Genomic DNA, 70,093 nt, shown 5'->3' with positions numbered 1-70,093 from the left:
CAACAAACCATAGTCTGTAGAGGGAATGGTAATGAAACCTGGCAAAAATTTTTGCTGTAGGTTTTTGTTGGCTATTTTGGGGGTTGACCCTGCACGAAACCTGGCAAGATACAAAAGGTGGTTATGTGTGCTCATACAACTAACCAATAGAACCATGCATGAGCATAAAACAAAAGATGCGCAGGGTCAAGGACCTTCCAACATAAATCTTAGTCTGTTTGTTTGCTTCTTTGATGTATACCGGGCTTCTCAACCATCCCCTCTATTAACTATAAACAAAATAAAGTTCTTACTTCCACAGGAAGCGCAGGGGTATTCCACTCGCCAAGTGTAACAAGGCATTTCATTACATGACATGATCGAGGATGGTTTATCATCGCATTGATCATCTGGCAATACAGTCCAGTTGCCATCAGCCAGCTTCTTTTTACAGTCCACACTCCGTGTTTTAGTGCCATTACCGCAAAGAACGGAACACTGGAAGTATACAAGGAGAGATATGCAAAACGTGCACTTTGACCACAGTATGTTGAAAACAAATGTTAAATGTCGAATATTTATAGATCTTTATAGTGGTCGATGCCCTTAGCTACAACTAGCTAGTTCTCAAGCATACCACTTAAACTGAAAGAAAGAAAAAATAAACATAATAGGCTTAAAAATCCCAACTGTTAGGGAGGCAGACCAGTTGATGGCTATTTACAAGCATGACTGAGGAGTTGAACTAAGGTCTACCGAGAAACATCTCCAGCTTAACGGTCAGGAGCGGGACTAGAACCCGAGACCTCCGGATTTCTAGTCCGGCGGCCTAACCACTCGGCCACGCTGCGTCCATGAGAGGTAAAACTGCAATAACTCTTCACGACAGTTTAAATTAAAAATAGCAAATAAGAAGCAACATTACGTAATTAAGCCTAACCTGCGTCCACTCCCCTAAGATCCATTTCTGCCAACAGTCTACGTTATTACATTTTTGTGTACTGGCGGGTCTCGACAAGTGGACGCATTCCGATTCGGGGAGAATTTTGGTCACATCTTGGGAAACTACTTGAACGCAGGTCAAGTTGCGATGCTGCCGACCACCTCCACAAGGCTCTGAACACGGGCTCCAGACTCCCAGGCTAAATCTGAAGCAAAAGGTTACTAAGATTCCACGAACATTCAGTCAAAAATAATCAATACTTATAAGGTCAATAGAGCCATAAGATGATAGTTATACAAAAAAGTTAATAGCGGGAAATGTTATAAAACCTGGCAAAGTTCTTTGTGTTATGTTTTTGACGGCCATTCTAGGGGTTAACCCTGCACAAAACCTGGCGAAATACAACAGGTGGTTATGTGTGCTCATACAACTATCCGACAGAAGCATTGCGACTATGTAATTCATAAGTCTATGGATATAAAACAAAAGAATTGCAGGGTCAAGGACCTTCCAACACACATCTTAGCCTGTTTGTTTGTTTCTTTTATGTTTACCGACCTTCTTAACCATTTCCCTCTATTAACTATGGTTATACTTACTCTTTAGGGCAGGGGGCCAGCTTGCATGGTTTGGATACCGCCGGCTTGGTTCTCTTGTTGCAGTAACCAGGTGTCACTTCAGTTTCATCATCGTCGCGGTGACACGTGACCTTGATTAGCTGCACGCCTTAAAGCAAGTGAGACAAATCATTTAATATTTAGTTCCTAATCCCTTAATAGTACACCGGTGTCACTCACTGCATAATTCATCGATTTTTGTACCTTTAGTTTGTGATGAAATGCTTTGCTTTCAGAGTTTTAAAAGTATGCTTCCGTTCGCTATGGCTATGATGAACGGACTAACGGACTTTGGCCTGAGCCCAAAGAAACATCAGTCAGCTCTGACTAGCATGATTAGCCAGGTCCACAAACATTAAATCTCTACCAAAGGCGTCCATGAAGTTTTATCATAAGTATATTTTTAATTCTTAAAGAAACTTCTGTGTGGTAAAATTGTGAACTGTAAGCTTAAGGAAGACAAAGGAAATTTATCAGACTATTTCACAGAACACGCAAGAAGTCATGTGCATGAGCCAAACTGAAAAAGCAATTTTTGTTTTCTTTACCTATGAAATTGGCACACCCAACACGATTGGCTATTGAATAGCGAGGAATACCTAAACGTCAATTGTGGGCGCTATATGGTTGTGTTTCTTGGAAGATGATGCACCCTTAAAACAAGTAATACAGTTATACCTCCGGCGCAAGTGGTGCTGCAGCCACCCTCATTTCTTGCTTTCCAGTGAAATTTTGTGCTTTTCCCTACTCCGGGGACGTAGAAACCGTACGAAATACCTGGGTTATTGACGTGGATTCCTGAATATACATACTGTGGAAATAACAACAAAAAAGTGCAAATGAGCCCAAGACGTTACTAGTAATAGGAATTGATTGTTCCCTACATTGAGAAAATCTAGAGAAAGGACTTCATGTGAGTACAACAAGACAATGTCTTAAAAGTTCTGATTTTCTTTATTCTCACAAATGTTGGCTTAGCATCGACCAAATATTCTAAGGAGAAGTAAAACTTGGATCAATCGCGATTACCATGGCATCCAAAGCCTCATTGGTTGGTCCTCTGATGAAAATGATCTCCGCGTCGTTATACTTTTTCATGTAATGGTAGATTGATGTCCCGGCAGCTTTGTACGTGTTTGTCCAGCTAGGCACTGGAACATAATACGTCCCTGTCGTGTTGGACACTATACCTACACATGAAGAGATCACCAGATTATATTCAGAAACTTAAGAATGGTGATGCAGATGAAAAAAATGTGAGTGATTAACGTCCTCACTAATAATTCATCAAGCCTAAACAAAGGAGATCATGACAGTGACGGTATTTGGATATCTGATCTTAATTAGCGTAGATTTTTACAATTTTAATTCTCCGTTTTTCCTTAGGTTTAGTTTCGATTTAGAAGATATATCAAACACTCAAGACAGCGTTTGACCACATTTCCAAACACCTCGAGACTCGTTAGAAATACTCCGCTACGTATCGTATTTTCACCTCACTTCTCAGTGATTGGAAATTTGGTCAAACACAGTCTTTCTTGTTTGATATATTACATCAAGGATAGTAGGACAGAAGGTCTAAGATCACTCATACACAAATCACCAAGTTAAGTATCAGGACAAGGAAAATCTTTGTGGATGTAAGTGTCATTTGTGTAATGTATCTTTGTAAACCTAGATAATATGTCATATCCCATATTGACAATATATAAGCCTTTTTTCGTCCATACCAGTGTCCACTGTTCATTGATCCCTTTAAACGGTATGGGCTTTAACTGACATAAATGTAATAAGAGTGGCAATTCTACTTTTAGAGGTGCTTTGTGTAGCTCGGTTTGACAGTCCACTTTGGTATTTTAGTTTACTAGTTCTTTTCTATGATTAATTTTACATCGTACGTACTCAAGAAGTTGTATGATTTGCTCATCTCGACAATTCTGACGTTTGTAGCTCCTTTTGGAATGGTGAACATGATGTCACCGTTCTTGGCACCTAACGGATACATCGAGACAAACAAATTAGTGATCGTAATTTCGTAGAGTGAGTATAAAAGCCGAATAAGACGACTGCTACATCTATATTGAAACCATTTTTCACTGATGATTATTTATTGTATGCGTTTTCTCTTTCCACAGTGTCGGATAAGGAAATATCACAAAAAAATTCTCACATAAACCATGACAACTGAATTGTACAGTACGTTTATAAAAGTTGACCACCACACGCCATAAATTTAATGTATGAAAAGTATCTAGAATTTTGGCGAAAAATATCCATTCACGTTGCGAACTGAGCCTACAACAAATATAACATAGCGTCGAAGAAAGATGAAAGGGATATACACAGGGTAAGTTAGAACATAGGACAAATTTACAGCTGTTCTTTACCATATACTTTATAGTGCTTTGTGTATGTTCCGCGTGTCAAAACACAAGAGCCACCATCTCCTCCACAGTTTAAACATCGATCAAACACCTTTTTAGATCTCAACGTCTTATCACATCCAACAACCTGCATAAGGGAACAAAGCAAACCATTCTGAGTGTTGGAATGTTTTCCAATCGGGTGTCGTGAGATTAAAACCAAATGGCCAATCACAAAGAACGCAGGAAATATCCAGTAAACCCATCAAAGCGTCAGAAAAATCCATCTAGCTGGTACAAAGCGCGGTAAAAAAGTGAGCGAATGTGTCACGATTGGTTTCGGCTTTACTTCTGATTGGATGACGAAGTGGCGCGAGATATTTTAATGCCAAACGCGCAGGGTAGTAATGCAAAATCAAATAAAAAGGGGATTTACTTTCGACACTCGGGTGAGAAAAACTCTCTAAGTTTTAACGTATATTTATGATAATTTACTCAATGATTCGCTTTTCAACTTTCAAATCGTGACTTCTATAGAGAAAGCTGCAATACCAGTTATAATCCCTTAGGACACCTATCCCAGCAGCAAAGAAGCGCAAATTTGTCACCAATGCCTGGTGATAAGGTGGTTTTGCAGAGTGTACTCAAAGAGATTCAGGTAATATATCAAATGGGAGAGACATTGTTTTATCGGCATATCCAAACACCGAGAAGAGAGTTAAAAATACGTAGCGCAGCGGAGTATTTTTGACGAAATTCGAGGTGATTGGATAGCCGATGAAACACTGTCTCGAGTGTTTGATATATCTTCTCAGTCGAAACAAAAACTAAAGAGGAAAGGGCGAAGTATCCAAACCTCCTTCACGGTTGTGATTTTCTTTGTTTTAATTTGATGAATTATTAATGAGTGTGAGAAGTATACATCGAACAGAGACGAAGTTGTTGTACATACCTTGCATTGTCCATCAATGCATACGTCATAGACATACGGATTGCTTACACATCGTGTTCCATCCTTGACGTGGCCAAAGAAATATCCAGTGCTTCCAGTTACACAGGCTAACGTACACTTGCTTGATCCTGAGAAGAAGGCAAAAAGGTATTTAACAATCAATTAGTTTAATATATTTTTTATTTAATATAATCCTTTGCCATTCAAGATCATAAGGTTTGCGAAATTCCGTAGGGAAGTTTTAGTACAGTTGTCACCGATTGTCTGTAAACAGAGACAAGTTTTCCTGGCCAAGATTCTACTAGCTAAACCATACTTCATTGCAAGCAACATATACTTTAGAATGAATATAAATTTCAGTAAGCTAAAACAGGATACCTGCTGAAAGCCGCTATCTTAAAAAAAGGTCTAATTGTAAGTTCTGCTGTGAAAGGGTACTTGCAGTAAAGTAGGTAAAGCGTCACTCTGGCTTAACAGGTCCACACAGTGGACTTTACTCCGCACTCCACTGGTATGAAATAACGAAAAAACCGCATAAAACACAAACTATTAATTGCATAACTAGTAACCATACCTCCCAAAAAGTGAGCACGGTATTTCGTGGTGTTAGTGTTGCGTTCTTCGCATTGCTCGAGACGGAAGCGTTCAATTTTGCACTCCTATAAAAGATGTTTAGAGTTTTAGAGAGCACATTATAACATTGGATTTAAAAAGATAACACGGGCCGTTGGTAATTGACGTTTATTCCACATGAAATCTGGGTGACAAACCTTAGGGTTGCATAGCCTAAAGTGTCCTCTTGAAGATCCCTTGCAAGGTTTTCCGTAGTATTGAGGTCTGAAAGAAACAAAAACAAAGAATCACTTCGTCAACATTGCAATGGTAGAAGTATTAAGCCCTGGCCAAACGGACTCCCAATAGTCGCAAGTAGCCGCAAGTTGAACTTGCATAGGGACTTCGTTGGGTGGCCAAATGAATTCGCAAGTTTCCTCGCAAGTACATTACGGGCTTAGTTCCGCGCGGCAAAAATCCTGTATTTCACCGGCTAATAGGTTGCTATAACAACGCGGATGGGGGTCACTCAGCTTGCGTTGACTTGGGTTGAGTGGCCAAACGGTGAAAAACTTGCGTCGACTTGAGTGCAAATTTGTTGTCGATCAAAGTGAGCGCAAATCATCGCAAGTCAACGCAAGTGCACGTAAGCCTGTCCAAACGAACTCGCAAATATACATACATATATATAAGTTTTATTTCAACTTGAGTCTACTTGCGAGTCTGTTTGGCCAGGACTTTAACCATTTGGTCAATAAGTTGACCTCTGCTTCCTGGACTCACAGCAGATATATGTGAAGGCGCCATTATAAATTTCGTCACGAGCATTTTCTCTTGCAAAACGTTTAGGGTTTCACAGACTTACTTGGGATTGTTACACTGTCGACTTCGATATTTCACCCCTCCTCCGCAAGTTCTGGTACATTCACCATAGGATCCCCAGCGACCCCACCCACCATCAACTGGTGGCGGCAAACTTGGTCCTACATCAGTGCAGATTCCAGCGCGGCACCACTTAAAACAAAACAAAGAGACAAAGAAAACAGCACAAGATTAATAATGATATGAACTTTAGTTCTATTTTACATTGCGCGAAGGCGCACTCGCAGATACAAAGAGAAACTCAATAGTCCAGTTTCTGAATAAAATGAGGAAAGGCTCATCTGTGTACAGTGTTAATCTGAAGTAAACTATTCACTAAATACCGGCAGGAAAATGATGAAACGTAGGTTGAAAAAATACACAGAAGTGTCATTGTTCACGGTCTTATGGTATTTGCGAATATTTTACATCTGATCGAGACTAACTCTGTACGTATGCGTCTTTAGTCTTTTTATTCAGCGGTCTTGGTTAACTTAAAACGGCACTATTTAGAATCTAGGCCCAAAGATAAACAGTGTTTGACTTTGTTCTACAACATTTTAGCTTGCTAGGACCATTGCGTTGTGTTTTGGAGTAGGTCATTTCATTCTCTATTGCCTTTCTTCTTTTTTGAGGCACGGCAGCCTAACAAAGTGCCAGGTGCTAACCAACGATGATCTAGCAGCATTTTGTCCTGGGGGGACAACAATATTGAAAATTGTTTCATGGTAAGGGGACCAGGATAAGTTTTGATTACGTGCACGTGGACCATTTGGACATAGGCAAACGGCGGCCTCCAGGCGCGCATTCAACTACAGTTTACTCGGTACCTTCTTGCTTTAATTATATTCTTACCTTCCTAATACCGCACACAGTTCCCTCAGCAACAGGGGCTCCTCGGCTGTAACAGCTCCCTCCCTTTGTACAGTAAAGGACGCCGCAGCTCCACTTAAAAATAAAAGTTAAAAAAAAGATAAAATATAAATGAGAAGTTACCGCGATTTAATAGGTACCCCAAGCACCAACCATGAATCATCCACATTTTTGTTTATAAGATAAAAATCTCAGAGAGTCGAATATTTTTCGCCCTCGATCCCCCTTTTTGTAATGTAACAGGGTCAATTAAATTCCGCCTTCCCCCACTCCCACGCCCCGCTTGGATAATACCATCCCCCCGTATTTGCCGCTGATATTATGCGTTAGTGTTTACACGGACAAGGGATAAGTTCGGATGCGTGACACTTATAAGCAGGCTTGTAAATAATTTCCTATTTTTTTGCATTCAAACGTAGGTTAGTGTTGAAGGTGTTGACCAAATCCTTACAATTCAATGACGCAAAATGTCAGTTCCAACGTAAAATGTGGGCGTAAGCATCTTTTAGCTATTGACATTGAAACATGAGATAATTCAAGTAAAAAATTCCGTAAAAATGATGGGGATTAGATAAACTTACTTTCTGTGAAGAACATCCTCTATATTCTTCTCCGTGCGCCATCTGGCATTGTTTGTCTATGTCAGTGGTATAGCCTGGAAGAAGAGTGGGACTGGGAAGCTGTTTAGGAGGCTTATTGTGGAAACATGTGTGTTCCCTGGAAAGATGTTAAAGATAAAGGTTTAATACAAGTGAATATATGAATGATCATAAATTTGAACTGCGGAGAATGATACGAAGACACGATATGAAGACATGACATTAGATCATTTCTTCATATAAAGGTTTAAGTCTGCTTAGGAGCCAAGTGGCTGATCAAGCCGACGCTCATCTTCGATAAGGAGTGTTTCTACTCCCCCCTGGATGGGATGCTAGTCCATCGCAGGGTTACCCCCAGCATTAAATTCGCCGGTACCCATTTATACACCTGGGTGGAGAGAGGCACTGTGAGAGTAAAATGTCTTGCCAACACAACACAATGTCGCCGGCCAGGGCTCAAACCCATACCGCTCGCTATCTATAGTCGAGCGCACTAAACCTGAGGCCAACGCCTCACCATGAGAAGAACCAATGGAGAAAAAAGAAACGTAGATAAACTTACGTAAATATTTTTCTCAATTTGTCTCTGCTACAGGGAGACCAACGATGTGCGTTGGAACCTGCGGCCTGGGAGCCCTGCATGATATATCCCTTGGCACAATCACCTCCTCTGTCATGTCCCAAACCCAAGCTGAGTGGAAAAGCAGATTACAGGATTGGAAACCAAAACCAAATTGATGATGACTGAACTTAATTAATAACGTTTGAGAACATAATGTAAGCTAGCTGTGCCGGGGAAAAATCCCAACCGTTTGTTGCTTTTTTTTAAAAAACACTGCTGTTGTTTATAGTGGTCAATGCGCTTAGCTACATCCAGCTAGTTCACAGGTATGCCGCTTAAACTGAAAGAAACAAATATATCAACTAAACATAATAGGCTTAAAGATCCCAGCTGGCCGGAGACAGACCAGTTGGCTATTTACAAGCATGATAGCGGAGTTGAACTAAGGTCTACCGAGAAACAACTCCAGCTAAGTGCTCAGAGCGGGACTTGAACCCGCGACCTCCGGAATTGCGAGAGAAAAATAACTTATCGTTAATTTGTTGATAGTCATATATTTAAGTGAACACGTGTTTTAAAGGAATTGCTGAATGAGATAGAGTATCAGTCAAAAGGTTTTGAATCTTCCATGTGTCCCGGCCTTTCCACCCTCATGACGCGACAGGGCTGCTCCAAACATGAAGAAAATTGTTGAATTGTCAGCTATTATTTCCTCCGATATCCAAGTTTTTCCAGCAGTCTATGTGGGTTTGTTTGTTATTCTCTCCAGTTAGGTTAGAGTACATAGGTAGATCCAGCGCCATTAAGGTACTGTTTGCTCGTCAAAAGGCATTCAGTGAATAGTTGGAGGAGATCTAGAACTAACCCGGGGGTGGTGGGGGGGCGGGGGGGGGGGCAGAGCCCATATAAAAAGGACGAGGGTGCTCGTCGGAAATTTTGAAAAGAACCCCTGTTTTGTGGGCGTGGCTTAAAATGTCTTTCACCCCTTAGAGGCACCAAGTCTAAATCAACACATTAACTGACTCTTCCGTAATTTCAAATAGCGATAAAGACGATTGCTTCGAATACCTTCTACTCAAAACGTTGACTGTCAAATATCTCCTGTCATATGTTTTGAGCTCATTACCCTAAAACGTAAAAAGCTCCCGCTGTGGACCTTTTGAGGCTGAACACCCTAAGCGGTACCAAAACCGAGTTTTTAACCTCTAAAAGGTACAAAGAGCACCCCCATCCTTTTTACATGGTAGTTTTTCCCACGATCTACTAGGAACCCATATGGGTTTCTAATTAACAATTAGATCCGTAGCCCGCAAGGGCTACGGGTCAATAGCCCATGAGGTGAAGCCGAATGGGCTATTGACCCGTGGTCCTTGAGGGCGAAGGGTCTAATTGTTTTAGTATCACCCAACTAGTCGGACAGAAAAGGTAATAATAAAGTTAGCGAATGCAAGTTGAAGAAATATTTATTTGGGAATAAAACGAAAGAAAGCGTCACGATCGATGGCGCCAATTTCGCTACTCGATGACTATTACTAATAGTCCCCTAGTAGCGTAGCCAATCAAAATGCAGGATTTGCATTAGTCCACTAGTCGGGTGATACTAATACCTCATACTAACCGAGTTCGAGGTCCGTACTGTAAGTTACGTAGTGAATTTTAGTAATTGACCAATCAACAGCGCGCGTACTAACAATTGAAGCTATCGCAGTCTTACTTGTGGCCCATTTCATGTGCTACAGAGTACGCTGCTGTCAAACCACTGGCGTCATTTACACTCACTCCATATTTCCTATCACATGGCGTATTTAAATACGCCAGTCCTGAAAAAAAAATAGACACAGTTTCATCGATTTCATCAGTTGGAAAAGTAAGGTGCTAACAAAATGCAACAAAAGTAGTCCTAAATGAAGGGACTATGCAAACTTAATTTGCATTGGTAATTGATACCCTAGGGATTATGCAAATGACAGTATAAAGTACCTTACGAGTGTTCCACCCCATCACTCTACTTGAGGTCGCGAACGCAAAGAGGTTGGCGACCCACTACCTCACCCAACGCGTTAGTCGGGCTTGCTCTAGCTGTCCGGTTCTATTTTCGCCTGGTCTTAGGCTTGTCCCAGGCCATTACCATGTCATTAATAACGATACCCAGGGTAGAATATTACACTATTTAAACGTGCATTACATAATTATTTCTCTTACCATCTATATAACAGCTATTGAGACCGCAGACCCTCCTACAGAAAGACAACAAACACTTCATAATATTGTACTTTAACACAACTTGGACGTTATAGCATTGCTCCCATGTGAATAGGCTCAGTTTCCAGCAGTGGGTGTTTACAGGCGCACAGAAAAATTCACGGCTAGACCCTGAGCCTACCCTGAGAAAGGAGGTTTCTTCGCCTCAGTCGGCTTCCCTGGAGACACTTTAAATGGCTCTCATGAGGGCTGCTGTAGCCTGCAACAAAGGAAACCCGCATGCGGGCTAGTCTTATGTCACCCCTTTCAGGTGATGAAAATGTGAGCCACTCCTCCCCTCTTCCTATCTCCTTACAACTCATATTACACATAAGTCATGTATTACCCGCAGGTACAAACCTTGTCAACATGGCGGCTTGATCGTAATGTTCAGCTTCTCCTTCAGGCTTGTTTCGTGTCGAGGCCCAATTTGCAAACTTTCTAAGGTACTTGCCACCGCCCGTGATGTTGTTGGTCGTGAAATCAAGGCCGGTCTGGTAATGAAAAGCAACACAGGTAGTGTACATCTCTCAGTCGTTGTAACAAAACCTGCTTCTTGACTATTTAGTAAGTGTAGCAGGATCGTTCCGATGAGAAATTAGTTTAACTTAAGTGAGAAAGACTGCTGTTGCTGATCTAACGCATATTTCGACAACTTGAGCAGAAATCATTTGAAAGACAGTATTGGACATTGTTCGGGTTGGTGCTGTATTCTGTTTTCTGTACATTTTGTCCACAAGTTTTCTGGCCGGCAGACAAAAAATTCTTTCATTTTTTTCTCGAATATTTGTTTTGTACTTCTTTATTTTATAGAGGTTCTCTCTGAAAACCACGTCTTCACGTGACGGGCACTTCCTCTTATAAAGAAGAAGAAGAAGAAGAAGAAGAAGAAGAAGAAGAAGAAGAAGAAGAAGAAGAAAATAATGATGATGATGATGATGATCAATCAATCAATATATATTTAACCGCCGACCGGTTAGCTCAGTTGGTAGAGCGTCGGACTACCGTGCGGGAGGTCTCAGGTTCGAGCCCCAGACCGGACCAACACTCAGGGTCTTAAAATAACTGAGGAGAATATGCTGCCTTTGCAATGACATCTGCAAATGGTTAGATATTCTAGTCTTCTCGGATAAGGACGATAAACCGAAGGCCCCGTCTCCTGCATCTTCACTGCTATGGTCAGCAGGGGACGTTAAAGAACCCACACACTCATCGTAAAGAGCAGGGCACGAAGTTCCCGGTGTTGTGGTCTGGTCTTTGCCCATTCTGCTGTTGAAATGCTCGGAGACATTAGCTGATAAATCTACTCTACAATCCGAGGGTAAATAAAGTATACTACTACTACTACTACTACTGCTACATCAACTTTATTTAGGGAGGGTGACACATGACAGTATAAACTGATAAACTAGGTAGTGGTCCTCTGTGCTAAGAATCTACGAGTAATTATAACATAACTAAAGTTAGTACAAAGTATGAACAATAGAAGTTACAATATGTAAAAAGTTACAATAAAAAGTTAGAAAAATTTCTAAAAATTCCTGTGATGATGATGATGATTCCTTTGTTGTGTCAAAAGCCCGGCCATATTCAACTCCCTGCTAAGTAAATGTTACTTACATCATATCCTTCCACCAGGAAAACTTTCACCAGCACCCAGGACACTTGCATTCCAATTGACTTGTCCTTGTACAGACGACTGATCTAAAAACAAACAAAAGTTCGCCAAGGATAAATTCCAAATTTCAAGCTCTCTTCCCGTAACGTTTACCCAATGAAAACATTGGTAACCTCGGAAATGATAATGGGGGTACCCGACTGCCTTATTCAACCGAAGGAGGCATTTAAATGTCACGACGGTTCTCTCCAGTGACAAAGGGACGATGAGGACTGTTAATACGAGTCATAGGGGTTCGACTGTAGTGCCTTTTGATGAACATTCACAAAGTCACAATGACGTATTGCAACTATTACCAAGTTTGCTGTGTTCAGAAGATAATCCAGGGTTCCGTTGCCATAGAAATCACAGGTAGTTTTGTCAGCTGCCAGCATAACCTCGATGTAAATCTTCCCTTGGTACACGGCGTCAACACGCCTACTTGAAGTGTCGCCTAGCTCGCCTTGATCTTCACTTAGTTTGTCGTCTGCTTCTTTATTTTTCGAAATTTGGGGAATAGTAAAAATAACATTTACATTGTATCAGTAAAATCTGTTTCCAGACTCAGACAGCGATAAGATGTTAATCGATCCCATCAGCACTCAGAATTCCATTGACAGGCTGTCAATTATCGTCTGGGAGAAGGGTCGAACTTTCCACAGGCCATGTGCATGAGCCATGCAAATGAACTAAGGAAAGTTGTGTTGCAGCATGGTAACGGGTTAAATGACAACTCTTCTAGATAAACGATAAAGCAAGACTGCTCACATAGCTAAAAATGTTCCCCGTCAATTCGTTAATTAAGCCCAATGTTTGGTAAGGCAAAACCAATCTGTCCAACCTTGATCAAGGGCATGAAAGCTAAGTGAAAAAGTGCGCGTATCCATGCTAAAATTGACTAACAATTTACCAAGCTGAAATTGGCACCCTACAAATGACCAACTACTGGCTACTCACTTACGCCTGTCAATCTACACCCTTAAAAAGACAGTAAGAAAAACCACACATCTGTTACCTCCTGCAGGAGTTGACTTTTTTTCATTGTTCGTAAGGTCTTTAATACTTCTTCTGGATATTACGTGGTACCCATTCCCCTTCAATGCCGCGCGTTTGAGGAGGTGATCTGGTAAAGGCTCTATTTCGTACATGTGATCATCGCTCATTATGGCGCCGCTCTGAAAAATAGCAGTTATAAAAAAAATAAGGGCGTATTTAAAACACGAAATGGCGAAATGACGAAGTAATACTTCGGGTAAGAGGCAATGAGAAATCTAATCCTTAATCCTGATCTTAATCCTTAATTATCCTTGTTAATATCTCACTTTGTCATGCTATTTATTGCATAATTTCATTTTACTTATCACTGTACAACTGACGATGGATGATGTCTCATCCGAAACATGTATTTTCTTCATTAAATAACGAAGTTCAAAAACATCGTGTGGTTCATCAAAGCAATAATAATAATAATAATATTAATAATGATAATAATAATACCATTTATTAATTTCTTTAAAAATAGTTAAAAGGGCATTACAATTAGATAAATTCTTACAAATTACACAATGAGGATTAATACTACCAACGCATCTTGAAATTTAAGACCTAAAATCCTATAATATATTCGAGAATTGGACTTACAAAAAAATCGTAACGAAAGGCCTAAGAGAACAAACGAGACTTAACTAAACGCTTAAGAGTGTCAACGTTCGAAGCTTGCCTCACTGACAAGGTATTCTGTACATGTAAAGGATTAATCCTTGCAATTATTGAGAGCTAAGCACTGTCGAATCAGTGATATTTACGCTAACCGGAGCGCTAGGAGTTTTTCTTTTTTGGGGGTGGGGGAGAAGGAAGTGGAGGGCAGTTACAAGTCTTACCAGTTTATCACCGCAGTATGCGTGTTATTTCTTATAAAGCTACGATGGTCAAAGAAAAAGAGTATTTACGACATTGTTTATGTGCGGTATGGTCAGGAGACGTTGAAAATTGTCAGGGATTACGAGAAGGATCTATCGCGCTTCAACAGAACATCACTGGATATTGGCTTCTTACAGATTAGTTACTTATTTTAAATTGAAATTTAGTTGTTACTTCTATTGCTAACGGTCACTTCTGAAGATGTATGTTGAAACATACGAAACGTCAAGTAAATGAACTTTGTTTTTTAACATGCGTTTTATTGCCATGTTTATCACCGCAGTTTGCGTGTTATTTCTTATCAAGCTACGATGGCAAAAGAAAAAGAGTACTTACCAGTTGGCCCTCGTTATTGGCTTCCCGAACAGCCACATGGGATTCAGGATCGGACGTCACGTGACCTACATAGAATCTTCCTTGGGGTAAATGAATTTCTTTTGTCAGCAGTCCATCTGCTGTCAATCTCTCTATGGGCAGCACGCCATCGCTAATGACGTCATCATTAGGTTCTAGCATTAGGTTGAAGTTTCTCCCAAATGCAGACAGACTGAATTCATGTTGAGGCGACAATGGACTTCGTTTTCTTCTGTACGTAAGGACTCGGGTTATGTCATACTCTGGAACTTGAAAGAAAAGGGATTGTCTATATATATTATAGAGGACGTTTGAATTTCCAAGTTTACGCGTTGCGTGACATTACAATAGCAGCCCGAGATGGCTCTCGCGTAGGTCAAAAGATGAGTTATCGCTCAAGTTTTTGGCAACTGAACAATTTTTACCCTAGACGAATTATTACTTTTAATGTGTCGGAATTGTAGAGTAATAATTTCTCGTTTCAATGGCAAAACTCAATGACAGATGTTTCTGTTACTTGACACCAACTTCCATATGTAAAATCCTTTAAATTTCGGTGAAACACTTTTTCGTACAACGCTAGAATGAAAAACCACACAGACCTAAATCTTGGCGAGGTTGTTTATATATCAATCATCTAGCATATTCCAGATTCTTGACTGAGTTTATTGAATGGTTACGATATTTATTTTTGATGGCGTGACAGTGTAAACAAGCAATTAGCTAACAGTCACACTGCAGAAATGGCGCCGACATTTGAATAACAATACTTATACATTCCAAACCTTTGTCTGGAAACATAAACACGAGCTTAGGATATATAACGGTATTTTTATTCACAGTTAAGCGCCATTTATGCAAAGCGTCTATTGTTAGACTGACTTCAGAAGACGTTGAGCTCCTTACTAGTGTAACTCTTGCTTCGCTATCTCGGATCAGAGTTAATACTTCACCCAGCTGAACAGGCTGCACTTTAGAACGCCCCCTCCCCTGCCTCCCCGCCCTCCTTCTCACACTGTTCCTCTCCCATCAACCAAGGAAAACACCTTCCCGCTGACGGCGAATGACGTAACGTGGACTGGCGCAGCAGGAACCCTCGACACGATTATCTTCCCTTGTTTTTGTGATGCTTTTCTCTTTCACGTTTCACTTAATTCCGCCTTTTAGGCATAAAAACAATTCTTTGTCCTTTAGTTGTTTCCCCTTCGCGAACAGACTCGAAGAAAAATTGATACTATCATAGCAAGTTTTCAACATCGCGATCCGCATTGCCACAAGGCGTTCGACTAATGACACATTCCTTGTATCTCGAAGACATGTTTTCACGTGAACGCGGTTGGCTACTTTCTTACCGGTATCTTGGGAATCTGTGTGTAAATATCTTTTCTTTTCATCTTTGGACAGCGTTGTGTGAAATTCTGCTTTTAAAGACATTCTAACCTGGACAAAATATGACACAGAGATTGCAGAGTCGATTCGTTCAAAACGTTATGTCATAAGAAAATGTCATATGGATCTATTCAAGGTAAATTATCCTGCTAGCTTAAACAAGCCTATACATGTTAGCAGGACTGAATACGACAAACATATTAAATTAATGCACAAATGTATTAGCAATAGAGGTTGAAAATGACCTCAGGTCTGCACAAGATAAATGTTTTGACCTAGGTGTATAATTTATGGTATTTGACTTACCTCATGAATAAGACAAGCGAAATATAGCCCTGTCGCTAGGAGTCGCCACATTTTTCGGTCTTTGTTTTGTGCTTAGATTGTGAAGGTCACGGAGCGTTGAAAATCCGAGGAGACGCCGAATTACACTACGATTTGTGAACTCCGTTTATTTGCATCTCTGTTTATAATTGTGGCATGGACAAAGCCCAGGAAATCCTACGGGAAACTCGTTTCCTTTGAAATCTGATCCGCCGAGCATGCTTGCGTGCGGGGCCCATTTCAATGTTTTCAACGCAATTAGCTTAGGAAATAAACAAATGGCCACTTTATTTTAAAATTGCGCTTTCTACATCTATTTATTTTTATTATTTAGTTACGGACTGAGATTAAATACACTAACTTAAAAAAAAATTAAAACGGTCCCTGAAAAATGGTCTGATTTGCTTTCCAGATTTCTCAATGTCTTTTCCACATTTTAGAAATTTCGTAAAAGAAAAGTGAAAATAATCTTACTCAAAAAAGTCTTTCCTCTGGTTTTTGCCCGAAAAATTGTGTTTTTGAGGAGCTTTTTTTTTTTTTAACATGGCAAAAGCTACGCGGAAAAACGTTTCCTTGTTCGCTTAACGGGAGTGCAACCTATGACGTATGACCTTCTGTTTATCGCTCTACCACTTAGCTTCAGGAACCCGTGGGAGGTAATCCGTATACCCTGAATGATGAGGCGAAATGCGTTTTGGTAGTAATAGATGGAAGCTGGACACAGGCCAAACTAATCAGTCTCTCTGTCTAGCTAAGCCTGAGCTTTTTGCACGACACCACACCGCGGGGTTTAACTTTAACCTCTAAATATGTTTTATAAAAGTGCATCTTCAAGCCTCTTTTCGTTTTACAGGCTACTTTTGAACAACGCAAAGGATGGAACAAAACGAAACTTAGCAAAACCGAAAAAAAATAATAAAAAAACCCAGCAATGTCATAAAAAAAGCTTAAAAAATTTGAACATATAACTTGACATCGTTGTCTCAGAGAGGAACTGTCCAAGGTAACCTTTGTCCAAGGTTATCTGACTCACTTTAGGGACTGTGTCTAGCAACTTCAGTCAAAATACTTATTTACTGAGATCCTGGATATCGATTTTATCTTGTTTTGATGCAAAACAGATTGCATAACAGATAAAAAAAAGATAACGAGAAGGCGAAAGTGTTGAAATTGCGAGGAAGGAAATAACATAACGTTTAAAAGCGGCATTAAAAAGACAAAACAAACTTGTGTAACTGCCTTGTTCTTGAATAAAACCCATTTTCAGTAAATGTGTGAATTTGTTAGGATTTGGCGTTATCTTTTTTCGTAATGGATGATACTAATGTTTTGTAATTTCAGAGATTAAACCGAAAAGAAAAAGTATTTGCAGATTATTTTTACCCTTTCATCTCGAGCATGAACCATTAAATATGCAAATTATATTTCCCTTTCCCCTACATCATTTTATTGTACATTTCTTTTTCTTTTTTTTTCGCCTGAAGTAGGAAACATTTACCATTTTATGTCTGCGGAAAGCGTTAATGTCTAGTTACTTAAGAAGAAAGCAAGCAAACAGTAAGTTACGCAGTTGATTACTGTGGGAAAAGTATATTTTGAGGCATTTGTTCGTAAGACAAACTCACATTGCACGAGTTTCCAAATACGTAGGTGAAACTGTGTTCGTGCGAGACTGCAGCTGAATTGTTCACACAAGTTTGGACTTTTTATGCATGTGAACTAAGCATACCTCTTCAGCAATAAAGATCCGTTGACAGACTTTAAGTTTAATCGGCCTTATGCCGATTGGATGAAAACACATCTGCATGTGTCTGTTTTTTGATTGTTTATTACATGAATTCCGCAAAGACCAATTTAGTACTGAACAACACTCGAAATTCAAGGACATCACAAAGGAAGTAATATCTACTAAAAGCTGTTATAAACGAAAAACAAACGACTCGTTAAAATCAAAACTAAAATTAGCAAAGATGTGCATATCTAGAACAGAGATATGTTGTATATCTGGTTTACAAGGTAAATTCTGGCCGCGTTATATTAGTTTTATCAACCGTTCTCGGGAAACAAGTTTTCAATCCAGCACGATGCATTTTGAATGGATCGGCTTGAGGATCAAACCACAACAGAGAAATGTTGAATAAAAATGTTAATCTGGCTTAAAAGTGTGAATCATAAAGTAAGATTTTTACTGACAAGATCTGGTCCTTCCAAAACGTTTTCCCCGCCGGAGTGATAGCGGATTGTGTGAACGGAATGGTGAAAATGCTTATCGCCAAACCAGGTTTTAACACTACTGAACTGATCAATGTAAGATTTGCGTTGACAAAACATATCTTAATTTTTTTTGCAATGATATCTTTTGGGGCAGAAAATTATCTTCTATGCACTATACCTAAAGGATGTCAAACTAATTGTACTTCTTACAATTTAAAAATTAGGCAGAACATTTTTACAAAATAGCGCCGTACGGGTGTTGTTATTTTCGTTTTTTTTTTAACTAAACTTTGCAACATCTAAACGAGAAATTCGTCGGTAGTATCCTAAAATTGTAACTATTTACCAAATATATGTATTTTTTTCTTCTTTCAATATTTTTTAACGTAACTGTAATTGTAATTTTTAGGCCCAGTTCAGACGTCGTGCTTTTGCCGTGCCGAACTAAATTCAGGATTTAAGTTCGACAAAAGCACGGCAGAAGCACGGCGTCTGAATCAAACTTTTGCATTAAGTTCGGCAAGCAATTAAGTTCGACAAGCTCTGCCGTGCTACACGACTCTGGCACGGCAGTGATTCAGACGTCGTGCTTTTGCCACGCTAAACAAAATTCATAAATTATATTAATGTATTTTGGCGAGATTGCGTTCCCACGGGGAGTTAGGAGGAGAATTGCTACGAGGCATCGCTAAATGCTGAATTTGGTTCGACTCTGGCACGGCGCCTGAATCAGAGTTGTTTCTTTGCCGTGCTACAGTCGAACCAAATTGCAATTACGTTCGGCACGGCAGACGCACGACGTCTGAACTGGGCCTTAGTCTCTTTTTTAGGGCAATTTTATTAATAAGGTTAACCTCTAAACTCCCTTTTCGAATTTATGTACAGTTTTTCATATTTATGAATTTGAATAAACATGTATGGATTCCCTGATCTCTATTAATGCATTAAAGTAAAGAGCGGCATCAGTTTACACTTAAATTGCTTAAAACATGGCGGAAGGAATGAAAAGAAAATTAAACCTTTAGACACCAATTTAGTGGCTTATCAATTTTAAACTGCTAGAGTTTTCCAGCTTGGGTCAAGGAGAATTCGAGAGGAAAGCAATTCGTACACAAAAATATTATATCTTGAAAGGTAGCCTGTACTTTGCTTTCCTAACTATTCCATCGGGTAGAATGCCTGGACATTATTAATTATTCATGACCGGCGAAGCGGCAAATTTGAATGTTTGCGTGTCGTGAAATGCCCTGATTAAGAGAAGAAAGGGTCCAAATTGGCCCAATAGCGTTGATAAAACTTACTGTTCTGGTTTCCAGGAGTTAAAACTTCAACTTTCATGCGCGGCTTTTTGAAGAAGAAGGTTGAATCTTCAATTTAAGCCGTTAAGTAAGTTGATATATGAGGTATAAGGAGTAGCTTTTTGCTCTTGAAAATGGGCAAAAATTGGCCATTTTTTGTATGGGGACCGTTTTCAGAAGCAATTTTCAGACCATCTAAACCGGCCTTCCTAATTTTCACGCACGGCAAATGAAAGATGGCTTTTTACTGAAACAAAACCCGTTTCAAATTTGAAAATCGGTCCACAGGAACCTGTAGCTTTTTGAGTTTGAAAACTACTTGTTGGAGTTGCATTTGAAAATGGCGCGTCTTCGATGGAAGAGTTATTGTCTTAAGCACACGTCTGTATAACAATGGCTGTCAAAACTAAACAATACCCATTCAAGAAAACCACTTGACTGTAACTGAAATATTCATTACCGCGAATTTCAAAAGTATGCTGTCGGCGCAGCTGATTCATTCGAAAACCTGTTGCTCAATGAACATGGAAAGCGAAATCGTAAGTGATCAGGAGCTCTTTTCAGAGCTCTTCGAAACCCCGATCCATCCCCTGCTGATCAACCAATGAGAATTTTACCTTTGGCCTACTAAAGAAATGCAAAGGCATATAAAGCGCGAGGACAGAGGTAGACAATGTATAGCGTAAGACAATATTTTTTGTAATCCTGCGTAGCAGACGTCTTCTCTTCAAGGAAGAAAGGCGAACGAAAAGCTTGTGATACGCAGACAAAGAGAACAGCACGGGAACCGACCAGCGCGCAGTTGTTTTGCTTAAACGAAAGAACCAATTATTTTTATTCCTATCAAAGTTTTAGGGGATTTCAAGGCGAATAAAGTAAAGTAAACATCGCCAATTACTTTAAAAAAACTTCAAAGAGGCCAGCGAGTTATTGTGTGACAACAACAGCGCGAAGACTCGTGTCAATCGGTCAGATTTTTTTGAGAAACTCGGCTTTCAAGACCAGATCTTTAGCAAAGAAACAATTATTTTTATTCCTAGCAAAGTTTTAGGGGATTTCAAGGCGAATAAAGTAAGGTAAGCATCGCCAATTACTGAAAAACTTCAAAGAGGCCAGCGAGTTATTGTGTGACAACAACAGCGCGAAGACTCGTGTCAATCGGTCAGATTTTTTTGAGAAACTCGGCTTTCAAGACCAGATCTTTAGCAAAGAAACAATTCTTTTTATTCCTAGCAAAGTTTTAGGGGATTTCAAGGCGAATAAAGTAAGGTAAACATCGCCAATTACTGAAAAACTTCAAAGAGGCCAGCGAGTTATTGTGTGACAACAACAGCGTGAAGACTCGTGTCAATCGGTCAGATTTTTTTGAGAAACTCGGCTTTCAAGACCAGATCTTTAGCAAAGAAACAATTCTTTTTATTCCTTGCAAAGTTTTAGGGGATTTCAAGGCGAATAAAGTAAGGTAAACATCGCCAATTACTGAAAAACTTCAAAGAGGCCAGCGAGTTATTGTGTGACAACAACAGCGCGAAGACTCGTGTCAATCGGTCAGATTTTTTTGAGAAACTCGGCTTTTAAGCCCAGATCTTTAGCAAAGAAACAATTATTTTTATTCCTAGCAAAGTTTTAGGGGATTTCAAGGCGAATAAAGTAAGGTAAACATCGCCAATTACTGAAAAACTTCAAAGAGGCGAGCAAGTATTGTCAACAACAGCGTGAAGACTCGTGTCAATCGGTCAGATTTTTTTGAGAAACTCGGCTTTCAAGACCAGATCTTTAGCAAAGAAACAATTATTTTTATTCCTAGCAAAGTTTTAGGGGATTTCAAGGCGAATAAAGTAAGGTAAACATCGCCAATTACTGAAAAACTTCAAAGAGGCGAGCAAGTTATTGTCAACAACAGCGTGAAGACTCGTGTCAATCGGTCAGATTTTTTTGAGAAACTCGGCTTTTAAGCCCAGATCTTTAGCAAAGAAACAATTTTTTTTATTCCTTGCAAAGTTTTAAGGGATTTCAAGGCGAATAAAGTAAGGTAAACATCGCCAATTACTGAAAAACTTCAAAGAGGCCAGCGAGTTATTATGTGACAACAACAGCGTGAAGACTGGTGTCATCAGTCAGATATTTTTGAGAAGCTCGGCTTTCAAGACCAGATCTTTAGCAAAGAAACAATTCTTTTTATTCCTAGCAAAGTTTTAGGGGATTTCAAGGCGAATAAAGTAAGGGAAACATCGCCAATTACTGAAAAATTTCGAAGAGGCGAACGAGTTATTGTGTGACAACAATCTTCGAAGTTTTTGTCACAGAATAATTCGCTCGCGTGAAGATAAGAGTGTTATTCCGTGGATAATTATTCTCCGGAACTTCTTCTGTGATATCCTTTACGTAAAGAAATCACACCAAAACCATGCTATACATCTAAAATCTCATTTAGACTATCAGATAGTCTAAATCTGTGCTATTTGGAATGTATGTTTATGTGGTACGAACATGTACGAACGTGTATGTAGGTGGTACGAAAATGGGTGGTACGAAAAGACGTTGGTACGAAAAACCCGGATACATGTAATGGCCTATGGTAAAAATCGGATGCAAATATCCATTACAAGTCCAACGCTTGAAATAGCCAGCTTGAAATACGCGATATCGGAAACAATAGAATAAAGAATAACTTTTGAGGCCTTTGTTTCTTAGCCCCGCCTTGACAAGTTAATGAGCTAAGGCAGTATTCCCTTCGGAGGAAAGCGTACGTGATCTTTGACCAATCAGAGCGTCCCTGTTTACGCTTCGCTGCTAATATTACAGACCTATAATTTTTATTCGACTGCAAGTAAATGTCCCGAGAACAATAGGCATTCTACGCGATGCAAACCCTGACCGCAAGGAGCGTGTCAGCTAGCGCTCCTCTCCTCTATGCCGAAAAGAGATAATAATTAACCATAAAGGAGCGAGGATGGTTGAGGATGGAGAAGATTAAAACGGATTACAAACGACGAACGTGAAAAATTAAGGCTAAACTTTTCAAGATGCGAAAACCGTGAAGAAGCTTCTTTTTAAAAGTTTTATCTTGTCGGGCTGGGGACGAACATATAGTCTTCCACTCGAAATAGAATTTCAACTAAATACAGAAATACTGTAATTAGTTCTGTAACGTAAATTTTATTTTGACTCAAAAAATTGTTATCTACGTCATCAAGAGAAAATGAAGTTTTTACGTCATCTGCATAAAAAAGAAAATTAGACAGGAAATGTTATAAGACCAATGAAAGACATACATTTGTTTTGTCTTTTAATGTTCTTGAGTTAGACTATCTTGGCTGCAACCTGTTGATGTAATGATTGGTGCTTTTAGTTTTATGATAGAAAATAAAAGAATCTTGCTAACTTAGCGAATATCGATTTCAACAACTCTGGCGCGTATAACAAATTGCAAATCGACTTTGAAGTCATTTAAGCGAATCGATGATATATGTTGTCACCAAGCAGTACAAGTGAAATTTACATAACTGTTTATTTCGAGTCACGCTATAATTTTCTTTCTCTGTTCCACACTTTCGTCGATTCCACTATGGTTGCTTTAAAACTTTGCATTCAGTTCTTGTTGTTCTAGAAACACTATGACAATTATTCTCCGATAGTTTACATGTAACTATCGTTTAGAAAAAATTCGTTGTCAGGGAGCTAGCGTGCGAAACAAACGATAACGTAAACTCATGTATCTTTGTAACAGTGTCATTCTGGCTTCCATTTGTTCTTTGGCACTCGGTAAAATCTTTGTTGCTGTTAGCATGTGCGATGTAAACTACTTGTTGAAAAGGATAAAAACAAGATTGCATGGATAAATTGTATGTGTTTCATCATCGCGACACTCTGGGTAAATATCGCCAAGATAATTGCAGATATCCCGCTGTTTCTCTGTGATTAAAATAGTTTTAAATGGGTGTCTATAAACTATATCAATGACAGCCGAGATTCGTTCAGTTATTCAAAATATACCCCATACACTGTTGCCACAGCGAATAGAGTTCCGTTCTCGATGTTTGCCGAGACGTGTGTGTCGAAATCCGCGTTCCAAAGACACCTACTGGCAACCCTGAGGCCTTGGTCGTGTTTTGAGCCCACATTGACCGAACAAACAAGTTTATAGCGTTCTATACTGAGACTCTTAACTTGCTCCATAATCCTTGAACTTAGCAGCTTTGTCAGAAAGCCACATTCTGTAGCGTTGTAGGTCAGCTCACCCAGCATAGCTTCCAAACTGTTTTGGATAATTTCTTTCACTTCTCTCTCAGGAAATTTCCTCTTTGGCTCGGTACGGTAAGTATTCTCTACCTCCGGCTTTTTCTCTTCTTCTTGGCCGGCTTTTTCCGACTTCTCGCGGGCGGAATCGCTAAGATTCTTCCAATGACGGTACGGAGAGATGTAAGCTGGAACTTTGGAAGCTTTCCTGCCTTGAGGATTAATCGATATTCGTCGCGATGAAGTCGTGCTACCAGCTTCAGACGTCCGCCTTCCTGAACCACTATATCCTCCGTAGTCTTCATCAGTTGATGACTGTACTGACTGAAAACTCAGAACACGAGGACGCGGTTCGAAATCCATTCCTCACAGGAAAATATTTAACGTACTGCACGATCAGGCAATAACTGTCGAGACTAACAACCGGAAACAAAAGCGTTGCCTTACGTTCCCATGGTCTCCCAAGGTTTCATTTAGCATCGGTTCAGTAGATACAGATGCCACAAATTTAAAATTACGCCATTAAGTCACTCTCTAAACAAAAGGATGCATTTTTAGTGAAACATTCCTCTGCTAACCGCATTTTTCATTAGTCGATAATTCAAATTGCCCGGCAATCACGTTTCCGTTTTGGGTCTCATTAATCGCAATAAAAAGAGAATGAAGAGCAGTAGCTCGAGGGGATAGCGAGCAGCGAGCTGTGAGATGAACTGATGGAGAAATAGCGAAAAAATTGGACTGATAAACCTCTCAGAAACAGGCTAGTTTGCATTTCCAGACACTCTACTCTAACCTGTTAAGTTTATTAATTCTAGAGGTTTGGATGTCGGTTAAACTGAAAACTGAGGATTGGTCGAATTTTCCAAAACTGTCTGCTGAGAAACGATTCTTGTTTTATCCAATTCCTGAGATCTGATATCTGCGAAACTTATTGATAGCTTAGATCGGGTCTAAAATTCTAACTGACCGCAGAGAATCATTGACAGTTTAACTCAGGGGATGCTAGCTGACTTCCATCGAGACCTTCAGTCAGTCAAGGTGAGGCTCAGTAAGTAGTAGTGTTAAAGCCTTGGCTATGAGGATAGCCCTTTCCCCTTTCTTCAATTTGAAGCATAAATAGGCTAGTGGAAAGATTTCATTTTACTATACACTTCCTGCGTGAAAGTACAAATCTCAATAGACCATATTCGTATTCTCGGTATTAGACTGGAACTAGCTTGTAGTGGACGCTCATGTGGGGCAATATCATTAAAAAGAGATAAGCGGCTATTTACGTTTGAAAAGACTCTCCGTGTTAGCCTCAGTTGCAAGCTACGTAGGTACCGAGAATACGAATATGGTCTACTGCAATTGACAAGGACCTCTTTAGCCTCAAAACTACTCACGTTCTGTATTTGCATTTTTTTTTAAATTCACACCAGTTATCACCGTATGCCCTCTACATTGTTCTTCCATTTACGTTTTCTAAACAGATACTACAATGCTGAACAGATACTATATCAAAACAATGCTATTTCCGTTTAACAGGTGTCGATTGCCGGCTCTAGCTGCACTGCAATAATGCGAATACTTTGGAAGGACAGGACAATCAGCAAGAAATACTTCCTTGTCTTAGATCTCTGGTAACACCTTCACTTCCCACATAGGCATCGAAACAAGCTGAATACCTGTGCGACAAATAAAGGAAAAAAATGGTGAAACTATATTGTATGTTATTATCAAAGTAAAGGGAAATAACATTTTGCTGCCCGGTGGAGTTTTAATTTTAACGCACAAGCTCTGTAAATGAACGATGAGACGGAGGCTGTTTTAGGTCAACAAAGTGTCAAAACTTTTGGCTGTGTTTGAAGGGAATTTCATTAATTTTAGTGCAACCAACCAAATGAAACCTATTTTTCTGTTTGTTTGTTTGTGTGTTTGTTTGTTTCGGTTTGGTTGATTGGTTGGTTGGTTATTGCTTGCTTGCTTGTTTTCTAAAGACAACTTGAATAAACACAATTTTGTCATCCCAAAATAAACAGTAAAATCGCAATTTTTACTTTGTATATTTGTTTGGTGGTTTGTTTGTTTGGTTGTTTGGTTTCTTGCTTGCTTGTTCGCTAAATACAAATACTAAATGCAACGTTTTCATCTCCAAAAACAAAAATCGCAATATTTACATCGCTACGTGTATTTTTTTTTTTTTTTCTGTCAGGCAAGCTTATTAGATATTCATTGATTTGACGTCACTTATTCCAACTCACAGCTGTTTGTTGTTCCCGTCTGTATGTGTCCCAGTCCATCCGGGTTCAATCGACACTTTATTTAGTTTCCATTTCAGCAGCCAGGATAAGTACTTCTGTTGCACTTGGATTCTCTGCGGTGTTCCTATGTTCTTGGAACCTGGTATCACAAATGTTTCGCAGCTACCACCTTTTAGACTACGCCTTGAAGGGAAATAAGACAAACATATACAATCATTCGAGAGCTTTTAATGTAACGTACCGCGTGTTTTCGCGTCAAAGTCCAGGAGGGTTATACTCCCTTTATTTATAGGTATGAACAACTTCAAGGTTATAGGTATTAAGGTGCTTTACATGGCCTGAAAATTAGTCAGATTTTTTTGCACCATTTTTGCTTAGAACTGTGTGTGGGTTTTGTCTTCTGGTTTGGCATAAAGGCTTTTGGGAAGGAACATGCCAGAACATATTTCCATCACGGTAATATTCATATACCACCTTCTTAGTTTTAATTTCACTAAACCATTCCCTTTTTGTCATGGAGGGCCGATATAGGTTCAAATATAGTCTAAGCATATTTCCGGTTTAGAAACGTGGAGTTGTATCAATTTTTGTGCTCTAGCACTTTAAACTGAAACATGAATACCTTTGAAGCTGAACAAAATTTGATTCTCCATTAGACCCAAACAACTTGACCACAATATGAGCCCGAAATAGCCCGACCAGAGACGACCAAGTAGTCTTGAATGTGATTGCTGTATAGTAAGGAACTGAAATGAAACCAGTGAAACTAATTATTACACAAAAAGGGGAACTGCAAACACTAACAACATCAAGCCCCGTGCACAGGTGGACCGGCTCTGAATCTAGTGAGTGAAGGCAGTATTGTCTCCCAGCCTTGCCCGATTAAACTGCAGGCTAAACTGCCTTCACTTACTAAATTAGTCCAAAGTCCACGGCTTTCTGAATTTCCCGAATATGTCATAATGGAATAAAACCCGCCCACAAAAAAAGAGAGAAGGAACGTACCTAAGCTATGATGATATTTTACATAAACTAGTTTGTATGCATGGGGTACGTAAAGAGCGTGGAAGACATAGTTTAGTTAAAAGCTTAGGGTGCATCTCGTAACCTAGATCAGACAGCTTGTGTATTTGATGCACTTAAAAATAATTTCTAATTTTTTATACTCTTTACGGACATATGTTATATTTACCACAAAATGGCGCGCTTGCTTTGGTGTACAAAAAGTGCTTTCCAACTATTTGACTCCCATTTTGTACAGCGGTATATCCCATCTCAGGACATGCTCCATTTTTGCAATTGGCAAGACAGCGAGCACGATCAAATTCATTGGAGTCAGGGCAAGGGAAACCTCTCATATTGTGCAGACACTGTGGTGACAAGGACTCAATGAAATAAGCTGGAGCTCGAAGGTGATCGCACACCAAAGGACCTATTGGACCAAGATCTGTCGCGTGAAACAAGAAAATAATCCAAGACGTCATTGCTTTGTATAGCGTCGGGAGTTAATGATATGGCCTTGACGTACATAACATAAACCTTGGCTTCTCAGTTTTTCCCACAATAAGCCGCAAAAAGATTCACGCACGAATTTCATCTTGAGCTTTAATTTCTCAGTAGTGCTCAATTTAACCGGGCTGCATCCTAATTTGTGAGAGGTACTGAGTACAGTCCTAGTGGTAAGCGCGCTGACTCCGTATTGAGTGGTCCAGGCTCGAAGCCTGGACGGGTTCACTGTGTTTTGTTCTTGGGCAAGACACTTTACTCTCACAGTGCCTCTCTCCACCCAAGTGTATAAATGGCACCGGCGAATTTAATGCTGGGAGTAACTCTGCGATGGACTAGCATCCCATCCAGGGGAAAGTAGAAAAACTCCTAGTCGCTTCATGCTATGGAAACCGGGATAAGCTTCGGCTGTACTGACCACTTAGTCGGACCTTGAATGATAACCCACATAATCGGTTCTTATTCCAATTCCCTAACCATGTGCCAGCTAGGATTGTCGCTACACCTCGTGATGGGATGCTAGCCACACGCATCATGTTGGATCCGGTTGCCCTACCAGTTCACTGGTACTCTTTTACCCCTGGGTGGAGAGGGACACTGTGAATGTAGAGAACACAAATGTACAGTGTCCATGCAGTGCCTCTTACCCTGCCGCCATTTCCCAATTAATTTAATGATTAGAATAGGCAATCTACTTTCCTTGTGATGTTATAAGAAATAACTGTTACCTGTTACCTAGCTTCTTTGTGCCTCGTGGCACATAAGGAAATAACTGCTGATGACGAAATGACAAATAATAATTATAAGGACTCAGAGCAGGATAAGTTTACCATCTGTGACACTTAAGCATCCCACTTGGTCTAATCCTCCGTTAGGATAAAAATCAATGTGACCTGAGGCTTGGAAAGTTCCCCAGCGATCGGCGTCTGTGTGAATTACATCTACAAATTGAGCGTCAGTTGGGTCCAGTCTTACCGCAGGATCTGTCGCTGAAAATAGTGGTCCAGCTGGGTCCAGTCCTATTGAATTTATGAAATAGAAAATGCGAAAAAAAAATCACTAAAGAAGTACAATTTAGCCTCTAGTTATACTTACTTATCACATGTTTATAAAACGCTGGTAGTAAAAAAAGATATACGTGTGTACAGACGCACGATCATCGTGTAAACTACGCGTGTCGAAACGGCGCGGAAAAACGACAGTAAGCCAAGCCCGGAAAGGCCGCGCGTGAACCAAGGGCGAGAACACACGCATGCAAACGCAAAGCCAAAGTACGCAGCATCTACGCAAGAAAAGGGCACGAGACAAGCATGGGAAAGCGTACATAACAACAATGTAGTCGACGAAAGCGTGCACAAAATAAGCGTAGTAAAACAATAGTCCGCCGAGCCCGAGAGAGCGCCCGGGAGCCATGGACGAGAACACGAAAGCGTGGTATGCGCCCATCACCCACTTCGCTAAGGGGCAGTAAAACATGCCTGGAGTGATTTGGTGACTCTGTTAATTAATCAGTGAATGTTTCGCCATGCAAAGCAGAAGAAAAGCGATTAAAATTACGTTAGACACCTTTCTGAACTTAAAAGCGCTCCGACGAGTGACAGTTACCTGTGATCCGACCTAAAATTAGTCCGTCCTGTTGCAGTCTGCTCCCAGCGTACCCTGCGATATGAGAGCCAAGACTAAACCCCACGACGTGATAAAAGTCCGGTGAGCTTCGGGTCTGAGAGATGAGGAACTTAATCAGCTCTGCTATCATGGCCCCCACAAGGCGTGTGTTCCCTGCCGCTTGTAGATAGGGCGGGAAGCCACCTCTGAACCAGTCCACTAAAATAACATTGCAATCAACGTTCCTTAGTAAGCCATCTCGTATGCGTTCCATCCATTCGGGCCTTATTTCTGCATGTACAGTGATTTAAAACAAGAGAAAATGAGAAAATGGTCTCTTGTTCAAAAGTAAAAGTAAACGTATCGAACACATCACCCGAGCAACAGTACAATTTAATTTGGTAATCACTGTAATCATACTTTTATATTATACAGATGATGAAATATATTGAAAAAAGAGCCACTAGAAATATTCCCCCCTCCCCCCGGACAAAAAAGTAACTGGCAGGATTCTCGTGCTACATATGTGGTCGATGAGAGTGAAATCTGTTTTCAACGAGAGGTAGTTTTAGGAAACAAAACTTCCATTGGAAGAGATAGAGTGCCGAATTTTTTTTCTTATCATTTACCGGTAATTTCACTGTTTTTGCAACAACACAAAGAAAGACGTGAATTAAAAGCAACTCCATTATTCTACTACATATAAATTTAATCCTGATAAACTGTGGAAATAACGGTTTCAATTTCAAACCATTAAAACTTACATTATTGGCAAAATATTATATATTGCATTTTAAAACTTTCCTTCTGACGGTCGTCCGTCAGAGTGCATGTGAAGACTCTGGAAAAACGTGCTTGAGTTGTTAAATGTTAAACGCAAGCGCAGAAACAGAGTTGAAGAGACCAATAATAGTGAGGCTCAATCTCGCCCTAAGAGCCCGCGCATTCTCGGTCAGCAGTTACCGGACGCCCCTCGTTATGGACAAAATCAAAACCTGGAAGTAGAAATTTCTACATGGTTTCGGTTTGATTTTGTGAATACGTCCAAGCTCGACAATGGTTTCTGAACATGCGTAGAGAAAGCAATAGCTGTTATGCCGGTCTGGAGGTTCCGATTTTTTATGGGTGACCCTGTGAACGTAAGATCAGAATATGATAGAATTTCATTAATTTCCTTTCCATGTATAATTTTTTCAGCTTACCAATATATCCATGAACAACAATAACAGTCCTTTTTGAACCGTTGTAGCTGGAGTTTTGAAGTTTAGCTAGGTCGTAATCGTCAATAAATTGCGGCTTGTCTTGGTTGAGCCTGGTGTAGAGGCGAAAGTTTGGAGCAATCAGGGCTGGCGGAAACGGCAACAAAACAAATTTCTTGAAAGGCTCTTTGTTACTGAAACATCCATACTTTTCATAGCAGACTTGCATCTCAGCTAATAAATACACAAAGTGTTCAAGTAGATAGAACCGATAGTTTTTATTATTAACAAACTGACTAAGTTATTTTTGCGATGTCTAATTTTTTGTGTTATGGCAAAATCCCACACATCAACGCGAGGAAAGATCTTGCACCGGTTTTGGTAGAGTGTAATTATAGATAAAATTGTTAACTTAAGATAAATAACCCGAAATTTGTGGTCATCCTCTAGTTCAAAATTGTCGGGGCTTTTTGGGAGGGAGAGAAAGCAAAACCTGTCTACATTATGAGTTTCTCTTTAGCCTAAATATTATTCACTCATCGATGCGCAAATGAAATGATTTTTGATTTCAGTCTTTAAAGAATGGTCTAAATCAATGTTTCTCTAGATTTGGGACAAGGGCATCAGAAGTTACAAAGAGTAGATTTACTCGACACCTTTTGTGGAGAGTAAAACACAAAGTTGCCACCAATGTTGAATTTATCAGCTTTGCTGAAAACGTTCATAAATATTGGTTTTCACCTTTCGTAGAATTAATTCATAAAACATTTGATTTTTTTTTTTGTGCCATTTCATTTCACCTCGAAAGTAATCTGGAAAAGAGTTTTGTAATCCGCAGCTCATTAGAAAGATTCTACACTCACCGTTTGCCAAGCTAGCCAGGAAATAGACCAGTAAACCTAGGATGATCATTTCTACTTGTCAAACTTTGACTCCAATGCGATGCTTGCTCTAGCTTGCTGTGTTTCGAAACATTAAACTTTGCTGGTTAAATAATCGTGGTATCAACAGTATTATCATGAAAGAGTCAGCTGAGTAATTTAACAAAATCGATTGTTTGGAAAAGATAAAACAAACACTTAAATCGGTGAAAAGTGTTTACGTTTAGCTTTACTCTGCGCATTGTAAAAAGTGCAATGGGACATTTATTCATCCTAAAAGCTTGGGTCTTCCCACGATCGATAAAAAATGCAAACCTTTAAAAAAAATTTCGAATTTTCACCACAGAAAACAGCGTTATCATTATTCAATTTTATTTCTTTTTGCAATATTATTACTAACATGTCTAGATAACAGCAGACACGTAAAGATTTTAAGGAAAACGACCAATTTTTTAAGTTTATAAGACATGTTTCGACAGAACTTCTTTCATCTTCATTTGATGATTTTTAGATTTCCACCAAATTGAACCCCAATTAAGACTTTGGAGTCTGCCCTCGGTAGAAAAATGTGAACCCTAAAAATATCTTCAAATTTTCACCCCAGAGAGACAATGTTATCATTATATATTTTTGTTTCCTTTAGCAATATTATAACTTGTATATCTCTTTTAGGGTTGCGTAAAAACTGACATATTCCAATCTCCATTTAATGTTTTTTGACTTCCACCAGATTAAAACTTTGCTAATTATGTTTGTTTGTTATCGGAGTCGTTTGAACTTCAGACTGGTTCTTATCTTCGGGTCAGTTCAATCTTTGCACAAGTAATTTGCGTGGTTGAATAACAAAACCCACGACAAGATACAAAAGTAACTTATTTACACAGCTTAAGAGAAAACATACGAAAATTTGGAAAGATCAACCCATAAAATTATTTGCTTTATCTTGGGCTGCCCACAAGTAGGTCTGATATCTGAGTGTTATTTCCTTTTGTCGTTATACAAAAAAATATATATATATATATTTTTTATATATAATCGAGCTAAAATGATTGTAGTGATTTAAACCGTATCATAGGGAACTTTTTCTACTAGGGGTAGCGCTAATTAAGCAGTCATGTTATCCAGTTTAGGATGGCGCGCGGAAAACTGGAACTGGAAGTTTATGGTTGAAGTTACATCATGTAATCATTTCCCACGAAACAAAGCCAGCTAAACAATCGATCCAGTTCGATTTTTTTTCTTGAACGAAAAACTAACACTTCAAATTGATGAAAACTTTGTTGATTTCCTAACGCAGCGATGACGAGTCAATTTTTTGTAGTATTTTCTCCTTTACTGCTGGGCTAATTTTGATAAGAAAAGGAATTCCAGTAACGCAGGTTGCAATCAATGACTGATTTTCACATAATTTTGTACATGATGTTGTACATTCTCGTCCCCAGGGGCCGTCAGCACCAAGAATCGCGACCTCTGGTCTGACCCGATTTTCTGAGCATGCATAGGGTATTCGTTTCGTATTTTCAGCCGATCAGATTTGTCAGATTTCACGGGAAGTCCGTGAATCCCGGACTTCCGACGTTGGATCGGCCCAGAGGTCGCGATTCTTGGTGCTTACCAAAAAGAGCGCGGCCTCTGGGGACGAGAATGGATGTTGTACATAATGTTGTTTACGTCCACGCATGCCTAGATATTCTTTCCTGAAATGAATCCATAAAAAGTAGACTTACTATTTCAAACTTGGAAGTTTATTGTGCGTAAAATGCTTTTAAGGATTGACTGTTACATTTCTACCTCAGTTAAGTTAATTTAGCTCTTGCATGCATACATCTAGATTATAGATCTGTACTACTTGTATGCACATAGATTATAGAGCTGTAGTACAATGATTCGTCAGTAGAGTATTCCTCTCTCCTGCAAAGAAAAATTTAAATAAACTTATTAAAGACCAAGAAAAAGGATTAAAACTATTGATTTCATAGAAGACCACCGCCTTGCTTTGTCCTCTTTTAGACTGCAAGGAAGTAACTTCAATTAAAATCCCCGGGATGGGAACAGTGGGGTGGCTTATACTCCGGTCTCCCCCTTCCCTCTCCCCCCGCAAATCATGAATTTACCGCCCTCATTTCATCAGTTTGCCGTGACGTTGAACCCGTTAACAATTTATTCTCTTGAAGAGTGGCATTACGAAAGTAGTGTCTTCCTCAAGAATACGATTAATATCGTACCCATATCTCACTCTGTTTGACGCTTGGCCGTGGGTCCGAGATCTGGGTTCGAGGTTAGAATACGACTACAAAAACCCTAACCGAGACTTGAACCACCGCACCTCAGAAGGAAGTCACACCTCCTCGCTAATCTCAAGGGGGACGCTTATCTTAAAGGTTGAGATCGCAATTTTACTGTAAATAAGAGGACGTGGTGGTCATGGAAGAGAAAGGAAGCAAGCTTTTACAAGGAAATGCATTTTGTAGTATACCAACTGCTACTTGATCAGACAGTTACCAAGGGGCGTTCCATAGCTATAAAAGATCAACAAGAGTAGCTGTTATTACAGTTGAGTCTGCGGTCAAATATTGCTTTGTTTGGAAAGGTATGCAAACAAGGCGAAAGGGTCAAAACAAAGCAGAAGGGACTCCTGATAGTAAAATGGATTAGGAAAGATGTAAAAGAGCTGAGCAGTAGTGTTTCGAACTATTTTGTATTCTAATCCAACCTACAGCAAAATGGAGCTTTCGATTTTGTTTGCAAGTAGAATCTCCCAGCGTGCTTAGCAGAATCTGCATCGAAACCCATAGAGGGACATCCACCAGCAGGGCAGTTCAGGGTCTTTCCATCTCTACAATCATTGTAGCTTTTGCAGGGATGTGTTTTCCATGAGCATTGCCCAACAGATGCAATGTAGTATTCAGTAGCCCGCATGTGGTCACATGAAACCGAAGACACAACATCTGGTATGGAGACAACAACAGATGAATAGGTTGAGTGAAGTTTTTACACTGTTAATTGTGCATAAAGCTAAACGCTTGCTTGGCCGCATACCTGAAACAAAGGTTATCTGGAAGAATAAAATTTCTACTAGGGAACCTTAACTAGCCGGAAGTCGACAAGTTAACTGCATATAAAGAGTGGGGAGATACTGTAACATTCGGGACCACCAAACACAAATCCGGCCGTGTGCATGTGTGGTATCAAGTAGTAGCCGAAAGCTAAGACGATTTAAACCCAGGTCCAGGAATCTACTCCCCTAACCAATAGACAATATTCTCTTCCCCGATCGAAGAGATCGAAATAACTCAGTCTAAATGTGACACTAGCCCTGAATACCGCAAACTGCCGCTCATAAGCCCTTGGCTTATACAACTTCGTAAGGGTTTTTAGATGGGCTCATAAACGGAGGAGCTTATATCCGAAGGGGTTTATAACCGGAATAAAAAAACCGTTTCGAAACGAACTATAGCTGCTCATGTTGATTGAAATAGGTTTTTTATTTACTGGCAATTAAGCTTTAAAATATCATAATAAAATGAATTCAAAACAAGGAAAGCTAGTGGAGGTTCAAATCCGAACGGAGAAGGGTTATATCCGGATGTTTGTAGTTTTTGGTTTTCAGGTAGACGGGCCTATAACCAGGGGAGGGGAGGGGGGAGGGGGCTTATATAAGCGGCACTTTACGGTAACTGGTATAATGGACGCGCCATTTGCCGAGTCTGAAACTTAACTTACCCTGTATGTCAAAATCACAACCAGGCTGTTTGTCACCACCGTTAGGGAAAAAGTCGATGTGCCCGACTGTTTCAGCCCGTTTCGTCCCGAAACCTGCAGTATCTGTGTGAATGACGTCAACTTGATCAGCATCGTTTTTATCCAATCGCAAATCAGCATCTACATTTATATGCAGTGGACCAGCAGGATCCAAACCTGTTATTGAAAAGGACATGGATAAATGACATTATAAAAAAAAAAATGAATCATTGCATAAAGCAATTCGAGAGTTTTCACTTGCTCAGCCATCATGGTAATGAGCCATTACGCCATGCTCTACAAATATGGTAAGCGTATACGTGGTTTTTTATTTTATTTTTGTCTTCTATATTTTGGGGGCGTTTTTAATAAAAATATATATATATATATATATATATATATATATATATTCTACTCACCTTTTGTCGGATATGAGTTGATTATAGCTATCTACCAGCTCATATCCAATGCACGTTCGTGAAATAATTGTAAAATAATTTTTCAGGGTTTCAGTTATGAAAAGGACATTACATCAAAGAAGCTCAGTCACGGTATTTTGAGTTATTTGCGCTACGTTCAAAACTACTTTAAAATTAAAGGAAACCTGAAAATGATAATTTACAAAGAAAGAAACACATCATAGAGATATAAATAAACCATGAAGGAACAAGGATGGTTAAAGATGGAGAAGATTGGCACGGATTACAAACGACGAACTTGAAAACTTTAGGCTAAATTTTTCGAGATGTGCAAACCATAATGTATCTCCTTCGAAAGGAGCGTTACTCCTTTAAAAAAGCGTTGTAAAAATATACGGTCCTCGTAGATGAGAGAAACAAAGGATAGGGTAGCTTGGTTCGGTACCATACAAGGACATTTTTTGGGGGGGAGGGGAGGGGCTGGCTGGGCTTTGACTGCAGTAGCTTATATCTGGAAATAGAACTTAAAGCGTAACAGCGATCACCAGGAACTGCCAAGTCTTGTCGAAGGTGAATTAGTACTCCTGAAACCACGGGCTGCTGATGGAAAGATGAACTAAGGCTTAGATGGAAAAAAAGTTTAAAAAGAGCCGTTCAGAAATGAACCGACAAGAGCCCACTTAAATGGACGCCCCTCTCATTTGCTCACACAATTACAAAGTTCTTCAGATCATTGCCTGTTTCGATTTTAATTTACGTAAGACCGTATTACGTTTATATTGAAGTTGAGAATATGATTAAAGCCTGGGCACCATAAATTTAAGAGTGACTTCGGAGATGTTCTCTGGCTCGAGTTTGGAAAACGGATTATCTTTCCGAACCCCTTTTAAGGTGGCCGAACACAGTTTTCGCGCGCGCTTTTGCTGATGCAATTCAGCGCGCGCACAAGGATTGCAAAAAACAAACATGCCGTCAATATTTACTCAACACCCGCACTATCTGTACTATTTTTCTCTATAATTGAAAGCAGTGTATTGACGGCTTTAGTCTTTTATCACAAATATACGTTAGAAAAGGTAAAGATGCAAAGAACTCAGCAATTCTCAGCTTTTTCTTTGTTACCGAAAGAACCCAGTTAAATGCAGCGCATGCGTAATAAGTAAGAAAATTGCGATTGAATGAAAATTTGCACTCTCGGAAATACGCCTATTTCTCGAGAGCCACTCATTAGAATTTCACGAAATTTGGCACGAAAATACTTTAGGAAATAAGTAACTGGAGTATTGAAAATAACTGAACTTTAACAAAGGAAACTCTAGATATTCCAGTAAACCTTCAACAAGGGATAATTAAAGATCTCTCTCTTAAATTATTTGCAAAATGGTGTTAACTTGTGAGAATTGTTACAAGCTTGTTGCATGCAAATTATAAAGAAAATCTAAAGACTAGATTTTCTACAAATAAACAAAACCGATTTTAAAGGCCTGTTTATTTTTATTCGTGTTGCCATGGCAACGGCACATACGTCAGCTTAAACATCAAAAAACCAAAGTTTGTGTTGTTAGCTTGCTTGCTGCCATTTTTGGCGACCGAGAGATTAAGGGTTATAGAGAAAAAGGTGAATGAAACACAGGTATCAAGAACTGTGTTCAGCCACCTTAAAGTGTTACCTGTAATTCTTCCGAGCTTTATTCCGTTATTAGCCTGCAGATGGCGACCAGCGTACCCTGCAACATGTGCGCCAAGGCTGAACCCCACGATGTAGAATCGCTTGCCCAAATTCTTAGACCCAGAAGAGCCGGTAGCACTGGATATCAAGAACTTTATCAACACTGCTGTCTGAGCTCCGACAAGCCGTGCATTACCAGATGCTTGTGCATAATCGAGCGGCCCACTGCCAGCTCCCTTGGACCAGTCTACCAGTATAACGTTACAGTCTTCTCGCTCCAAAAGAGCATCTTTCATTGGTTGAGCCCAAGTTTTAATACTTTCTGGAGAGTAAGAAACAAATGTAGTAAGATTTAGTCCTGCAAAGGAGCTGACCCGGTCACAATAAGCCGGTAAGAACTTCATATAGGACACATATGGTTTCCTTACCCGTCGCCCTACGAATGCTAACCGCAAGCAAACAGCAGTAACTAAATGCTAACCTCAAGCAAGCAGCAGTAAATTAATGCTAACCGGAGGCAAACAGCAGTAAATAAATTCTAATCGGAAGCAAACAGCAGTAAATAAATGCTAACCGCAAGCAAACAGCAGTTAATAAATGCTAACCGGAAGCAAACAGCAGTAAATAAACACTAACCGCAAGCAAACTGCAGGGCGACTATCTGGTTGGCCTACCATGAATTAAAAGCCAACAAGCCTTCAGTAGACATTACAGAGTTACCTTGTCAATCATGAAAAATAAACGTGGAATAGTTGATAAATAATGTCGTAATGAAGTAGGTAGGATGTCTCATTTTTGTGACCATTATAATTATTGTGATTATGTTAATTTTTATGATGATTTGAAAGTTTCAATAATTAATTGTATTGTTTCACTGAGAAAATTATTTCGTTGTGATTGGCCGAGAGCAGGCCAATTCAACGTTAATTCTTAATTTGCACTGCAGTGTACATTAACGCGCAAGCATTTGTAATTTTCTCAGTCATATGAGAATGAGTAATTGTATAAAAGCTTGATCAATTAAAAATTTACACTACTCGTGATATTTGAAAATTGCACTCGTTCTTAAGGCTCGTGCAATTTTGAGAGAATTTTCAAATATCACTTGTAATGTAAATCCTTAATTAATTGCATTCCATTCATACGTTTACCTATACTAATAAAAAAACTCCGCCATTTACTGATTTCAAACTGTTAATTTTATGCATCAATAACAAGTTTTTAGCAAATTGAAATTATATTACAGATACTTGCCTAAAAACCCATGAATCACAAAAATCGTTCGTTTAGCGATTTTAAAATTAGAAGCTCTGAGTTTGGCTTGGTTGTTATCATCAATGAGAGTCGACTGGGAAGAGCCTCTGGTAAACAGATGAAACTTTGTCAGAATGACGGATGGATCCTGTGGCAACTTTGCGAGGACACGTGTTTTCTTAAAACAGCCGTACTTGTTAAAACAGACCTCAGGCTTTGGAAACAGCCAACCTAAGTAGGTTTAAAAAAATTAATGACGTCATCAAATAATGTCAGTATCCCCTGTGTAGAAACACAGTTAGAAATTGTTTCTATTTGTCTCAAAGGTAGGGTTAGGGAGGTAGGAAGAGACAGAGGGAGGGGTGAGTGGGTGGGTAGGTAGATAAGGAGGGAGGGAGGGAGAGAGAGAGGGGGGAGATAGAGAAAGAAGGAGATAAGTGGATAGTTGGGTGGCTATATTCTTGATATGAAGGTACGGAGGTAGGTAGGGAGGCAGGCAGACTTGGCAGACTAATATTTTAGGAAAATAGCTGATGCGTAGATCAGTTTCCCTTTAACCTTTTGGACTGTCTCCCAAAACCATTTCTTAAATTTTATTCTATAATGAGGCCAGTTGCTCCCTTTTACCCTATATTTTCTTTCCAACGTGGTCGTAATTTTGCAAATCTTGTGAAGTATTTTGCAGTATTACAAGGAAACTGAAAGGCTGCGTCGACGAGCAAGTGAAACACTTAGCAATTTATCAACTTGAAGTTAATAAAAGGAAATTAGCCGTCGTGGCGAGATGGTGAAGCTGACCGGTTTCGCGGGGTAGCTTTTCGTCAATTCAGTATCATCTACGGCTTTCCAGTTAGAATCCAGCTGATTCAGTCTTGAAAACGTGGCTGAAATTCACGCTCGACGAAGTATTATTTGCATCATTTTATGTTTATTGCTCAATGCATGGTTTCACTTTATGCAAACACTGGATTATTTTTAGCCCAAAAATATGCACCGATATTTTTTTTCAGAGATTCATATTTACTCTCTTTCAGAGAAGCAATATCTTTTCGGAGAAGATATCAAAACAAGGCTAATATCTACTTGCGCTGAGGATTGGTTAGCAGATATCTTCACATAAACTTTCAAAGCTTCTTCTGACTATAAAACCCAAGCTGACCCTATGAGCAACTGAGCATAAGAAAGCTGTGATACTTGCGAAATACGAAACCGTTCCTTACTAATGATGCTAGCCGTTGTTATGCTTCACAGGCTAATGGTTTGCGAAATCAGTGCATAGTATTAAACCAGCAACTTATGATTCATCGTGATAACTAAAGTTTCGAAAGTGATTTAGTTTACCATCTATGACAGATATGACTGTATGGGAATATGTGATTCACTGCATACCTTGAGCCAGTGCCGACATGGTGATACACAAAAAGAGTACCACCGGCTTCATTATCCTGCTTTGCCTCTCTGTTTCACAGGTAATTGTCCTTTGGCAAGATGTATCGCTGATCTGAATGATGAATCGGGCGTAGGGCTTTAATGTTTACAAAACCTTCTCCTAGCAATTATGAACGACCTTTTTTTTACTTGCTCTTACGTCTGTCTTGCGTAATCCACGAGGGTGTAAGAGAGCCAATAAAAACCATGGACACAATACAATACGCTTCAATCGAATATTGCTATACGGCCGTTCTTATAATGTCTTGTCAACATAGTACGATATGCAGTCGAATGATAAGAAATCAAAACTGAAACACTGTTTAGATAATTCATCTTGCCTTGAAACCTCAGAATTATTTTTAAACCTTCGAAAACTGCTTTGCTGCGCGTGATTGGTTCAAAAATTTAAATTGGCATTGCGGCACTGAAATGTGCTACTCACCACGTTTTAAATTTAGAATTTAGAATTTAACCTCCTCTTTCATTTCCTGTTAGATAATTTAACATATGACATGAAAAATAATTTCTGCTTATTTGAAAGGCCTTTCAAAATACAGAAGAATGGAGTTTTTCTTTTTGAAATATCTTTTTTCGTTTTAGGGATATTGACGTTTTTCTTTTACGCAAATTAGATCAGTGATGACGTCATATTGTTTGTAACTAAAAAGTGGTAAAATACTGAATAAACGATATCTCTGAAAATATTGAAGCAGTGTTCTTGAAACTTGGCACCACAAATGTGCATCACAAAAGAAACAAAATGACACCCTTAGTGCTGTTACCACGACAACAGTTTTGCCGCTGGTGCTGTCTTAATAAAAACTGAAATTCCCAGTTTTTGTCTTAAACCAAGAACCATCTACCCCACGCAATCTAATGGTGGGAGTTAAGACAATATGGGAACTATGTCTGTTCCAAGTAGGACCGTTTGTCTCATTTAAGAGGTTGCAAATCGGGATATTTGGCTTTTTGACAGAAAGAGACTGGAGCCGAAAGAGTTGCTGTGGCAACAGCAGTAAGGGTGTCATTTTGTTTCCTTTGTGACGCACATTTGTTGTGCCAAGTTTTCAGAACACTGTTTCAATATTTCTAGAGATATTGTTTATTCAGTATTTTACCACTTTTTAGTTGCAAACAATGTGACGTCAGCACTGATCTAATTTGCGTAAAAGAAAAACGTCAGTAACTCTAAAACGAAAAAAAATATTTCAAAAAGAAAAACGCCATTCTTGTGTATTTGAAAGGCCTATCAAATAAGCGAAAATATTTTTCATGTCATATACACTTTAACACATGAGTATAAAAGCGTTGGGATAATTGATTTCTAGAGAAAAGGCGTTTCTGAAAATTTGAGATATTCTCTTCAAATGTTAGCTAATGATGTCTTGGAGGAGTTAATAGTTTTTTGTGACCCTTGCTGGGTGCCAAGATTTAATTAAAGTACGTGCACTGAAAAAATTCAGATGGCTTAACACGAGTAGATCGAGATGTTATTTCATTGCGAGAACAATGAAAAGAAAACTAAAATTTTATCAGTACGCTACAGTGTTTATATCCAAATTCATATCCATAAAACGTAAGCTTCTTACATATCTTCCAAATGTTCACAAAGAAACAACAGCAAATCGATTCTATTAAACTCTTTTCATTAAAAGAACTTGCTCGTTGACATGAAAATACCAAGAAAGTGATTTTTCTCAGAGAAAAAAAGTGTCGACACTGAATGGAACCAAACAATTAACGGATAAGAAAAATAAACTCCAAATGACAAAGAAAAGAAAAGGGCAAGGAAAAAAGTAAATCAAAATGGCGAAAATTTATACCTTTCAGGCTGTAAACACTTCAGTGATAATCTGCACTTGTCACAATGTCCTGTACCAATCGCTCGAAAACTGGGCACGAGTCAAATCCCCACCGCACCCTCGCAAGTAAAATTAAACGAGTGAAATCTATAGAAACCCCCCACTCCCACAAGCAAAATGTTGTGTCAAGTCTGAGTAACCTTGGCCCGGGGCTGGGAGGAACAATACGTTGGAAGAAAATATATTTCCCACTGACCAGGGAGCCGCCAATATAATATGGTAATGAATGCCGTCCCAAAATCGCATTTAGTTTATAGCATGTTCGTAAGTTCAGAAGGTTCGGACAATATCGCGCTCTGATCCCAGACAAAAAAGCGTGGTATTTTCAGTTTCGGTTGTTAAATACTTTAGTAAAACTCGTTTTAAAACTTTAAAAGAAAACACTTTAAAGCTTTTTAGAGTTTCGTTAAAGAAACGCGGACAATCACCAACAAGTACTGAAGCTGAAATTTGCGAAATATTAATAATAAACCCGAGGCTGAGATTTTGAAAAGAATATACTTTTTTTGTGTTGAAATTTTGAAAATACAACACAATTATATGTTTTTAACTAAACCTTATAAAATTCCACCCTCCCCTAAATGGCAGAACTAGCCAAAAAGCAAAAAACAACAGCACTTAAGCCGCATGTTCGATGCTAGTAGCGTTTCTGCAAGAAGTTATGTACATCATATTAGGCTTCTATGCCTGCAGGCTGGCTCCAAATGCTTTAACATCATCCAGACACCAAAAACATTCAAAAGCAGAAATGTCAAACGCTATAATCTAAGAATATTCACAAAAATATTTTCAGCCTAAAATCGGCAGAAAAATAAGAATATTCAGCCTCGGTCGGAAAAACGATATTCTTACTGAAAAAATTAAGAGCATCCGCGGCCAAATAGCAATTCTATGCAAATGATTTGAGCGAATTATTCAATGCAGTATAGCCAGAAAAATCTGACGAAAATACCTTTTCTTGTGAGAATAACGAAGGTAATATCCATACAGAAAAACTATAAATCACGGAAAATAAACGAAACTAGTGAAAAAGGGCGATCTGCAAATTTAACGAAAATCTTAATAACGAGACCAATACTAAGCTATTAAACTCAGGAGGCAGTGTTGGGATCATTAAATATTTTCAAACGCACACAAATTTAGTCAGACTCACTGATGTCTTGAGCGGACCAATATTTCGAGCTCGTGAAGTGTTTGACGTCCAAAAAGTAAGCTTTGCCATACAGCTGTTTCGCCGATGGTTGGCATTTTCACAACTAGTACTGTTATACAAATTTTCTTACTTAAACTTTCCGACACGAAACTGTTTAATGACTAAGTGAACATTCAGAACAGCTGCTGAATAGGCCTCAGCACAGCATTGTTCAAGATACAACTTCTAGATCGCGAGGTTTAACTAATTGCTGAAAACTGGTCAAAATTTTCACTGAACGATCTATTATGTAATTATCCGGCTACCATAGATACATACATTAGTGCATGGAATGTGGTATTTAGAACGGTCAAAACTGTAATTATTAGTCAGCAGAGAAATGATGGGCTTTTTAGCTGATTTGAGATTTGCAAAACTTACTAACGGCTGTGAAACGTGCGGAAATTTTCACTGATAACTTAGAAATCACTGAAAATTTAATTGATTAACTTAATTTCCATAACCCCCACATAGAACCGCTATTTAAGTCGGACTCACTTTTGGACCTGAAACGGATGTTGTTTTAGTCACTGATCATACATATTTTCTAACTAAAGCTGGTCCAATTTGCAACTTGAACTAGACCAAAATTTACAACGTCTTCTTGACTGTCTGTCTTTAGAATTCAAGTTATTCACACTTTTGTTACTGGGACTTTTAACGAATCCTAAATGCAACTTTAAGCCGAAACAACCTCATTGAAACTACACGAATAAATAAATTTCAGTATTTAGAGGGAAAGCCACAGCAGCTGCCGTAGCTTGTTTTCACGCTGCTCCTCTATATCCTGGTCGAATTAGAATTTGCAAATGTTGGTTTCTGTGGAGGGAGGAAAATCGGAGAACCCGGAGAAAAGCCCTCGGAGCAAGGCGAGAACCAACAACAGACTCGATCCGAATATGGAATCGGCATCAAATCCCGGGCCGCACTGGTGAGATGCAAGAAAAAATAAATGAAACTAGTGAAAAAGGGCGATCTGCAAATTTAACGAAAATCTTAATAACGAGACCAATACTAAGCTATTAAACTCAGGAGGCAGTGTTGGGATCATTAAATATTTTCAAACGCACACAAATTTAGTCAGACTCACTGATGTCTTGAGCGGACCAATATTTCGAGCTCGTGAAGTGTTTGACGTCCAAAAAGTAAGCTTTGCCATACAGCTGTTTCGCCGATGGTTGGCATTTTCACAACTAGTACTGTTATACAAATTTTCTTATTTCAACTTTCCGACGCGAAACTGTTTAATGATGAAGTGAACATTCAGAACAGCTGCTGAATAGGCCTCAGCACAGCATTGTTCAAGATACAACTTCTAGATCGCGAGGTTTAACTAATTGCTGAAAACTGGTCAAAATTTTCACTGAACGATCTATTATGTAATTATCCGGCTACCATAGATACATACATTAGTGCATGGAATGTGGTATTTAGAACGGTCAAAACTGTAATTATTAGTCAGCAGAGAAATGATGGGCTTTTTAGCTGATTTGAGATTTGCAAAACTTACTAACGGCTGTGAAACGTGCGGAAATTTTCACTGATAACTTAGAAATCACTGAAAATTTAATTGATTAACTTAATTTCCATAACCCCCACATAGAACCGCTATTTAAGTCGGACTCACTTTTGGACCTGAAACGGATGTTGTTTTAGTCACTGATCATACATATTTTCTAACTAAAGCTGGTCCAATTTGCAACTTGAACTAGACCAAAATTTACAACGTCTTCCTGACTGTCTGTCTTTAGAATTCAAGTTATTCACACTTTTGTTATTGGAACTTTTAACGAATCCTAAATGCAACTTTAAGCCGAAACAACCTCATTGAAACTACACGAATAAATAAATTTCAGTATTTAGAGGGAAAGCCACAGCAGCCTGCCGTAGCTGGTTTTCACGCTGCTCCTCTATATCCTGGTCGAATTAGAAAGTTGGTTTCTGTGGAGGAAGGAAAATCGGAGAATCCGGAGAAAAGCCCTCGGAGCAAGGCGAGAACCAACAACAGACTCGATCCACATATGGAATTGGAATCAAGTCCCGGGCCGCACTGGTGGGATGCAAGCGCTCTCACCACTGCACCATCACTGCTCCACAACTATATACCGCAAGAATTCATGTGAGGCAATACAAACCTCGTGTTTGGGCAGTCAGTATCATAAGCAGGGCGATAACTCCCTTCCTGAACATTGTCCTTCTTGATGCTTTGAGTCCGGCAAGATATTGTTGATAATTAAATTACGTATTGCGTGGCTAGGTGTTTTGACGATTTTGCGAATCATGTGCTTCGAACAGACCAATCAAAAATCATCTCAGAATTTATATTATTGCACTCACACTGTTAATGATACCCTAAAGCGAGATCACTTTTCTATAAGTGTGATAAGACAAGATTTGCGAATGTTAAATATAGGAAACCACAATCCGCTGTGAAACTGAAAATGCTGCCATAGGTATTCTCCTAATGTACGCTCCTACCTTAGGTCTTGTTCGTTCAATTATCCCGCACGACGAAAGACTTGGCAATTTCGTAAAAAAATCATCGTAGTCGTATTACTATGGAATCAGGAGAAACTTCACAAACATGCAAAATGATTCTCTGTGGAAATCCAATAAAGAAAATTCATTGGGGGTCAACTTTAATTTTGCTTCACTAAATATATAAAAATATTATCAAAAATATTTACACCCTTTCAATGCTGTCTGCCTTACACGATAGCAAGCAATTGAATGTCTGACCCAAAAAAAGTCAGCAAAATTATATTAAGAAAAGTGGAAGAAATCACTTCAAAAATGTCGGTATTCTTTCGTCTGCCGAATTCGAAACAAGGGAAAAAGGAGATAACTGTTGTTTCAAACAACTTTAAATCCCCATAATTCGTAATAAGATACGTTTTACATTTCTGTGTACTACAATAGTCAGCCACGGTTTTAGCGCTTTTGTATATTAAAAAAGGTCGGTTATGAAATGAGTTTTCTTGACATAGGTAAAGTAAACAGCCTCTTTTTACTTTATGAACAAAAATTAAGATACACGTAGTTATGGGTTTTCCGACTAAAGCAAACTATGTCTTTTTTTCTGAATTCTAATTAGCTGTTTTTGCTTGGTTGTATTAGTAAAAACGTCCCTAACATTGAGAGTTTTTCATAAACATTTGTTTGCGTTGGTAGTGGTTTCGCACACAAAATAACAAAATATGTGAACAGCTGCAAGCCCTATGTAGTAGGTATTTACCAAATAGAAGATGGTGCTCCATATTCTCTGAGGAAAGAGGAAGAGGTAAATGCAACCTTAGAATCCAGACAGAGTGAAACCTACGCAAATAGACACATACTCGATCATCAATGGTCATGATATGTGATCAACCAAATCGCTTTCTCGCGCATTACAATAGCGCGCATATTTGTTATGTTATCATGAGAAATTTCACAAACATGCGAAATTTTTCCCCTCAGAAGTAGCGCGACATTCGAATACAAAAAAAAATTATTGGGATCGTATTTCGTTTCAGTAAAACGTATCCGAAAGTATTCAAATTGTTTGCTCCCATCCATCAATATAATGACGGCTGCTGATAGTTCAGCCAAAGAAATATCTGAGCTAAAATAAGCCAGGATTTTCCCTCCGCTGACGTGTAAGAGTTTGAATACAGAGGGTCATTTGCATCGGTCTTCTTTTCTTTCACCAACGAAACAGTTAAAACTATTACAATCTTTTTCCGATCACAAGTATGGCACCCTCATAACATATACCTGATCTAAATCCCGAATGGGTGTAATATTCCAAAGAAAGTCATATTCACCAGTATATAAAACACCATATTTCTGCCTGGGAATATTGACGGGTGCAAAATGACCTCAGGTTTTCAAGGACTTGCCAAACTCAAAAAATTAGACGGTAGAAAGGTTTTGACTTCTTATTTTAATCATAGGGATATCTAGAAACACATCCTCTTGAGTGCATCACACCACTTGAAGTCATTCACTCACTTTGACTCTGAGTAACCCCTCACTGAGCTTTAACTCGATCCTAAGTAAAAATAACGGAAGAGAGAAAAGAAGTTATACATAACCAAATAGCAAACTAATTATTCTTAACACTCTTTTCTTCTCTCCTTTTTCTATTCTTCAAATCTTTCAAGGAAACCTCGCATACGCGTACATTGTTTGAGAAGGCCATTCCGAGGATGCTATTCCTTTAGACAGAAACAAGATCAAAAAAAAAATACTAAAATTCAGGGAAAAAATTCAGATGGCTTAACACGAGTAGATAGAGATGTTATTTCATTGCGAGAACAATGAAAAGAAAACTAAAATTTTACCAGTACGCTACAGTGTTTATATCCAAATTCATATCCATAAAACGTAAGCTTCTTACATATCTTCCAAATGTTCACAAAGAAACAACAGCAAATCGATTCTATTAAACTCTTTTCATTAAAAGAACTTGCTCGTTGACATGAAAATACCAAGAAAGTGATTTTTCTCAGAGAAAAAAAGTGTCGACACTGAATGGAACCAAACAATTAACAGATAAGAAAAATAAACTCCAAATGACAAAGAAAAGAAAAGGGCAAGGAAAAAAGTAAATCAAAATGGCGAAAATTTATACCTTTCAGGCTGTAAACACTTCAGTGATAATCTGTACTTGTCACAATGTCCTGTACCAATCGCTCGAAAACTGGGCACGAGTCAAATCCCCACCGCACCCTCGCAAGTAAAATTAAACGAGTGAAATCTATAGAAACCCCCCACTCCCACAAGCAAAATGTTGTGTCAAGTCTGAGTAACCTTGGCGCGGGGCTGGGAGGAACAATACGTTGGAAGAAAATATATTTCCCACTGACCAGGGAGCCGCCAATATAATATGGTAATGAATGCCGTCCCAAAATCGCATTTAGTTTATAGCATGTTCGTAAGTTCAGAAGGTTCGGACAATATCGCGCTCTGATCCCAGACAAAAAAGCGTGATATTTTCAGTTTCGGTTGTTAAATACTTTAGTAAAACTCGTTTTAAAACTTTAAAAGAAAACACTTTAAGGCTTTTTAGAGTTTCGTTAAAGAAACGCGGACAATCACCAACAAGTACTGAGGCTGAAATTTGCGAAATTTTAATAATAAACCCGAGGCTGAGATTTTGAAAAGAATATACTTTTTTTGTGTTGAAATTTTGAAAATACAACACAATTATATGTTTTTAACTAAACCTTATAAAATTCCACCCTCCCCTAAATGGCAGGACTAGCCAAAAAGCAAAAAACAACAGCACTTAAGCCGCATGTTCGATGCTAGTAGCGTTTCTGCAAGAAGTTATGTACATCATATTAGGCTTCTATGCCTGCAGGCTGGCTCCAAATGCTTTAACATCATCCAGACACCAAAAACATTCAAAAGCAGAAATGTCAAACGCTATAATCTAAGAATATTCACAAAAATATTTTCAGCCTAAAATCGGCAGAAAAATAAGAATATTCAGCCTCGGTCGGAAAAACGATATTCTTACTGAAAAAATTAAGAGCATCCGCGGCCAAATAGCAATTCTATGCAAATGATTTGAGCGAATTATTCAATGCAGTATAGCCAGAAAAATCTGACGAAAATACCTTTTCTTGTGAGAATAACGAAGGTAATATCCATACAGAAAAACTATAAATCACGGAAAATAAACGAAACTAGTGAAAAAGGGCGATCTGCAAATTTAACGAAAATCTTAATAACGAGACCAATACTAAGCTATTAAACTCAGGAGGCAGTGTTGGGATCATTAAATATTTTCAAACGCACACAAATTTAGTCAGACTCACTGATGTCTTGAGCGGACCAATATTTCGAGCTCGTGAAGTGTTTGACGTCCAAAAAGTAAGCTTTGCCATACAGCTGTTTCGCCGATGGTTGGCATTTTCACAACTAGTACTGTTATACAAATTTTCTTATTTCAACTTTCCGACACGAAACTGTTTAATGATGAAGTGAACATTCAGAACAGCTGCTGAATAGGCCTCAGCACAGCATTGTTCAAGATACAACTTCTAGATCGCGAGGTTTAACTAATTGCTGAAAACTGGTCAAAATTTTCACTGAACGATCTATTATGTAATTATCCGGCTACCATAGATACATACATTAGTGCATGGAATGTGGTATTTAGAACGGTCAAAACTGTAATTATTAGTCAGCAGAGAAATGATGGGCTTTTTAGCTGATTTGAGATTTGCAAAACTTACTAACGGCTGTGAAACGTGCGGAAATTTTCACTGATAACTTAGAAATCACTGAAAATTTAATTGATTAACTTAATTTCCATAACCCCCACATAGAACCGCTATTTAAGTCGGACTCACTTTCGGACCTGAAACGGATGTTGTTTTAGTCACTGATCATGCATATTTTCTAACTAAAGCTGGTCCAATTTGCAACTTGAACTAGACCAAAATTTACAACGTCTTCTTGACTGTCTGTCTTTAGAATTCAAGTTATTCACACTTTTGTTATTGGGACTTTTAACGAATCCTAAATGCAACTTTAAGCCGAAACAACCTCATTGAAACTACACGAATAAATAAATTTCAGTAATTAGAGGGAAAGCCACAGCAGCTGCCGTAGCTGGTTTTCACGCTGCTCCTCTATATCCTGGTCGAATTAGAATTTGCAAATGTTGGTTTCTGTGGAGGGAGGAAAATCGGAGAACCCGGAGAAAAGCCCTCGGAGCAAGGCGAGAACCAACAACAGACTCGATCCGAATATGGAATCGGCATCAAATCTCGGGCCGCACTGATGGGATGCAAGAAAAAATAAATGAAACTAGTGAAAAAGGGCGATCTGCAAATTTAACGAAAATCTTAATAACGAGACCAATACTAAGCTATTAAACTCAGGAGGCAGTGTTGGGATCATTAAATATTTTCAAACGCACACAAATTTAGTCAGACTCACTGATGTCTTGAGCGGACCATTATTTCGAGCTCGTGAAGTGTTTGACGTCCAAAAAGTAAGCTTTGCCATACAGCTGTTTCGCCGATGGTTGGCATTTTCACAACTAGTACTGTTATACAAATTTTCTTATTTCAACTTTCCGACACGAAACTGTTTAATGATGAAGTGAACATTCAGAACAGCTGCTGAATAGGCCTCAGCACAGCATTGTTCAAGATACAACTTCTAGATCGCGAGGTTTAACTAATTGCTGAAAACTGGTCAAAATTTTCACTGAACGATCTATTATGTAATTATCCGGCTACCATAGATACATACATTAGTGCATGGAATGTGGTATTTAGAACGGTCAAAACTGTAATTATTAGTCAGCAGAGAAATGATGGGCTTTTTAGCTGATTTGAGATTTGCAAAACTTACTAACGGCTGTGAAACGTGCGGAAATTTTCACTGATAACTTAGAAATCACCGAAAATTTAATTGATTAACTTAATTTCCATAACCCCCACATAGAACCGCTATTTAAGTCGGACTCACTTTCGGACCTGAAACGGATGTTGTTTTAGTCACTGATCATACATATTTTCTAACTAAAGCTGGTCCAATTTGCAACTTGAACTAGACCAAAATTTACAACGTCTTCCTGACTGTCTGTCTTAAGAATTCAAGTTATTCACACTTTTGTTATTGGGACTTTTAACGAATCCTAAATGCAACGTTAAGCCGAAACAACCTCATTGAAACTACACGAATAAATAAATTTCAGTAATTAGAGGAAAAGCCACAGCAGCTGCCGTAGCTGGTTTTCACGCTGCTCCTCTATATCCTGGTCGAATTAGAAAGTTGGTTTCTGTGGAGGAAGGAAAATCGGAGAATCCGGAGAAAAGCCCTCGGAGCAAGGCGAGAACCAACAACAGACTCGATCCACATATGGAATCGGAATCAAGTCCCGGGCCGCTCTGGTGGGATGCAAGCGCTCTCACCACTGCACCATCACTGCTCCACAACTATATACCGCAAGAATTCATGTGAGGCAATACAAACCTCGTGTTTGGGCAGTCAGTATCATAAGCAGGGCGATAACTCCCTTCCTGAACATTGTCCTTCTTGATGCTTTGAGTCCGGCAAGATATTGTTGATAATTAAATTACTTATTGCGTGGCTAGGTGTTTTGACGATTTTGCGAATCATGTGCTTCGAACAGACCAATCAAAAATCATCTCAGAATTTATATTATTGCACTCACACTGTTAATGATACCCTAAAGCGAGATCACTTTTCTATAAGTGTGATAAGACAAGATTTGCGAATGTTAAATATAGGAAACCACAATCCGCTGTGAAACTGAAAATGCTGCCATAGGTATTCTCCTAATGTACGCTCCTACCTTAGGTCTTGTTCGTTCAATTATCCCGCACGACGAAAGACTTGGCAATTTCGTAAAAAAATTATCGTAGTCGTATTACTATGGAATCAGGAGAAACTTCACAAGCATGCAAAATGATTCTCTGTGGAAATCCAATAAAGAAAATTCATTGGGGGTCAACTTTAATTTTGCTTCACTAAATATATAAAAATATTATCAAAAATATTTACACCCTTTCAATGCTGTCTGCCTTACACGATAGCAAGCAATTGAATGTCTGACCCAAAAAAAGTCAGCAAAATTATATTAAGAAAAGTGGAAGAAATCACTTCAAAAATGTCGGTATTCTTTCGTCTGCCGAATTCGAAACAAGGGAAAAAGGAGATAACTGTTGTTTCAAACAACTTTAAATCCCCATAATTCGTAATAAGATACGTTTTAAATTTCTGTGTACTACAATAGTCAGTTTTAGCGCTTCTGTGTAATAAAAAAGTCGGTTATAAAATGAGTTTTCTTGACATAGGTAAAGTAAACAGCCTCTTTTTACTTTATGAACAAAAATTAAAATACAAGTAGTTATGGGTTTTCCGACTAAAGCAAACTATGTCTTTTTTTCTGAATTCTAATTAGCCGTTTCTGCTTGGTTGTGTTAGTACAAACGTCCCTAACATTGAGAGTTTTTCATAAACATTTGTTTGCGTTGGCAGTGGTTGCGCCCATAAAAAGACAAAATTTATGAATAGCTGCAAGCCCTGTGCAATAGCAATGTACCAAATAGAAGATGGGGTCCCATGCTATCTGAAGAAAGAGGGAAGAGATAAATGCAACCTTAGAATCCAAACGAAGTGAAAGCTACGCAAGTAGACACAGGCTCGAACATCAACGGGTCGGCTAGTGATCGATCAAATCGCTCTCTCGTGCATTACAATAGCGCGCATTTTTGTTATGTTATCATGAGAAATTTCACAAGCATGCAAAATTTTTCCCCTCAGAAGTAGCGCGACATTTGAATACAAAAAAAAAAATTTATCGGGATCGTATTTCGTTTCAGTAAAACGTATCCGAAAGTATTCAAATTATTTGTTCCCATCCATCATTATAATGACGGCTGCTGATAGTTCAGCCAAAAAAATATCTGAGCTAAAATAAGCCGGGATTTTTCCTCTGCCGACGTGTGAGATTTTGAATATAGAGGATCATTTGCATTGGTCTTCTTTTCTTTCAACGACAAAACAGTTTAAACTATTACAATCTTTTTTCCCGTCACAAGTATGGCACCCTCATAACATATCCCTAATCTAAATCCCAAATTGGTGCAATATTCCAAAGAAAGTCATATTCACCAGTATATAAACACCATATTTCTGCCTGGGAATATCGACGGGTGCAAAATGACGTCAGGTTTTCAAGGACTGGCAAAACGCAAAAAATGAGACGGTAGAAAGGTTTTGACTTCATATTTTAATCATAGGGATATCTAGAAACACATCCTCTTGAGTGCATCACACCACTTGAAGTCATTCACTCACTTTGACTCTGAGTAACCCCTCACTGAGCTTTAACTCGATCCTAAGTAAAAATAACGGAAGAGAGAAAAAAAGTTATACATAACCAAACAGCAAACTAATTATTCTTAACACTCTTTTCTTCTCTTCTTTCTCTATTCTTCAAATCTTTCAAGGAAACCTCCCATACGCGCACAATAAAATGTCCTTGAGGGAACATCCAACATAACACGAAAGGCGCACTCACCGCAGAATGGAGCTGCGCTGTTTGTTTTATAGATAAAGAAAAAATAAATGAATGAATAAATAAAAATATTTAGAGGTAAAGCCGCATCACCCCTTACCTGGTTTTCATGCTGGTCCTCTATCCTGGTTGAATTGGAATTTAGAGATGTTGGTTTTTGTGAAGGTTGGAAAACCGGTGAACCCAGAGAAAAACCCTCGGAGCAAGGCGAGAACCAACAACAAACTCGACCCACACATGACACTGGGTCGGAATCGAACTCGGGCCACACTGGTGGGAGGGGAGCGCTGTCACCAGTGCGCGATCCCTGCTCCTCAAACTCCATGCTTATTTAACGTAGACCTATTAGCGTTCTATCACGAATGCTGCTCTCTGATTGGCTACGCTGCTCACTATCTATTCTCTTGAAGATAGTGAGTAGCGTAGCATTGAACGCTTGTTAACAAACTGGCAATCACCTCTTTGCGTTTTCAAAGTGTCTGTGAAAGAGAATTTAGATAAAGCTTTAAACAACTTTTAGATTTGTACCAAAACAGTTAGATTATTCGCTCTCGATTTCTATGTGTGATAGTTGACTCGGGCTGCGCCCTTGTCAACTATCACACGATAGAAATCGAGAGTGAATAATCTAATTGTTAAATATACTCACCACAGAATGGAAGTGCACTGTTTGTTCTCAGAAAAAAATAACCAACGTGTTTGGTGAGGTCAGCACCATACCCCATAGTTGGGCATGCGCCATTACACGTTTTGCACTTTCCGTCTTCAAAGTTAGAGAAGCTTCTGCATGGATATGCTTTCCAGGAACAAAGGTTTTGTACCGAGGCGATGTAGAATTCATAAGCTCTTCTGTGCATGGCTACAGGATAAGTCTGTGTAAAGTGAAAAAACTCGGGTCATTGTTCATTCCTGGCTATTTAAATTATGATTGCCACAGCAAAAACGGTGTCCTCCTAGCCTCAGTTGTCCGAAGGCTGAATAACGCTATCCACCAGATAAATCGCTATCTAGTGTATAAGTGTGCTTGTTCTTGTTCTTGTTTCATTTTTGCCATCTGTAAATATATTAACAAGTCAACATATCAATTTAAAAGGCAAGGAAGCGCAGGGAAGCTAATGAGGCTTATGTAAAGGCCTACCTTAAAGATACCTAAGACTTAACAAAAGAATAAAAATGCTGTCATTGTCATTGATCACAATTTAGGATTAACAGTAGTTAAGAAAAACTAAACGCGCAAATGCGCAAAAGCAACGGACGAAAGAAACGAAAAAAGCACACACAAGCGCACTAAGAGAAGTAAAGTAGGTTGCCAAACAAATTACACTATCCGCTGGATAGTGATTTATCCGGTGGAGAGCGTTATCCACCTTTCGAAGAACCCGGGCCTGTAGGGATAAGCTCAGGGAATTAACCTATACCTAGGTAGGGATAGTCTTGCAGTGAGACATTATTGGCACCAGCCTGGCCGAATACCAGATTACAGTACGAGCACTGAAAAGAAATCATTTGCACCAGGTGAACTGACTGCTAATCGACGAACAACTGCTGCTGGAGAAAGTCATTTATGACCAATAAATGTATGACTGAAAACAGTAAACAATGTACATAACATGTAAATGTGCACTTTCTGCAAAGCGTTTAGCAAGGGCTGTGTAATTTATGATCGTCAAACACGCAGCGAGGAGCTATTTCAAATTCCAGGGCAAAAAGAGGTCGGTATTAATGCATGAGAGAATATGCATTGGAAGCAGGCTGCTCTTGCAAAATAGCCTAATTGTAAGTGCGTTTCACTACAAAATATTTGGATGGTAAAAAGGAAAAAGTCTGCATACGAACCAAGCGGCCCATCAGGTGGGTGCTTATGCCGGTTTCTGAAGCATGAGGCGAGAAGGGATATTTCTACTCCCCCAGGTTGGTCCTCGATCCATCTTAGGGCTACCCCCCAGCATAAAACCTGGCTGGAGAGAAGAACTGTGAGAGTTAAGTGTTGCCGAAGAACACAACACAGTGTCCGCAGCCAGGGCTCGAACCCGGACCGCGCGCTCCAGATTCTAGCGCCCTAACCACTAGGCCACCGCACCTCCACATATTTTTGGATGAGCGGACGTTCAGTTCATCTCCAAACGTTGTACTCTGTCCTGACAAAGGATTCGCTTACTTAGTATGCTGCAACCGTTTTGTTTCTTGCCACCATTTGGGATAAACTCCGTGTGCCCGTTCGTTTGGCTTTTTCCGATGCCCAGCAGACTGGTATGTATAACGTCGACATACGCGGCGTCACCTGGGTCCAAACGAAACCGGAGGTCATTTTTCGTAAAAAGAGGTCCAGCGGGATCTAAGGCTGTGAACAAGAAGAAATTGATAAAGCTTGATAAATACAATGAAGAGGCATTACTGTATCGGACCTGTAAGCTCCTACTAGCTTGATGTAAACAGTAAAAGCAATTAGTTAATTCTTGGCATATGATTTCGACTGTATTTGTTCACAAAAAAAACGAAAGAAATTACTTACTAACCGGCTGACTAACTGACTGACTGACTGACTGACTGACTGACTGACTGACTGACTGACTGACTGACTGAGTGACTGGCTGGCTGGCTGGCTGGCTGGCTGGCTGGCTGGCTGAATGAATGAATGAATGAATGAATGAATGAATGAATGAATGAATGAATGAATGAATGAATGAATGAATGAATGAATGAATGAATGCTGACTAAATGAATATATGAATGAATAGATCAATCAATCAATCAACCAATGCCAACCTGTTATGCGACCAAGAGTCATTCCGCGGTCTTTAAGATAAGCCCCAGCGTATCCTGCCACGTGAGCACCAAGACTATATCCCACAATGTAGAATCGATCAGCAAAACTGGGAGAGCCGGATGAACTGGAAATCAGGAACCTTATAAGCACTGCTGTGTGAACCCCTACAAGCCGAGTGTTTCCAGCAGCTTGTGGATACATAACCCTCGCTCCTGGATTCCAGTTCACCACAATTACATTGCAGTCTTCTCGCTTCAGCAAGGCGTTTTTCATACGTGTAGGATAAGTACGTACGCGGTCCCGTCCTAAATAAAAACAAACATGTCCTATGAAAGAAAGTTTCTAACGAAATCCTGTAGAGCACCTACAATTATGATCACAGGGAAAAGCAGATGCGATATTAAAAAAGAATGTGGCGAGTTAATCAAAGAAACACGTAGTTTTTCTTTCCGTAATATAATACACATTAATTTGAATGGATGATTACATAAGCTACATCGAAACATGTTTTACACATCAAAAACTGCCATCGTTCTAGTTAAAGAGCCTGCGTGAAAATCTGTGTAGACGGCTTTTCGTTTCCGGTGAAAAAGATTGCCCTACAACATTCACTTCAAGTTATCTGACCATAATAAGCTTTTCCTTATATCAAGAATATTTTTCACGGCTCTCTCTCTCCAGGAATGGGGTTACTCTAAAACGTTTTGTAGGGTCCAACCGCTTACCCTTTTGTATACCATTTGGACAGAAAAGCTACCCCTTTCACGTACCTACTTAAGAGCAGTACATTTCTTTTCGTAACCCTCGGAATAAAGTTAATGAACAATACTATGGGACAACATTAAGCATTACCAGAAGAAATGTTAACCACACAAAAAAAACAGGTTTCATAAGTTCAGTTCCCGTTCACGTTATATCTAAATGACAGTTTTCCCTACCTTTCATATACCTCAACCTGTGAAATCCCTCCCTTGTATACCTGAAGGCTGAAAAAGGCCGATACCTCTTTCGGGCGGAGCCTCCCCGCATTGGCCATTATAGGGAGTACCTGTTGCCCCTCTGCCCTTCCCCCCCCCCCCCCCCCGCCACCCCGTCTCTGTCATTTTTTACCCCGTGTACTTCTTTTCTGTTGTTGCTTCATTCTAATGTTAACAATGCAATTCAAAATATTCAGTTAAATTGAACAAAGAGACACTTACCTTGGTAACCATGGATTATGAATATAGTTCGCCGTGAGATGTCGAACTTTGCAGCTGTAAGTTTTGCTACGTCGAAATCATTGACAAACCCAGAACCACTCCTGGTGAACATTTGAAACGTTGTTCCAACGGCCGAAGGGCTTTTTGGCAAGTTAACGGTAAAAGCGTCCAAACCGGGTTGTCGCTTAAAGCAGCCGTACTTTCCGTAGCAGACTTCTTTTGGAAATAAAAAACCTAAATAGATCCAAAACGCGTACATATCAATGATATTATAATTCTCTTATATCCTCCAGTCCCTGCGTTGAAGCGTAGTGGCAACTTCAGTTATGTAGGTAGGTTAGGTGGGAGGGTGAACGGCTGGGTGGGTGGGTTATGTAGGTGGGTAGGTGGGTGGGTGGGTGAGTGGGTGGGTGAGTGAGAGGTTGAGTGGGTGGTTGGATGGTTGGAAGGGTGGGTGGGTGAGTGGTTGGCTTTGTGGCTGTTTGGGTGGGTAGGTGGGTGAGTGAGTAGTTGGGTTGGTTGTTAACCCCGTGGGTGGGGTAGGTAAGAAGGTAAAAAGGGAGTAGGAAAGTTGTTTTCCTCAAACTTTGTAGGAGGGGGGGGGGATTGCTAGAAAAATTAAAATATTTAGAGATGAAGTCACATCAACCTTGGCTGATTTTCACGCGGGTCCTCTATCCTGGTCGAATTTGAATTTAGAGATGACAGTTCTTGTGCAGGGAGGAAAACCGCAGTACTCGGAGAAAAATCCACGGAGCAAGGTAAGAACCAACAAAAAACTCAACCCACATATGGCACCGGGTGCGAGAATTGAACCAGGGTGGGATGGGAGCACTCTCACTACTCTGCAATTTCCTTTTTCCTAGAGGTATATTCCAAGTAATATGATGTACTAAGATATACCATGTGTTTATTGGTATATTGTAATTAATATGATGTAAGCTATACCATATGTTCGGATCGTTAGTGTCATCAACAGGAAAAGCACTCCATTTGACAACATTGTTGCGTTGTTTGGCTTTTTCTTGATGCCTCGAGCTCTGTAAAATATCACAAATAATTATATCAATTACCCAGAGTCTGTCATTTAAGAGTCTTTATACAGGGGGTTCCTTTTTATTCCTGGACCCGGCCCTCATTAGCTTTTAGCACACACTCACCTGCAATTAATAAAATAAGGATTTTTTTGGTCCACCGGCCGTGACCAACGAGGACAGGGAAGGTTTGCCTAGTAATTTCACCAACTAAAGTTTTGTCTCAGAGGTAGGTTCAACATACATGATGAACCTTTTCTATGTGCAAAGTTTCAAGGTCTCGGGTTGCTTAAGAACCTTTTTTGAAATATGTGACGGCCAGGCTGAGCTCCTCCCTCGAATGACAAAAAGATAGACTATTTCAAGCATATCATTCGACTTTTGTTCATAGTAAGAAATTAAATGTGGGCGGCGTACAATTTATTTCACCGCTAACAAGGAGAACGGCTAGTAAATTGTTAAAAAAAAATTAAATTTGATGTTTACTTGCCGAGGATCAGTTTTTCTATGCGAATTTGCCCCGATGGTTTGAAAACCTTTTTACCCGAACACAAAAAAGAAACGTCTTCGCCTATTTTATTTCCGATGTAAACTTGGACATAATGTTTAAATAACATAAAGGTTGTGAGAAGCTAAACTGCCCTAAGCAGTAGCTAGATAACAAAATTCACTTGCTTTTATATCAAGACCATTACTAGTCGTTTAAAATGTTCTAAAAGCAAAACTGTTTCACTTCGCAAGAACAAGAATGCAAGTTTTTTCCAGGCATCGATTATGTACCTGCCGTGCTTCACGTTTCCACGAGAAAACCGCAGAAAAAAAGACAATATTACAGCGCGAAATGCGAGAAAATCATACTGAAACAAAAACACTTTGACTATAGGAGACAAGAACCACCAAATATGTGACATTACCTTGATATATTTTGTCCCCACGTGAAGTGTAGTGTCTGCAAGAGACTGATGGGTTGTGGGATCAAATAATAGCGGTGTAATAGTTTTTGCCGAAAAGAGAGTGTGTTATGTTGGACACCTGACACTCAAACTATTTAGTGTTGACTCAGTTGTGGAGACAACCAATGGTGTCTGAAGGTCTATATTGGTTGAGGTTTATTTCTTTGAACTCTTTCATCAAAATGAACTTCCGACACAGGATTTGAATCACATAACATGTTTTCGAACGCAAAAAAATCAAGCCAGATTCGCTCACGCCAGCTAATGAACTGATCAATATCTCAAGCCAACATGTTTAAAAATTTGCTTTCAAACAGCTGCGCTAATAGCTTCGACTGTTCATGTTTTCACAACTGTTGTCCAAGTTATCTTGTGAAACTATATCTATATCGGATAGCAATAGCCGAGACAAAGAGGGTTTTTGGAAAATGTTCGGAAACGTTCGTGTGACCTTGTGAAATATTTTTCAACGCTCGAAGATAAATTTCGTACCTCCGCGCGGCCATGTGGTATCCTCTATACACTCCTGGGAGAAAATGCTTACAATAGGCTTTGGCGTGGCTCATTGTTATCTGAAAATAGTTCCATTAAATTGAACAAGTAGTATTATTTTTGTTGTAGCACTGGATCCAGCAGGCAAGTATTTTGAGGCCGCGCTCCCTGACGCCCGATTGGACTCACGTGATGCAGCGGCTTGGAGCAACCACTAGGACATCTTGACTTCTATCCTACCGGAGGGGAGGACCAGAAAGGGTGTGGCCTGTTCGATGGTAGGAACACTACAGCGGACTTCAAATTAAATGCGTTTTCTTTTCAGCACTTGTTCTCCATTTTATTTTTGACATATTTTTGAACAATATCAATAACCAATAATCTTTATTGCTCCGAAAAAACTTTTCATGGAGGATATTTAGTGCATTAAAAGTTAATTAGTAAGGTAGAAAGAAAGTAATTATTATAAGGTTTTCAAGTTAGCCCCTATTAGTTAGTTAGTTATTTAAAGTTATTTTTATATAAAAAGGAGAGTACAAGGAAAGAAAACCAGACCTGGAAAATAGTTCTTGTTAGTGTTGTAATAAATGATACGTAGCACTACTATTCAAATTTCTTAAAGTTTTGTTCTGACAGTAAATAATGTTTTACTTCCTTCATAAAGGAAAATGTACTGAGGTCTTTCAGGTAATGCGGGATATCACGCCAGAGATTTATCGCTCAATAGGTTAACATTTGTTTCTTAATGTCGGTACAAGGACGTGGTTGACAAGGGATTCCGTACTTAGAAGTAATACAAATTCTAAAATTGTGTTTGAATGGTTAGGCGGGGTCATACACAACGATTCCTGCGATCACAAATACGCGCATTTTCTTGTGGCAACATGGAGTACTTTGAGCGAGGTTGGTGTCAATAAAACTCGATGGAATTGAAAGAACGTTCTTCTAATAAATTTAAAATGAAATAAAGAGAGAGTAGTGTATAAAAAATGAAGTACTGTAAATCTTCGAACTGGCGTCCGGGGAGGCTTATTCGAGGGGGGCGCTTATTTAATTTCTCCCAAATCGTGGCCTGACATGATCATTTTTTTGTATACATCATCTGCGTGTAAACAACAACAAGGGTTGATCCTTAAGTTAAAAAACGCGGTATCGTTAGTACTAAACGTGTTCAACGTGTTCACTTAACGTGTTCTCAAACTGAAACAATACACAAATCTAATACTACACGACCAAGACCGTAAATCCTTTGTCGGCTCAATACTCGTCCACAAAATGGGCGAAGGTGAGAGGGGCGCTTATTCGAGGGGGAGGGGACGCTTATTTCAAATTTTGGCCGATGAGAGGGGCGCTTACTCGAAGGGGAGCGCTAATTCTATGATTTACGGTATTCCCCTTCTTTACGAAGCAGGAAATGAAACTATAGTTCGTTTTGGTCCGTTCCTACGTACAAAGTATCTTTTCAGGCTTCCTAATTTAGTTGTGTATCTCTAGCATTGATATTCATTTGTGCAGCAACCATAAACATCCTTAAAAGGTAAAGGAAACCTGTGCATTAAAATGATCATTTGCAGTTAAATTATTGTAAAAAAATTTTTGACGACGCAAAATTCAATTCAGTTATTTCTTCATAGCGGGCTTCGCCAGAGTGAGAAGGCAATTAATGATAGAACTTAATTTTCGAAGTGTTGCCAACTTGAATACAAAATCACTGAAGCATTCTTTCGCGAGACTAATTATTTGACAAACACTGTTATGCTGAGAGAAATGGAAGAACCGTTAATTCTGAACTTACCAAATGAAAAAGAAACTATCAAAAATGCTATGATGGTGATAACTGCCTCGCAATGCACTCCCAGAGGCATCACAAACTTCATGTTTTTTTAACCGATGAAGTCGTATCCTCTTTTCTCTAGCTATAACATTATTCTGGGAAAAGAGGGAAGGTCATGAAAATGTGCATGTTTCTAGCGAAATAGTCAATCGGTAAAGAAACTTCTAGTCTAGCTTAATGCGTAGAAAAGAAGCTAGGAAAACTGCTATGTTGGTTATCGCTCTCTTTTGACGCAATGCACGACGAGTAATTTCGCTAATTCGCGTGCCTGATTGTGCCTGAAAGTATTGTATCGTCTGACTCTACAATAAAAATATACACACGGAGGGCGGGTCTTGTCTTTTTAATGGAACACGCAAAGACTTTTAAGGGATTTCCAGCTGTATAACGAGTTTTAAAGGGTGCTATTCGAAACATGGTTAAAACTGATCACGCAAACTAAAGCCCTGTTTGACCGGGAGACTGGAAAGAATTAACGTTGGGCTTCTGTAGACAGTTGGTTGAGATGTAGATAATATTGTAAAAACCCAAAACTTGTAATTATATCACATGAGAGTAAATTGAGCGTTACAAGGGGAATGAAGCATGTTTGTTTCATCTGGTCCATGTCGAACGGCCAAGTCAGGCTTTTCACCTACTCCATGGCCAAGAAATAGATCTGTTACTGAATAATTTCACCTTAATGACATACTCATATTAAAGTTGTTAAAGATATTTTTGAGACATCCAGTAAATGTAGGCCTGCGTTATATTCCAAAGCTAGAAAAAATATTTACCGGCTTTCTCTTAAAATAAGTCACATAATGAAACTTATAATAAAATGACACGTTTTGTTGTTGCTGGCACATTAACCATTAGTGAAATCGCTACAGGCTTTAGTCGTTTGAAGGCCAGACAATTATAGGCCTTAACATGCATTTTACGGTAGCCAATAGTAAAGTAAAGTAAACCTTTGTTTTCTCAGGGTAACTCTGTGAGCTCTATAAATAATACTGCTATCAATAGAGGCCCTGCTAAGTATTGAAAAAAAAATTATAAACTTTACAATATGCTTAAAAATGAGATAAGAATTAGTTTAAAAGATAAAAACTACCAACTACTGATTGTAACAACGCTTGCATAGAGGCCAACAACAAAACAACTGGCAAGAGAGAAATACTTTTGTTAGCTTACCCGGATCTTAATTTTTCGTGAATTGAATTGCGTGAGCGATATTATGTTGCCTTCACCTGAATATTTACCTTCAAATCAGTTCTGGCTGTAATCCAACTCATAGACTAAACCCGTTATATTATATCCTTACTTTACCGATACATTGCCAAACAAAGAAGTAGTGGGAATTTAGAAATTCGTCAAAAAGACATTATCATCCTGATCACCGCCAAATTCTCCGAGCTACCATTATATTAGAGAGATTGCATTGCAATCAGTTAAGGGATGGAAGTTTTCAGATTGTTTCTGTAACGTGGTTAAGCATTGCATGGAATCAATATAAACGAGTATTGTTCTCGTGTTTTGTGAAATGATTTTCAGTTAAGGAGAAAAGCCAATACTCCAGAAAACTTCTTTTTTGGTTTCACAGCCAGACGAAAACTGATTTTAATCCTTAGAGTTAAAAAAAGATGGCGTGGATGTGTATTATACGAAGATTTTTCTGCTTTGATTTGCAAATGGGAACGTATTTTGTAGCTGTGTTTTCCATGGTAAGTTAAGACCTTTTTTTTCAATTCGAAGAACTTAAAAACTAATTTAAGAACACTTAAAGAACGTCTTAGCTTATTACTGTTTTGCGAATCGATATGATCTTCCGGTCTCTGAAAGCTCATGGACCAAAGATCCTGTCTTCGCCGATAATATATCACGAACTCGTCATAGAATAAGACCAACAGTCGATCCTGTTTTTGTACCTTCAATCAGAGTTCCTGTTTCACGACAATCTTGTTTGCACATGACAGATTATTAATTGCAATACACTTTTTGATCCTTAACTGTATAACTCTGAATTGTGCGGTTTGTATTCGACTATAAAGAGACAGACTTACTATTAATGATTCTGCTCATCAAGTGTATCTCTAAATACGTTTTGTCTCCCAACTTTGATTACTGTCATTACGTGGATAAAGTAAGTTACTATAATACTCTAATGAGTGACTCAAATCCAACAAAAATCGTTCTCACCAGTGTTGATGACGTCATAAGAACGAGTTAGAGAGAGAGCGGTTTTTCAATTGAGAGTCGATAGTAATCAGACAATTACTTTGGTTTTTGTCTTGATTTTACAACGGTTTGAGATTGGCTGAGTAGTCTAATTGGTGAGTAACTGGTTTGGTTTTGGCTTTGAAATATTTAATTGAAAAACACTCTACAACGTTATACGAATAAGCCAATTTTACATTACCTAGTCGTGTAATGAGGCGATTTGGATAACGCACTAACGTGTCTCTTAGGCTCTAGCTGCAGTGAATATCTTGACATTTGCTCAAGCCATCAAAGTCGTTCAACACGAACTGGAAACAGCTCACGCTGAAGATGTTTCTCTGGTGCGAAGTAATCTGACAGAAGGTAAGGGTTGTAGAAGCTATAAAGGATATAACTCTTGTTTGATGGAGACGGGGCTAGTCTCGTTTAGGGGCGTACATTGCCAATCCTAGCATAATTTCAGCGTTTAGGGCAAAACGCCACTCTTTCTCCAATGTAAAGGTACACTTAACTCTCACAATGCCCCTCTCCGCCCAGGTGTGCCAATTGGTGCCAGAGAATTTAAGGCTGGGGCTAACCCTGCGATGGACTAGCATCCCATCCAGGGGGGAGTAGAAATATTCCTAGTAACTTCATGCTACAGAAACCGAGATAGGGTGTGGTCTGACGGGCACTTGGCTCTTATGCAGACTTAACGTTGCCGAGGTACCTTTTTGAGTTGCCCCTGTGAAATCGTCAGTTAGAATTTCTTCATAGCTAAAATCAACTGACTCGATGATCATGTCGTTAGCGTCTTTAAAGGGCAGATAAAGCTTGGGCTATGCCCAGATTCGTGTACTTTAGCGGTTTAATTTATATTTTAGACGAAAAAAAGTGTTTTCTTTCAGAAACTATTCAAGTTTCATATGCTGGCATAGGATTCTTTGCTGCAGATATTGTCATGACAATGATCCTGGTTTGTGGAGCATGCCAGGTAATTATAAGACCCTCTCATTTACTAACTTTGATAGCTCTATGTGTTTAATACAGTAATTCAACAGTGGAGACCTCCTTAATTTTCATCATCAAGAATGAGCTTATCTTAGGCTTCCGTTTGAGGGAGGCTATTTGGTGAGCTGTAAACTGCATGGTTTTCTTCTAAAACTTATTTTTTATATACTAATTTTTTGGTGGAATTGGCAGAATTTTGAAGGCGAAATCACAACCCATTTGAGCCTTTTATTGCATGTTAGCTGTAAGACACCAGATACTTCAAGTACTCGACATTAGGTTACTCACATTGTTCTGACATGCTTAGTTTCAACATAGCATTCATTCGTTCGTTTCTCCTTAAAACGCTTGCAGCTCAAGCCTTGTATACTCTGGTCTTGGATTGTTTGGCGATTGTTGATGTTTGCCCATCTTGTCGCAGTTGCAGTCTTCTTTTTCATTGTGTGGGAAAAAGTAAGTGAAAAAACCTTATTTGCCTTTTTCAGGAATCCGACAAGCCTAGGACTTATTAAGCAACGTGTTGCATGCGGACCGCGTGGGTTAATATACGTAGAGGGGATCACGGAACCTCCCTCTCTCTAAGCCTTTGCATATCGGGGTCCTTCAGGTTGTCCCTCAACTTACAGAACGCCTGCAGCATGCTGAAAGAAAACAAGAACTGAACTAAATTGCGCATCTTTCAGTTTGTGCATAGTTCTCCTACGGTACAATGTAAGCCTTCTTTTCCATTGTTCTCCGGGTATTCATGCGTAACGGATGTATTTACCGCATCCCTTCAATCTGTAACTATGGAATAAGATTAATATAAGTTATGGATGCTACTCTCCTGTGTTAGTTATTCATTTACTATTTCATTATTCATTCATTCATTTGTTGCACAATCACCGATGATTCATTCATTCATTCATTCATTCATTCATTCATTCATTCAGTCATTCAATCATTCAACCAATCAATCTATATTTATAATAATAATAATAATAATAATAATGATGATGATGATGATAATGGCAATGGCAATGGCAATGGTAATGGTAATGGCAATGGTAACACCACGAGGCTTTTGGTAACACCTAATAGTTACACAATTAATAAACTTGTTTCCCTCTTAAATAAACAATAATTAAAAAGCCGTTAAAAACTTCTTCATTCATGCATTCGTTCGTTCCTTCATTCGTTCGTCCATTCATCCATTCATTCACTTAGTTACCATGGTCTTACTTTTTTTTACCCAGGTGCCTCCTGTTGGAATCATTCTGCTGGTCGACCTTGTTCTTACCGTGAGTCGCGATTTTTCTCTCGTTCCTTTACATTACAATGGCAACAAGAGGTTTGATTTCTATTCTGATCTAATTGAACGGTTTTTTGCCATTTCCAGATTGCCTGTTTCATTGTTGCCTTCTCTTTGATCCAACAAATCAAGGAAAATGAAGAACTCAAGAACGAACTTTCAGTGGACTCGCCTGTGATATTGCTTAGCAACCATAAGCGTTTGAGCTCCCCTGAGCAGTACTTGTAATTGTTCTGTTGACATGGTAACACGTAATCCTGTAATGCAATAACGCAACCTCGTTCCCAGGAGCTCTTATCTTCCCGCCTCTCTCGCTCCGGGAGGGCGGGAAGATGAGGTAGAGACCCTGGGGACGAGTTCGTGGGACTGAATCACAGCACTCAAGCTGCTCTGAAAAACACATTGGAAAACGAAACAAGGCTGGTCGGAATATGTCTTCTTCACCTCTCCTATAACGGCGAATTTCTTGATTGTAATTAGAAATTAAACTTAAGGCTTAATCGGGTTGTGTAAGGGAAAATTTACTGCTGCAAGCAGAGGATATTAATTAGTGATAGCCGTTACCGGTAATTCGCTTAATCAAACTTGAAATGAATGAAAATATCAACCATTTCGCAGTTTTTATCTTGGCTAATGAATACATTACGGGAATACAGCTTTTTTGTGGAGCTGTTGTCATCAAATAGTTTCTGGAGATTTGATCTTGTTTAATCACAAGCTGTATTTTCTTCGCCGAAATTTCAGTCAATTAATCCAGCCTTCTTTGACTTTGCCAGCAGCCTGCGAAGAGGAAAAACAGAAATTGTGATTGTTTTGCTTTCTTCTGGTTCGTAGGACATTCTTCCGAAAAGTTTCTTGAAATACCAAGAATGTATGGTTTGTTGATGTGCACCAGCTCCAAGTTCAGTGTTACTCATCAAAAGAGTTCAAGACATTTCTATTGATGAGCGATAAGGGAAACCAGACGGCCAGTAGCGGCAAAAAACGACTTCACCTGGGAGATCGCAACAACGTCTTGTCCCGGGTTGGAAGGGGGGCTCCACCCCGAAGTCCAAACTCTTCTCGGTTCCAGACCACTTTTGTTTTGAGATCTGATTAATAATAATACTAATTAAGATTTTTGGGCGCAAATAGAAAACTCAATACGCTTTCATTACTATACAAGAAAAAATAAATTAGTTACAACCGACACAACGTTTCCTATAACAGTAATAAGTAAAATAAATGAAGTAGTTAATTTGAAAATTAGGTGACATGGAAGTTAGGTACAGTCCCTCATATAATATATCAAAAACAAAATTAACAAGAATGTTTTGAGGACAGATTTAAAAGATGTCCCTACGCTTTTCAATATTTCATAATTTATGCTCCCTTTATCACCTACCGTTTATACGCCGTCTTGACGGGTTCGCAAAGCGGTCAGAATTACAGTGTTCGTATGGGAATCGATGGCAAATAACTTTTTCCATTTAGAAAGTTAATTTTATACAATTTGGAAATCGCAACGTTAAAATACTAGGTGGAGGATTGATCAAGATTTTATTCACCAAGTTTGAAGGATATAGCTTGGCTAGAAGACGCTCAGTTAATTTTCATAATTTTCCGTACATTTGTCTGTAAATTGTTTTCCCGCGAAACGCTTCTAGAAAGCCAAATTTACAGACAAATGTATGGAAAATTAGAAAAATTAACTGAGCGTCTTCTAGCCAAGCTACATCCTTCAAAAGTCAGTAGGAATGAGCAAACATCTCATAAGACGCGTGACACTACGCAATAAATTAAATATGAGGCTCAAAAGGCTCTCAAAAGTGTAAAATAGTTGCTTGTAAACTAAACGTTTCGGGCTTGACCCTTCTTCAGTGGGTGGAATGATCGAGCCACGCCATACAAAAAAACTGTACGCATAAGCACGCACGGAAATTTCTCTGGTACGGCGCAGCCGTCTTAGCGCCCGTTTTGGCAGGATTCCGGCCGGCTAGGGGCTCTTTCCATTCATCAAAAATCACTGGTTCAAATTTTCGGAATTTTCGCCCGTCGAATGGAACGCATCCGACCACTTCCCAGAATTTGAGGTCACGTGCTCTGCAACACACACAAGGCATGCTGGGTGAAACTTTGTTGTGTTTGAAAATGGCGGACTTTTTGAACATTTTCGTGGCTTTAGAGCAGGATGACTGTGAAACAACAAGTTGTACCATTCTCGATAGCAACGACGACGTAATACCTCTGGCTGCAGTTGCCTGCTTTATGCGGAGGAAATTAACTCGTGTAAAAGGGTACTTCGAAGTAACTATTTCAGCGTATATGTGGGGGGAGTTCGGAAACCATTTCCGGATGACCTAGGGAAACGTGTCAGTTATTGACACAAGAAATAATGCGGTTCTGTCCTCGTGTACCGGTTCACAAGAATCGATACAAAAGAGCCAACAATGTCAGCAACAGCTAAACAAAGGTTCGTAAAGAAAGGAGTACAATGGTTATTCCCTCTGTGTACCGGTACACCAGGACACAACCAATAATGCACACTGGGCGGATTCCAACTGGCAATTCATCTGGGCGGCCCGCAATTTTGCCAGAAAAACAAATACTACTATTCTTTTGGAGGGTAGCAAACCCGACATCTCTTGCGAATGGAACACAAAATTTTCGATAATTCCGGAAATTCTATCAAAAAGGGTGCACTCAAAACGTATTCCTAAATTTTCGAAAACTTTTCCCGGAATTTTTACCGTTCCATTCAATTTCAGACCGGAAATCTCGGAATTTTTAGGGCCTGATTACATGGCGAATTTCAGCCCAGCTAGGGGGGCTGAAATTTTGTTGCGATTACATAACGAATTTCAGCCCGGGCTGAAATATTAGCCTCGGGGCCAAATATGAAATTGTGTGGGAAAAGTCTCCAGAGAATCAAAATGGCGCCGAGAACACGAATCGTGAAAATAGGCGCATTGCTTCTCTCGTAGTTTGACCTTTTGTTGGCGCTCAATTTTTATCTTTTGGGGATAGTAACACCCTACAATGATGATGGAACTGAAACGAAACCTGTCTCTCAGCCAGAAAGACGTACTTTTATAGAAAGAAAATATGTCCTCAAGCTTGGCGAGTTCATGGCTTCCCTGACAGCCTCGTGCTGTTTAACCTTGTCTCGATGTTCTTATATTCCATCTGAGCTTTGAAATTAGAGAGATTCTTTATTTTATCGCCTTTATTCCACTGAGATCGCTTCTACTTCGTAGCTGCAGCCATCTTATTTCCTGCTTTTCAGCCCGGGCTGAAATTCCGTTTCGATTACATGGGATTTTTTCAGACTTTTCAGCCCGGGCTGAATCCTTCTTCATGTAATCGCCAATTTGATTTCATGAGAATTTGTTTCAGAAGCCGGGCTGAAATTGGCCATGTAATCAGGCCCTTCCAGGTGATCTGGTGACGTCATTGCGCGAGACCGGAGAGAAAATTTTATTGCCGTATCCCATAAGGCAGCCCGCCCGTAGTCGTGAGTTTGCATTTGAATGATGGCGGTCACTGCCAGTGTGTTGATGCTTTTCAGAATTATTTTGTCTTGTCTTATACCGCGCTTGGAACTCGGAATTGTGCTGTGAGAAGTGTTGATTTGGACAGTTGGGAAGTCTCTTTCGACGGTGAATCTTTTCTACACTTGGATGGAAGCGATTTGAGTACTTTAATCGCACAACATGCAGCGCTGGCCGCATCGCATTGTAAGCTTGAAACTCACTTGGTGTTTTACTTCAATTTGCTTTTAATAGTGTACTTTCTATATAGTATTAAAGGTACTGTATTCCATCGATCTCTGGTTTGCTTTTATTTCGTCATTCATTTTATTATTATCGTATGTCGGCCACAGCACTAGTTCGGTCGACCATTCGATCAAACGCTCTCCAACTCAGTAAAGAAAAAAATTTAATAATCTGAATGGCACACGCCAAGAATTGCTAGAAAAGATTGGCCTGACCTTTAATGAATTTGGAGAGGTAGTTGTGGGCTATGTTGACATTGAGAATTACATTACACTATTTCTAAGTCGGTCAGGTGTACACAGAGTGCAGTTACAACACCAACCAACAGCATCATGATGGTTTCCCATGGCTGAAATGGTCACGCCATTTCACAGGGGAGAAAAGTGTCAGAGTGAAAATCATCGAGCCTTATAATTTACTGAGCACAGTGTAACAGTTGCTCTTTGGTTGGGAAATGATGACTATGACACTGTCCAAAAATGCACAGGGGCAGTTTATGAACAGCTTACACAACTTCAAACAATCAAACATGCACTAACCCACACCCCTGATTCCCTGGCGTTTTTTGCAAGTATTCCGCAAATGATCCCAG

The 70,093-nt window shown here is 39.3% G+C and overlaps 6 protein-coding genes and 1 long non-coding RNA gene across 7 annotated transcripts in view; 1 reads left to right on the top strand and 6 right to left on the bottom strand.

Moving 5' to 3' along the window:
- Positions 1-16,421, bottom strand: part of LOC110046191 (A disintegrin and metalloproteinase with thrombospondin motifs 16-like) — an 18,371-nt gene extending 1,950 nt beyond the window's left edge. The window contains exons 1-23 of the mRNA XM_089287175.1: positions 16,169-16,421; positions 15,826-15,913; positions 14,456-14,742; positions 13,215-13,374; positions 12,517-12,692; positions 12,163-12,246; positions 10,903-11,036; positions 10,504-10,538; positions 10,016-10,121; positions 8,302-8,430; positions 7,722-7,857; positions 7,123-7,215; positions 6,272-6,420; positions 5,625-5,691; positions 5,429-5,513; positions 4,855-4,982; positions 3,927-4,050; positions 3,442-3,531; positions 2,569-2,729; positions 2,218-2,350; positions 1,522-1,648; positions 920-1,127; positions 294-477 (exon numbers count right to left, since the gene is read on the bottom strand). Coding sequence (XP_089143301.1) covers positions 294-477; positions 920-1,127; positions 1,522-1,648; positions 2,218-2,350; positions 2,569-2,729; positions 3,442-3,531; positions 3,927-4,050; positions 4,855-4,982; positions 5,429-5,513; positions 5,625-5,691; positions 6,272-6,420; positions 7,123-7,215; positions 7,722-7,857; positions 8,302-8,430; positions 10,016-10,121; positions 10,504-10,538; positions 10,903-11,036; positions 12,163-12,246; positions 12,517-12,692; positions 13,215-13,374; positions 14,456-14,742; positions 15,826-15,913; positions 16,169-16,219 — 2,935 coding nt within the window. The 5' untranslated portion in view covers positions 16,220-16,421. The remainder of the gene's footprint in view (positions 1-293; positions 478-919; positions 1,128-1,521; positions 1,649-2,217; positions 2,351-2,568; positions 2,730-3,441; positions 3,532-3,926; positions 4,051-4,854; positions 4,983-5,428; positions 5,514-5,624; positions 5,692-6,271; positions 6,421-7,122; positions 7,216-7,721; positions 7,858-8,301; positions 8,431-10,015; positions 10,122-10,503; positions 10,539-10,902; positions 11,037-12,162; positions 12,247-12,516; positions 12,693-13,214; positions 13,375-14,455; positions 14,743-15,825; positions 15,914-16,168) is intronic.
- A 6,416-nt stretch (positions 16,422-22,837) lies between these two features.
- On the bottom strand, positions 22,838-24,413 carry LOC110046195 (dynein light chain Tctex-type 5-B-like). The gene has a single exon (XM_020751886.2). It carries the CDS (start codon positions 24,298-24,300, stop codon positions 23,680-23,682), a length of 621 nt encoding a protein of 206 aa, XP_020607545.2. The 5' UTR covers positions 24,301-24,413; the 3' UTR covers positions 22,838-23,679.
- An 888-nt stretch (positions 24,414-25,301) lies between these two features.
- LOC110046194 (pancreatic lipase-related protein 2-like) lies at positions 25,302-31,613 on the bottom strand. Its single transcript, XM_020751885.2, has 8 exons — positions 31,354-31,613; positions 30,494-30,724; positions 29,292-29,582; positions 28,517-28,705; positions 27,373-27,627; positions 26,803-26,926; positions 26,181-26,363; positions 25,302-25,604 (listed from the first exon to the last, which is right to left on the bottom strand). The coding sequence occupies exons 1-8, from the start codon at positions 31,400-31,402 to the stop codon at positions 25,526-25,528; spliced, it is 1,401 nt and encodes a 466-aa protein (XP_020607544.1). The 5' UTR covers positions 31,403-31,613; the 3' UTR covers positions 25,302-25,525.
- Positions 31,614-33,288: 1,675 nt separating this feature from the next.
- LOC110046185 (pancreatic lipase-related protein 2-like) lies at positions 33,289-45,199 on the bottom strand. Its single transcript, XM_020751871.2, has 5 exons — positions 45,075-45,199; positions 38,455-38,685; positions 37,202-37,522; positions 35,095-35,289; positions 33,289-34,319 (listed from the first exon to the last, which is right to left on the bottom strand). The coding sequence occupies exons 1-5, from the start codon at positions 45,127-45,129 to the stop codon at positions 34,075-34,077; spliced, it is 1,047 nt and encodes a 348-aa protein (XP_020607530.2). The 5' UTR covers positions 45,130-45,199; the 3' UTR covers positions 33,289-34,074.
- Positions 45,200-46,842: 1,643 nt separating this feature from the next.
- Positions 46,843-51,035, bottom strand: LOC149114550 (uncharacterized). The gene is made up of 2 exons (XR_016206499.1): positions 50,917-51,035; positions 46,843-46,969 (listed from the first exon to the last, which is right to left on the bottom strand). It is a non-coding gene; the product is annotated as an uncharacterized LOC149114550 (long non-coding RNA).
- Positions 51,036-52,678: 1,643 nt separating this feature from the next.
- LOC110046164 (inactive pancreatic lipase-related protein 1-like) lies at positions 52,679-58,328 on the bottom strand. Its single transcript, XM_089286083.1, has 6 exons — positions 57,902-58,328; positions 56,954-57,187; positions 55,754-56,059; positions 55,120-55,328; positions 53,637-53,859; positions 52,679-52,807 (listed from the first exon to the last, which is right to left on the bottom strand). Exons 1-6 carry the CDS (start codon positions 57,954-57,956, stop codon positions 52,797-52,799), a joined length of 1,038 nt encoding a protein of 345 aa, XP_089142209.1. The 5' UTR covers positions 57,957-58,328; the 3' UTR covers positions 52,679-52,796.
- Positions 58,329-62,774: 4,446 nt separating this feature from the next.
- On the top strand, positions 62,775-67,077 carry LOC149114549 (uncharacterized). The gene is made up of 6 exons (XM_089287174.1): positions 62,775-62,969; positions 63,714-63,828; positions 64,353-64,438; positions 64,810-64,908; positions 65,691-65,735; positions 65,834-67,077. The coding sequence occupies exons 1-6, from the start codon at positions 62,889-62,891 to the stop codon at positions 65,972-65,974; spliced, it is 567 nt and encodes a 188-aa protein (XP_089143300.1). The 5' UTR covers positions 62,775-62,888; the 3' UTR covers positions 65,975-67,077.
- Positions 67,078-70,093: the final 3,016 nt, after the last annotated feature.

This window comes from Orbicella faveolata, unplaced genomic scaffold (assembly GCF_042242905.1).
Source record: "Orbicella faveolata isolate gen_17 unplaced genomic scaffold, um_ofav_v1 contig_14, whole genome shotgun sequence".
Taxonomy (NCBI): Eukaryota; Metazoa; Cnidaria; class Anthozoa; order Scleractinia; family Merulinidae; genus Orbicella; species Orbicella faveolata.
This window is presented reverse-complemented; position numbering and strand designations above follow the sequence as displayed.

Coding starts and splice junctions, on each gene's coding strand:
- LOC110046195 (XM_020751886.2), bottom strand. CDS start 24,300: ATGGATTTCGAACCGCGTCCTCGTGTTCTGAGTTTTCAGTCAGTACAG.
- LOC110046194 (XM_020751885.2), bottom strand. CDS start 31,402: ATGATCATCCTAGGTTTACTGGTCTATTTCCTGGCTAGCTTGGCAAAC. Junction 29,583..30,493: donor TGTTGTTCATGGATATATTG/GTAAGCTGAAAA, acceptor CTGTACATGCAG/AAATAAGGCCCGAATGGATG. Junction 28,706..29,291: donor AATTTTAGGTCGGATCACAG/GTAACTGTCACT, acceptor TAAATTCAATAG/GACTGGACCCAGCTGGACCA.
- LOC110046185 (XM_020751871.2), bottom strand. CDS start 45,129: ATGTTCAGGAAGGGAGTTATCGCCCTGCTTATGATACTGACTGCCCAA. Junction 38,686..45,074: donor ACTGACTGCCCAAACACGAG/GTTTGTATTGCC, acceptor AAACCTACTTAG/GTTGGCTGTTTCCAAAGCCT. Junction 34,320..35,094: donor TTGTGATTTTGACATACAGG/GTAAGTTAAGTT, acceptor TCTCCATACCAG/ATGTTGTGTCTTCGGTTTCA.
- LOC110046164 (XM_089286083.1), bottom strand. CDS start 57,956: ATGTTGTCAAATGGAGTGCTTTTCCTGTTGATGACACTAACGATCCGA. Junction 56,060..56,953: donor CATAATCCATGGTTACCAAG/GTAAGTGTCTCT, acceptor GTTTTTATTTAG/GACGGGACCGCGTACGTACT. Junction 55,329..55,753: donor GACTCTTGGTCGCATAACAG/GTTGGCATTGGT, acceptor TCTTGTTCACAG/CCTTAGATCCCGCTGGACCT.
- LOC149114549 (XM_089287174.1), top strand. CDS start 62,889: ATGGCGTGGATGTGTATTATACGAAGATTTTTCTGCTTTGATTTGCAA. Junction 64,439..64,809: donor TGGTTTGTGGAGCATGCCAG/GTAATTATAAGA, acceptor AAACGCTTGCAG/CTCAAGCCTTGTATACTCTG. Junction 65,736..65,833: donor TGGTCGACCTTGTTCTTACC/GTGAGTCGCGAT, acceptor TGCCATTTCCAG/ATTGCCTGTTTCATTGTTGC.